Below are 72,089 nucleotides of genomic sequence, written 5' to 3' on the forward strand. Positions count from 1 at the left end.
TCTTTTAGGAAATGAGGAAAGGCAGTGGCAGGATTTGTAAAAAAAAAAGGCAGTGGCGGGAGATATAATTTACCAAAAAAAAAATGCTAATAATTTTACACCTAGCGCAATTCTCCTATTATTTTTAAATAGCATTTTTTTAAGTGTCCATATCCAGTGCGTTGTCTTTTCTTGTAGTGTAGACTAACATAATAGCTCACTACGTTGACTAAGAGATATGAATTAAATTCTTCCTCCACGAAATGGCCCCATTTGAGATTTATTCTAGATCATTGACCCAATATACATTATTTGTTTTCTCATGTAATCTTTGGGTAGATTAGAAACACCAAATTAGATACATTTATTTGACATTTTAATCACAAATTAAACATTCCTTAAATGAGATAGAATAGACACACCATCAATCTATAATCAGAACAAAAACCCAAATTTCATAAATCTAGAACATGAGCTACAACTACACACATTAAAAAATATTACACAAACACATATAATGTAGTTCATGAGAGGGAATAGTTAAATGTTATTACCATGGGAACTACAATATATTCCTTCCCTATGTTCCTCAAAAATGTAGTTCAAAAGAGCACTAAAACTTGAGAATATGTAGACTTTGATCTGAAATATTCACACCTCTTTTAATTTTACGGGACAAGATAATTATTCTCTATTTTTGAGGAAATTCTTTAATCCCAGCTCTCATTTTTTTTTATATATTTTGGTTTGTTGATTGATATCATCAAATTTATTAAAGTATTTTTTAAAAATTGTAAATGTTGCTTCAAATATTTGCTTATTTATTTGTTTTATATATTTTTTAATGTCAAAAAAATTGTTAATGTTAAATAGTTTTTTTATTGTAGTATAATCAACAATCTACTTGTTTAAAAGATAATAGAAAATTGATGGATAAAAGTTGGATTTTCAAGAAGAATAGATTATCTGCAGAGTATTATGATGGACTTAAGAGTTTTATTAAATTATCAACTTTTCACTTAAATTGTGAAAATAAGATTCGAGGTCGTTTTATTTATGAATTTATATCATCGTGACTTGGAGATCGTTGAGCGTCATATATTCGTAAATGGATTTTATACTAAATATGTTACGTGGGAGTTTCACGGGGAAGATATTACATAAGTAAATGAATATCGAGAGGAAGTAGAATCGAACATTGAAGAAGACAAGATATCATATGATAGCAATGATGAAGAAGAAGACAATATGATACCAGCATTAGAAGATATAGCTAATCAGTATCATGGAAAGAGTGATTTTGTGGACCTTGGAGATTGAAATGACCACAACAATGAAAGGAATACACTACCTGACTTATTTGCAGAAGCAGAAAAGGAGTTGTATTTTGGATGCACTATGTTCTCAATCTTAACATTTGTTGTTAATCTAATGCACATTAAAGTGATGTGTGGTTGGAGCAACAAATCATTTGACTTGTTGTTGGACTTACTTTGGAAAGCATTTCCCAAAGACAATAAGATTCCACGATCTTATTATGAGGCTAAGAAAATGTTGCGTGATCTTGGTTTAGGGTATGAAACCATTCATGTATGTGATTATGATTGTGTTTTATTTTGGAAAGAGAATAAAAATGCTGAAAGATGTCCTATATATGGTCATGAACGATACAAATTCCAAGGAACTAAAGGCAAGAAGATCCCACACAAAAAGATGCAATATTTTCCTATAACTCCACGCCTACAACGACTTTTTATGTCTCGAAATACATCATCTGATATGAGGTGGCATAAGGAAGAACGTGTTGATATAGAAGGTGTACTTAGACATCCGACAGATGCAGAGGTGTGGCAGGATTTTGATCGACAATATCCTGATTTTGCAAAAGAATCTAGAAATGTTAGGTTGGGATTTTCAACAGATGGGTTCAATCCATTCAGTGATTTATCAAACTCGTACAGTATGTGGCCAATGTTACTATTTCCATATAACATGCCGCCATGGAGATGCATGAAACGAGAATTCTTAATGATGGCCTTATTGATTTCGAGACGTCGTGCTCCAGGAAAAGACATAGATGTCTATTTAGAACCTCAAATCAATGAGCTGAAGGAACTATGGGAAAATGGTGTACGTACTTTTGATATTATTGATAAAGAATATTTTACAATGCGTGCGGCAGTATTGTGGACGATCAATGATTGTCCAGCATATGGTACTGTGTTTGGGTATAGCACTCAAGGGTATAAGGCTTGTCCTGTTTGTGAGGATGACACATCTTCATTTAGAATAAGAAGAAAAACATGTTTTATGGGTCATCGTCGATATTTGTGTCCGAATCACCAATGGCGCAATGATAGAGAGTATGATGGTACAATTGAAAGATGTTTGCCTCCAAGAATTTTAACAGGAGATGAAATCTTAGATAAATTAAAAGGTATGTGGAAATGTAGGCCAGATAAAAATGATAAGATCAATAAGGATGATAAGCAACAAATGAAGGATGCATGTTATGAAAACAAAACGAACTGGAGGCGATGTGATGATTATTCTTGCAGTTCACCTACCATTCGAAGCTAAGTTAGGTGGTCCAGTACAAATGAGATGGATGTATTCGATTGAATAGTAATATAAATTACAATTTAAAATATTTTATAATAATTGAAGACAATATTTTTATTACTATAAATTAAGAATATAATAATTTTCAGGGAATTAGGTCATTTGAAAAAATATGTAAAGAACAAAGCCCAACCTGAAGGTTCCATTGCTGAAGGATACATTATTACTGAGGCCTTAAATTTTTGTTCAATGTATCTTCGTGGAATAGAAACACGCTTTAATCGTCCAGATCGTAATCCAGAATACCTTGGAATTAGAAAACAATCAACCCTATCTATATTCAACATGCCTACAAGACCATTTGGAAGACAATCATCTATCACACTGACTCAAGATCAACGAAACCAAGTTCAATGGTACATTTTGAATAATTGTCCCGAGTTAGAACCATACTTAACGTAAGTTTATTGCTTTTTCTTTTCTTTCTAATTCAAACAAATTTTTGTTTTAGCATAAAATTATTCTTTTAGAGTAATTATTATGAAAACAGAGAACATAGATTATTCTTACAATCGCAAGGAATTTTGGATACCGATCAAGTGCAAAAGAATGAATTTTTATGGTTTGAAAATAAAGTAAGTTTAAAATGTCAGTGTTTGATATTTTAAATTTATTATGCGCCTTTATCTTACATGTGCAATATGTTATTGTCAACACAGATAAAAAAAAATGAATGAAACATCATCTGGTGAAGGACAAGAAGATTTGTATGAAATTGCAATGCAACCAGACTATTTGGTTTGTACTTATGTTGGTTGTATTGTTAATGAAGTTCGATACCATACAAAAAGTCGAGATGAAAAACGTTTAACTCAAAACTATGGTATTCAGGTTGAAGCCGAATATGATGGGAAAATATGTGATTTTTATGGTGTCATCGATGAAATTTGGGATGTACATTACCTATATTGGAACAAAGTTATATTATTCAAATGTTCATGGTACAATACCAATGAAAGTGAAAATAGAATGTACACAGAATATCATTTTACTAGGATAAACACCAGCTCAGAATGGTTTGAAGATGAGCCATTTGTTATTGCCAATCAAGTAAGTTTAGTTTTTTATTTGGACGACCTTAAAAAGAATAAAGATTGGAAAGTGGTGCAAAAAGTAAATCATCGTCACATCTAGGACATACCATCAAAGCCAAAGGATGGTGAAGTTGATGATGAAGATCCGATTATCATAAATTTTGAAGCATATCAAGAAGAATCGTCGAATGACATTGACGTAAATTTTGATTCAACGACAAGTGATACTAATCTTATTCGGGATGATATTGAAGATATAGAATGTGGTGATGGATTGTTCAATGATCTTTAAATAGATCCTAGTGATGAAGTTCAAAATAAAATAAATAGTGATGACACTGATGAATAAGCTTTCCTTGATCATTCCGAAGAAACAACTTTGAGTGATGAAAGTGATTAATCATAAAGTGTGTTATTGTTATTATTAATTTTTGTAAATTTTTTATTATACAAATTTATTATACGCTAATTGAATTACATATTTTCAGCTCTTTAATCATGTCAAATAAGAATTCTCTCGATCCATCTTTAACTAGTAGAAGGTTGTTTGGTCATAAGAGGGCGCATATTAACTCTTCATCATCTACACAGTCTCCTTCTCCTTTGTCATGTTCTCCAAATGATGAATCAGCAACACCATTAAATGATGAAACACATGAATCATTTGAAGGTACAAAGCGTTCATGTATAATTTATGATAATATATACATTAAAAATTTAATGAAAATGGTTTTGATTACAAGTAGTATTATAATTATTGTACAGAATCAAAGAAGAGAACTCGTGGCCCTACTCATGGGGACGGTGTCAGACGTTTATTAAAAGAAGATGCAAGTAAGTTAAAGATTTCCTATGAAAAAGGTGAACTTCGAGTTCATGGGACACATACCAGTGCATTTGCGAACACTGTTAGTGTAAAAGTACGCCATCATGCTCCACTTCAGTATAGCGGCTGGGCCAAAATTCCCCCAGAAGATAAGAAAGTTGTATATGCTCGTATCATGGTATCTTTACGTTTGTATATTTTATAATATTATTTTTACAAAAAACAATTATTTTATAATTTTGAAGTATTTATTAATTTTGTGAAATTATTTTTGTAGGACGTATTCGAAATGGATTTTCAAAAAGATCCATATCTAGAAACTATTTGCAATCACTATTGTTCAGGGCGCTATAAAGACTATCGTAACAATTGTCACACACAATACAAAAAAATCATCAAAGAAGGTAAAAATCCTTTAGAGAATTGACCTGTGAAGTTGGTGCTTAGAGACGAAGATTGGGAATGGATGTGTAATGAATGTTTCTCTAACGAAGAATGGAAGGTATCATATTTTACTTTAATTTGTTCACATTTCATAATTTTTAATTCTTAAAACTAACATGATAAGTATTTTGTAGAAAAAGTCAATTGCAGGGTCAAAAAATAGATCAAGTGTTTCTTTTATGCATTCTGGTCGAACTAAGTCATTTATTCAGTATTTACATGAGGAGGTAAACATATTTTTGACATAATATCATTGTAATTTTATTATATTTAATGTTATTAATTATTTAAATGTATTACAGAAATCAAAACAAACAATGGATGACAAAGTACAACAAGAAACAATGAAGTTTGGAGAGATTGAAATATTTCGAAAAATTCATTGTACAATGAAGAATGAGTGGACCCACAGAATAGCCGAGGACAAGTATGTATGTTCAACTTTTAAAAATTATGAATTTTTACCTTTTAACTTTTGTAAAACGATTACACTATAATTTTGTTGTTATTGTAGAAGGAAATGGTAGAGCCACGAAAAGAGAAACTCATTCAATTTGAAGGTGGATTGTTACTAGTAGTGGATGAGGCTGCTATATACAGGAAAGTTTTAGGCGAAGAAAAATATGGTTGGTTACGAGGTTTCGGTCCTATACCCGGAAAGAAGATGTCAACCCAGTTATCATCCAAACGTGAAGAGATTGAAGATGAACGTTTGAAGAAATTAGAGAAAATTGTTGAAGATCTTAAAAATGATCAAGATAACAACATTGCAAGAATTGTTCAAGAGAATATGGAGAAGTTCTACGAATCACAACAAAGTCGATTATTAGAACAAAGAGCACTAGAGTCACAAATCACACCTCCATCAATGGTTTCATGAAATTTTAAATTTTAAATCCAATATTACATATAATTTATGATGTTTTTTTTTCTAATCAATTATTAATTTTATCTTTTGTTTCAGAATAAACAATATAGCCTTTCCCCGCAACTGGAGCCATGCAAAGGAAAAGATCAACCCTCTTCTTCACAAATTCTCAGTAAATCCTCCACAAGTTTAAAGGAAGTGCAAAAATCTCCAATTCAATTTGAGATGCCCAAGGACGCTCCAAAGAGTGTAAAAGCTGTATTACTAGCTGTTCGACTTTATGAACCTTCACACATATTTCGTATTGCCATGGACCCATAAATTTTGGATAATGATCAATACTTATTTATTTCACCTGAAGATGTGATTCACCTTGGCACCATGACAGAGATTGGAGCTCCTTGTATACATTTTTGATCAGGTAAAAAAGAAATACCTTTCATTTAAATCTCATGCACAAAATAACATTATTTGTCTTAGAAATTCAATTGTAATATTTAGGATCTTACATCAAAAGTTGGAAAAAGCAAATCGAGCACAATATTTTTGTTTCTTTCATCCAACTTTGGCTTTGGATTCGTGTCAAACACAAAATGCAATATCAATAGCAAATCACTTGGAAGACACAGAAACATGACAATTTTGGTTGCTTCCTATTCATATTGGGTAAGATTTATTTATTTAACTAATTACATTATCAATATAATAATTTATATACAATATCGTATTTTATGGTCAGCAGATATCATTGGATGCTAGTGATAATTGATCCATTGCGTGATACATGTTATTGGCTTGATCCAATTAGACTACCCCCTCGCAACAAAATTAAAAGTCTAAAGGCAATGTAAGTGAAATAGTACTACGGATTAGACTTATTTAATTTTTACTTTAAATTTATTATTAAATATTTTATTTGTTTATTAGGGCTTTTGATTACTACAATACCTCCAAAAATAGGCAACCAAAAGAGTATGGTATTACATGGAAATCTATAAAGGTAAGTTGTAAAATAATATCACATAATATATATTACAATTGATAATTACTTTAAAATATTACAATATAACATTGTATTGAAAATTTAAATTATCAAAGTCTTTTTATCTTGGCATTTACATTTAATAAATTTGTGCAGTATCCTCAACAACCATCGAATATCGAGTGTGGATATTATGTAATGAGATACATGTGTGTCTTTTGCATGGATTCTACAGCTATCAATTGGTTAACTACTCATGTAAGATGTATATATAAATATATATATACTACTAAAATAGAATATTTTGTTATTATATTATACAATGGACTAATATTCATTATTACTTACATTTATTTATTTCAGTGCAATGAGAAGATGAAAGGTTACACAAAACAAAATATTGATCAAATTCAAGTAGAGTGGGCTGACGAATTCATAGAATTAGTTGACTAATTCCAATGAGCAATACTATAGTTCCTTCTCCAATTGTTTCATTTTCAAAAGTTGTATCCAAAGAGTTTTGTGTTTCTAGTTTTTTATTTATTTTGAATAGTTTTATAGTCACTATTTGCAAGACAAGTGTTCTTTTTCCCCCCAAGAGGCTTTTTCCCATTTTGGGCTTTTTTACTGAGGCTTGCCATAGGTTCAATACAATATTTTTGTTTCAGGAAAGTTATATGCATCCCTATACATGACTTATGTGGTTTCTTAAGTTTATTTTCCTTCGAGTTTTTTATTGTACTTATGATATTTTTAATTTTATCTTTTGATTTTGTCTATATACATTTAGTTGGTTTTTTTTACCTTGATCTTATTTTTTAAAAAATAAAATTATTTTACGAATTAAAATATTATTAATTTGTTGAGAGTTCATAACACAAATCTAGATTTAATTACTTTATGTTTGGTATTCTTATATATTTTTTACACTATAATTTTTATTGTGTACTTTTTCTACCAATACTTTTGTAGCAAAAATACTACCACTAGAAATATTTTATTTGCTATTGCCAAAATATGATATAATTTAGTAGCAATTAATTTATATCTACTACCAAAGAGTTGATTACTAAATGGGTAAAAAATAAAGATAAAATCATACAAAATACATCAATTTTATATTTGGTGCTAATATTTAATTTTAGCTACCAAAAAGTATTGGTAGCTAACAATATAAATATGCTGCCAAATATTTTGGTAGCAGACGTATTTGGTATCATTTAATTATAATTTACCACTAAATCATTTTGTTACCAAAATTTAGTGGCAAATTTATTCATTGGCACCGACAATATTAGCTACCACAGAACATTGGTAGCTGAAAATATAAATATGCTACCAAAATATTTGGTAGCAGTATTGTTATCCCCAAAAATGGAGATTGATGACGTGGCAATAGAGGTGACAAATGGCAGTACATAGTCCGTAAAAGACACATTAAATAGTCAATAAATACATTGACTCCTCAGAGTTGTGATAAAGTGACCCGGTAGACTGACGAAGAATTTGGACTGCTTGAAAGATGTCATAACCAAGCCAAGTGCACCTTGGTCCGAGGAAAGCTAAGGAGAGTGCATCCGAGGAGAACTCAAGAGAGTGGTCCTAGGAGACCCCAAGGATGTGGTCCTAGGAGACCCCAAGAGAGTGATCCTAGGAGACCCCAAGGATGAGGTCCGAGGAGGAGAGCCCAAGAGACCTTGGTCCGAGGAGAACTCAAGAGAATGGACCTAGGAGACCCCAAGGATGAGGAGAGAAGTGCATGTCCTACCACCATGCACGTCCGACCAACAAGTGTATGTCCTACCACCATGCACATGTCCGACCAGCACTTGCATGGGTGGTCAGTAGGAGAGGTTGATCAACTAGCTAGAGGAGGACTAAGTCAAGATTCCCAGAAACAACTTCAACAAGATATGCGAGAATCTTTCATTCTTCCCACAAATGGGGGGGTTTGTTACATTTTGAATTTTGAATGTTTCTTTGTAATTTAAATGTAATAAATATAATAAAATATCCCGGTTCTAGGGGATATCGTATGTATGACCCTAAGCCTATAAATAGAGGGCTTATGGGATGAGAGAGGGGTTTCTTCTGCTTCTTCTTTCTAGAGAGAGAAAATTTGGGTCTGAGTATTCTAGAGAGAGAAATTTGGGTCTGAGTATTCTAGAGAGAGAAAGTGCTGGCATTTGAGAGAATTCTTGTATTTTTGCAATCTGTACTGAAGAAACTCAGTTGGCTTAGTCCATCTGATCTTGAGTACGGATCTATAAATCACAACTCTAAGTGGATTAGGCTATTACCGACAATCGGGGCTGAACCACTATAAAAATCTTGTGTGTTCTTTATTTTCTTTATTAAACCGTCTGTGTTGTTTAAATTCTCTTGAAGGTTTGTCGTATTTGACGTTCTCACGTCGTTGGCTAAAAACACAGTCAACAAGTATTATTTGGTATTGTATGATTAGAATTTACTACTAAATCATTTTGCTACCAAAATTTAGTAGCAAATGATAATTAACTGCTACCAAAAAAATTTGGTAGCTAAAACACCTCATTTCTTGTAGTGTCTATTAAACACATAATAAAGTCCATTGGAAGATGTAAAATAGCTAATTTGTATAAAATATAGATAAATCTTAAAAACAACATCCATTGGCTGCTGTATAGTTACTGCATTTTACAAATTTTTTATGTAAATGTACAATATTAGGCTATATATATGGAGAACTATTCATGGAGCAAAAGAATATTTATTAATTTTTATATTATTCCCCAAGTATATGAGTATAAATATATATATATATATATCTTAAATTGAAGTTATTGATATGAAGAATGAATTGGTGAGATTTGTTGTCGAAAAAAAAATTGTTGTTATCAAGTATGTATAGAGTTTTTCCTTTCTCTTAATTTTCATGAAAATTAGAAAAATTACAAAATAATATAAAAAAAAAAGCTTCTTTAAAATAATATATATATACCTATATAAATTTAAAACATAATATAATTTTATATGGTATTATATGTAGGTAGATATTATAAATATTAAAAAATATAATATTTAAATGATATAGAGAAAAAAATAAATAAAAAATTTGATGTATGGTATAATGTAAAACTTAGAGGTAAAATAGAAAAATGTGTGTTTTAAGAATGTATTTTAAAAAATGTATTTGAAAGTGCTCTACATATATCAAAATGAGACAAATATTGTAGAATATTACCATTCGACAACAATTCATTCATTGTCTAAACCTAAAAACTCTTACTACATGAGACAAGGCTACATTGGGGAAAAATTAACTAATTAGAAAGGTAAGAAATCCACAATTTTTTGTATGTTAAAATAAAAAAGGAATAACATTAATAGATACGAAAGATCCTCATTTTATTTTCATTTTAAAATTAATTCATTACCCTTTAATGAAATTGGTCTAAATCTAGTGTACATTTATGATATGAGAAAAATATATCATCAAATAACATCATACAAATTTCCTATTTTCTTTTGACCAAACTCCTTTTCTAATAAATTTAAATAAGAGACGGTCATTTAAATTTGATTTTAATTTGGGAATTTTTATACTATTATACCTAAAATAGATTTGATTTTCAAAAATAATTTTATCTTTTTTATTTACAAAAATAAGTTAAATAACATTTAAATTTATAAATAATAACTTCAATTTAAAAATAATTCTTATCAAAACTTTAAGAAAGAAAAAATTAATAGTTAGTATACATCCTACAAAATGTAGGCTAAATCCCACAAAATGAGGATTTTGCTAGCTCAACATGGAAAAATAAAATAGGGAGCACTATCACAAAAAAGACCAATAGTGTCATTTAAACGCGTCGTTGACTGATACTGTTGATCAAGAATTAATATTTGTGACAGTTAGGCACTGCCACAAATGGAGGGACATTTGTGATAGTACGTATACTGACGTTGTTAAATAGTTGGGTTTGTGTCAGTGCCACCGTGACGCTGTTAACGGGACCGTTTGCGTCAGTGGCCCACTGACGATAACAACCTATTTGCGTCAGTGGGGCACTGACGCAAACAGGTCGTTACCGTCAGTGGGACACTGACGCAATTGGTCTGTTAACTTCCTTAAGCCTAATCGTCCCTCAGAGCCCAACCATTGACCTAAAAGTTTCAGAAAGAAAAAAACATATGCGATTTTGAAGAAAAACCAGCGACGTCTCCTTGAGTTTTCACTCATTTTGGTCAGTTTTTCTCTTTTTTTATTTTTATTTTCAATTTTAATGTAAAAATGATATATATATATGTTTATGAACCTTATACATTGTTTTTTTTTTTTTTTTTTTTGTATAGATTTTGTATTTTTTAAGATATTTGTTTGAAAACCCATAAACTTTCTTAGTTTTTTGAGGTTTTCTACTTTAAGAACCCACTTTGCTCAATTACCACAAGTAAGTGCAATTTTATTAATTTTTACGATTTAAATATAATTTTTGTGATTTTTTTTTTATAAATTAGCTATATTTCAGATTTTTTAATTTTTGGATGGTTTTTATATTAATGAATATGTAATTGTTTTAGGTTTAAACTTTGCATTTTAATATTTTATATTTTTAGAATTTTTTTATTATAATTTCTTTATTTTTTGTTAACTTTTCCAATTTTTTTAAATTTAATTTAATTTCGGATTTAATTATGTAAATGAGTATATATATTAATGTATATATTTAGTATAAGTTCCAGTTTATTAATTATTTAGTTTGAATATTTTGAGTAAATTTTTCTTTATATTTTGTTAACTTTTAAAACTTATTTTTAAATTTTGGGTTTAATTGTTTAAATATGTATATATATTAAATTGATTGTTTTCTTTAAGTTATATTTTATTATTGATTTAGTTAGGATATTAATAGTAGATTTTTCTTTATGCTTTGTTAACTTTTTAAAAATAAATAATATTTAATTTGGGTTTATGTATTTAAATGGGTATATATAACAATTTTTTTTAAGCACTTTATTGTTTATTTAGTTAGAGTTAGCTTTAATATATTTTGTCAACTTTTTTATTATTTTTTTGTTTATTGTTATATTTGAATATGTATTTTGTTGACAATTTTGGTGGTAAGATCAAACTTTGGATGATTTTATATTAGAGGTAATATTTTAAACTTTAATGTATAATTAAGATATTGAACTTAGTGGAATGTAGGAATTATAAAATAGTGGAGATAGGTTCTCGGACTGTGTGTTGCAGTGATATAAGGCTGTAATTATGCATGTTTGATTGATTAATTGTAACTTAGTTTTAATTAGAAATATATTTTAATTAAATAATATGTGATTTAATATTTATATATGCGTATGATCCTGACTGGTATTAATATTTATTATAATAGGTCCATATATTCCGTTGCGTACACTTGATTTGATTGTTTAATACCTACACTAAGACCACAATATTGTGGGGATATATTTGCGATGTGTGATCTGAGACAGTTCTAGTGAGCAGAATAGCGGAATAGTCACAACGGGGTCGAATACTCGGCTCGGGGTGAGCCTAAGGGTAATTTAGGAATGTAGGACGTGTTCGGTACTACACGGTAACAGGTAGTTATTTAGCGGTTATTTGAGTATGTCAGGATTGATTGGGGATTTATAGGAACACTCGAGGAATTAGCGTGAATGGTACAAATGATGGGGTTGCCCTTGGATACATTAAGTGGCTAAGGGTAAACCTAGGGAAATTTTGGAGATTTTGCAGTTGGGATAGACTTAGACTTGGGTTAGGATTCTAGAGTTAATCAGAAAACACAACTCTCTCTCTCTCTCTCTCTCGATGCTCTCTCTCTCTCTCGATGCTCTCTCTCCCTCTCTAAGCTTGGAAGTTTTTGTGAATTTTGAGGAGTTTGGCTAAGGAATTGAAGAAATTGAGGCTTGCAGTGCTTGGGGATTAGATCAAGTCAAATTCTCAATTGAGGTAAGGGTTTAAATTTGATTTTTCTGTTGAGTTTATGCTGTGATCTAAGGGCTTTCATAGGGTTTGAACTCCAGGTTGGTTTTGATGAGATTATAGGATAGTTTTTGAAGTGCTTGTACTGATTAGGTTGCCTTGATACGAATTCTAGATTTAATTATGGGTGTAGGGGTTGAATTGGGTGTGAATTGGTAAATTTGGCTGAGGAAAACGTAGTGAAGACATGCAGGATTTCTGGGTTTTGGGCTCGAGTTGTGACCCTATTCTTCAGGCGTCGCGGCTCGTGTGTACGAAGAGGCTTGGGGAGCCTCTGATTTTGCCCAGGCATCTCGACTCAAGTAGGCACGCTACGACCTGTATCCCCCAGAAGAGATCCCCAAGGCTCTCTAAGTTGTAGCATGGTGCAGCCCTAGGGGGCCGGACCGCGGCTCAAATTAAGGAAAATGACCAATTTATGGTTTTAAGCTCGAGAACCCAAATCTAAAGGCCCGGGAAGGATCCTACTACCAGGTTTAGTAGGATTCGAGATCTCGGAGGCTAGAATACTATTATAAAGTTCTTAATTGTTTTAGGGCATGGTGGATGTTATTATTATTGTTTTGTGACTAGGTTTTACCGCTAAGACTCGAGTTTATGGGATTGCGCTCGAGATCACACTAGGCAGTTAGCTCTGTACACAGGTAAGAAAACTGTTTGTGCCCGTAGAGCAGGGCATGGCCCGATTATTTGTGTTGAATGTTGTGTGAATATTGGTAGTTTTTATGCTATGTTTGCATGGTAATGATTGATCGACGTAGGTCGGGATCGGCAAAGGCCAAGATCGGCGAAAGCCGGGATCGACAAAGGCCGAGATTGGCGTAGGCCGGGAATGAAGATAAGCATGATGAATGTAGGCCGAATAACAACAAGCATGTTGAATGCATGTCACCATGGCATGGCCATCTAGGGTGTTGTACTCACCAGTTCGGTGAAGACCGTGAACCTAGTGCCTAGTAAAGCACCTGGGTCGGCATAGGTCGTTATGTGAATAATCTACTATCTGTTTAAATTGTGTTTTATTGGATTGAATTATCATATGCTATGTGTGGAGTCTTCTTGCTGGGCCTTAGCTCACAGGTGCTCTATGGTGCAGGTAAGGTCAGAGGAATGGCCTACCAAGCATGAGTTGGAGGGAATGGAGCGGCGCATACATGTTTGGCCTACTCGGGCGCACCAGCCGGGTTTGTTTGAGGGACATGTTGTAGACATTTGATTTTGTCGGTTAGGTCGACTGTAACTTAACTTTCGAATTGTAAATACATTTTGAAACAGTATTTTGAGATCCCAGCGTATCATTTTTATAACTTTAATTGACGTCTGACCCTTTTATAATTAATTTTCAATAAATGAGTCTTTAATCTGATTTAATCACACTTTTCGATCTAAAATCTTGATTAGTGAGCTAATGGCACATTTTAAATCAAATGGTAACGACTCTAGGGTAGTAGGGTGTTACAGTAAACAAGCCTTTTCTTGTATTGCATGCCTTCTATAGGAGCCCATGAGGAAACAAGCCATGTATCGTAACCTCTCTGGAACCTGTTAACTCCGTGTACATGACTATAATGAATTGACTTCATATTGACAATCTTACATGGGCGATTAGACCTCCTGTTGAGATTCCATTTAAGTTGTTAGCTTTTGTTTGTCATTTTGGAATATGACCAAACAAATATGTCCCATCGAGACATATAATCATAGATGCAAACGAATAGAGGCATACCACTATGGGCAAACATGCTATTCCTAGTAGCTTTGTTCGGTTCCGGGCATGCACTTCTTTTCCTGTTCGCCTAGTATAGGCTACTATGGGCGAACAGACTTGTCTTTAATTTCTTTAATTTTGTTCCCATTTCGGGTACACATTTGGGTGAACATGCCAATCTCATGGTTGGGTGAACAGAAGTAGAAATTCCATTAAAAGAAAAGCGAACAAAAATGAAGGTTATTCTTAACTGAAAACGATCAGAATTTCTAAGTTATTCTCTTTTCAAATAACGATCAGAATTTGAGGTTATTTTTTTCTGAAAGACTGTGGGCGAACAACCTTATTTATCTACTTTTTATTCCCGTACGACCTTTATTCTAGGGGTGTACACAGTTTGGTTTGGTGCGGTTTAGAAGAATTGTTAAACCAAACCACTCATGCGGTTTTTTCAAAATGAAAAACCAAACCAAACCATTAAAATTAAAAAACCAAACCAAACCAAACCATAAATAAACGGTTTTGTGCGGTTTGGTTTGGTTTTAACCATATAACCAAATTATTAAAATTTAAAACTTTTTTATTATAAAATAATTAACTAAATAATTGTATTTAAATAATAATAATTTTAGCTTTACTTTTAAGACCATAAAAGTCTACAAGAAGCTTATTGTCTTTGTTGTTATAAGTTTAAGTATTTTGAATCATTTTATAGAAGTGAGAAAAAGAAATGTTTACTTTCTAAACCATGTGGGACTTTACATTTTTTTTTACTTTTAGAAACTTGTGCATCTATTAAATACTACTAAAAACATATCATAAACAATTAAATTGTTTGGCTTGGATGGTTTGGTACACTTTATATTAACTTAAGTGTAGGGGTTCAATCCTTTGAACTATCATTTCTAAAGATTATTTTTTTAGAAAAAATTACGGTCCGGTCCGGTTTAATTGGTTTTAAAAAATTAGAAACCGTGACCAAACCATTAAAGTTGAGTGGTCCGGTTAAACCGAACCATCAAAAAACGGTTTCATTGGTTACGGTTTTTTGTGGTTTGGTGCGGTGCAGTTTGGTTCCAAACCGCGGTTTGCGGTTTATCTGAACACCCCTACTTTATTCTCATTGTTCCTTCACGAATAGGCAAACAGACTCTTTTGCCGTCATCATCAAGTGAACAGACTCTTTTGCCTTCATCGTCAAGCAAACAGACTCTTTTGCCTTCATGATCAAGCGAACATACTCTTTTTCAGGAGATTTTGATATGTTCTCATCTCATTTTTATAGTAGGGAGAACAAAACTCTATTTTGAAAAAAAAAATTGTAGAAAATCTCTTCTTGAGTTCTCTCCTATTCCGTATGTGCCCCCAAGTGATTGAGGAATATTGGTCCTTGATCATTTGTTACGTCATGCTTGGGTGTTTATAAATGTTTTGGTAGTTTATAGTAAGGCACAATTAGCTAGCAGAATTCTTTTATCAACACCTTAGGCTAACAAAATGACTTTGCTCACTTCATGTATATAGACATAGGCGAACAGACTATGATATGCGAACATGTTCCATAATGGTACATGTTCTTATACTCCAGAGGTTTTTGTTCGCCCAATGTAGAAGCATAGTATTGCCGGATTTCCTTTCATGGTTTTCGAGCTCTTCTTTTCCTATTCGTTTTTGTGACATCGAAATTAGCGAACAGGTTGAAAAGAGTTATTTCTTTATGAAGCCCATGGGCAAGGAAGCTTCTCTTTGTAGGGCTTTGAGCTTACTCTTCCCTCCCAGTTCGCCAAGTGTAGGCTATTATGGGCGAACAGCAGCGGAAATACCTTTATAGGATTAATGAACAGAGTTGAAGGTTATTCCTCCAACTGGTAGGATATCAGTTTTGAAGCTTCCTCTTTTCTGATAGTGATCAGATTATGAGGTTATCTTCTTACTAACAACAAGCAGAATTCGAAGTTATCCTCGACCAAAGTTCAATGTTGTCTTCTTTTATGACGATGCTTCCAAGTTGATTTTATCTTCTCGGTTCAAGCTTGGCTCAACCACGTTTAAGTTTTTTCTTAATAGCTACATGTTAGTGTTCAGGTCGTGTATCTGGTTAGGACCAGAAATTTATAGCTTAATATCTTACCTGTTATTATTCAAGCCTTGTACCTGGTAACAAGATTTCATAGCTTAATAGCTTACTTGTTATTATTCAGGCCTTGTACGTGTTTACAACCAAGATTTTATAGATTTGATTTTTTCATGTTAGTTTATTAAGTTTCATTTGGAATCATATGATAGCCCGAGTTTTTGTACTAGCTCGGTTTTCATTTCCAAATTTTACTTTTACACTAACTTGAATTTTTCAATGCTTGATTGTGTTATTTAAACTTCCAAGTACGTCTACTTGTATCATTAATTCTCACAATCATTTTGCATACTTATTTAAACATATAAGTATGATGAGCTTATATCTGCTCCCAACTCATACTCTTTTATTCATAGAAGCATGGTAGGCTTAAAATATTACTTAAAATTTTGTTGCAGACAAAATTTGTAATATTTTGCCTTTTGATACTCGGTTATCTCCACACTTATATTTTTTTTCCCAAAAGTTCAAGACAACCTTTTAAAAAAAAAAAAAAGAAGTTGTGTAGATTTTCTCCGAGCTCATGGTATGGATATATCCAACACCTATATGCCCCCAAGTAAACAAGTTATAAATCTTGGGCTATATTTTGCTTAGGTTCAAGCTGGTTTTATAATGCAAAATTCAAAGTTATGCTATTTCCTCACTGTAATCAGAATGTGAGGTTATCTTCTTTTCTAATAATGATCAGAATTCAAAGTTGTCCACTTGCCTAATTAAGATCAGAATTAGAGGTTATCTTCTTTACTGATCGTGATCTTTTTATGAAGCAGTCTTTAACAGTGATTCCTCTGAGAAGCGATCTTTGTTCATACCCCTTGCAGGTTTGGTTATACCAGGTATGCGACTAGAATATCCCCTTAAGGCCTGTCTTCAGGGTTCGACTTGCAAGTTGATCTTTGAGGAGCATCTCCATTTATTCTCCTTCTAATTTGGGGCCGACTCTTCTCTTGTCTCCTTGATAGGAGGTTACCTCGGTAAACCCCGAGTTGGAGGAAGGTGTCAGATTGGATATGAAAGGATGAACAGATGATGCTAATAGAGTCTTTCAAGTGAGTTTACAAGCTTGCCATTTTTTATCCCTGTTCGCGTCTTAGAAGTAACCTTGGGCGAACATGTCCCTTATTGCCCTTGCTCCATTAGCCTGTCAACATCATGTTTGCAAAGGAAAATGAACTGACCTAGATTGATTCCGTTAGTTCCTTTTAAGGCACACAAGCAAACATACTTCTTTTGTTGTTGTCAAGCAGAGTATATCTTCATGCCACCAGCGAAGAAGTTTATTGTTAGTTTCTGTTCATTCTCTATGTACATTGTTGGACGAACAAGCTTGCTTCTTACTTCCATTTGTCTGTTCGCTTATGAAATACATAGTTAGGCGTACAGACTTGTCTTTGGGTTTGTGTGGTCATGACTCCGAGGTGAGCACTGAAATTCATTCTCCTTGCTTTCTTTATGTAGATTTGGGAATAGGTGAAAATATGTTCCAATCTACTTGTGTGCGAACAGTTAGTGTTTTGTTCATTTTTTACAAGGCAACATAGGAATGCACTATAAACGAACAAGCTCCTTTCATCTCTTTGGACTCTGTTCGTTCCATGTGCTAGCATAAGCAAGAACAACCTTGCCTTTCCATCATATTGAAGCTCTTCAATCTTTGCTTGGATGCCGAATGCTAGTTTGTTCGGAGATGTCAGCTCGGGAATGATTCCGAGCATAATGAGCGAACATATTTTCTTTTGCTCCAGTTTGTTCAAAAAATAGCTTGAAGATGAGCTTTGACGCCAATTCATACTATGTGCGTAGATGAGCGAACATGTTTCCTCTTGTTGGTGAGAATTTGAAATAATTTATAACGAGCCACATTTTGCTAATTATCTTCGCTTTGGTTCCTGTTCATTTTTTGTATGTCTATGAGAGAACATGTTGCATTTAAGAGATGTGCGCGAACAAATTAAATCATTATAATTAAATTTTTTTAAGAAAATAAAATGTATTAATTAATAAAAACTAATTACAAAATTATTTTTCGGTATTTTGGGTGAAAGTTTGTCTCTCTCTCTCTAAGCTACAAATGTATTTGATTTTTTTTTTCTTTCATTTTTTTAGTTATATATATATTTATTTATGTGTTTAATGTATGTCCCAGCCGGTGCCATAGAGGTTTTAGTCGCCCCGTTACCATCCGCCTAGTCATTATATTTTTTATTTATCGAATTAGCATATTTGAATTTTTTTTAATAATAAACTGTTTAATTGGTAAAGTATAAATAAAATATTGAATTTACTGTAACTTTTCAAACTTTGACTCATCCATCTATATTGATATGAAAATTTTAAGGGTTGAGATGAGGTAGTGTATTCGACTATTCGAGGAGCACATTAGGACCCATTATATCATTCAAGGATCTCAACATCCACCTCCACCACCTGATGATCCCAATATTGAAGGATCAACCCAATAGGTCAAGTTACTTATGTATTTTGTTTTCATAATGTCTTCTATTTTCAGTATATATGACAACTTTTCTAATTTATTTCACAAACATACGTGTATTTACTTAAGCACTTAATACAAGTAATTTATTCTACTTTTTATTATATATTTTAATTTTATATTAATTTATTGTTTATATAAAATAAAAAATATACTTAAAAAAAAACATCGGTGGAACCTCTACCGACAACATAGTGGCTGATAGAGGCCCCTAGGAAAGAAAATGAGAGGGTCCTCCATTGACAAAATTAAATATTTTACCGAGAAACTTTGTCGTCGGTAGAGTCTTTACCGACAATGTTATACTGGCAACATGTTGTTAGTAGAGCTTCTACCGATAACATTTTGGATCCATAAATAACGTTGGTATAGCCTTACTTTCCTGCTGTGTACAATGTTCACCATCATAGAAAAAAAAAAGAGATTATAATTATCCACTTGCCGAAAAAACCAAAGGGTGCACCGATATACCCAAAACTAGGGGGTGCACCCAAGAATTTCCCAATATATATTGTTGACTCTCTTTTTTGCTACAACCTAATCCGAGAGTTTGAAGAAAATAATGGAAAAGAACACAAGGATTTTACGTGGTTCAGGCTATAAAAGAGCCCTAGTCCAGGAGTTTTTGGTATTTAGTGTTCTTGAAGCTTGTTTGAGCAGGCTTCAATGGTTGTTCTCAAGCAGCGCATATATTGCACTAAGTTATAGAGTTTCTCTCTCTAAAATTCGAACCCTTTACAAGGAGATACCCCAACCCTATTTATAAAGGCTAGGGTTATTAATGTGGATCATGTATTATCAATACAAATTTCCCCATTATTGGGGTATTAATGCTGAATTAATACAATAAGAGTTGCACTAAATAGAGACTACGGCCCAGGCGGATTGCACGGGGCCCATTGCAAAAAGTTGTTTACCAGCTTTATAGGGAACATGCCTCTGATAGTGTCAGGGTGTGGCTGCACGTTTCTCCACGTCAGACGACGTAGTGAGAAATGTTGCTTGTCGATTGTACGACTTGACACCACTACTCAAGGCTCTCCAAAAGGTTGTCAGACGAGAGGACAAGAGGATCACACCTCTGCGGCGAAAATACCCCTTCGAGTCAGCATATGAGAGGAAGAATCCAATGAGGGTTTGATGCCAACGGACAATCCCTACACCACCCTTGGATTCAAGGCAGAGGTGATGCCCAACAAGCTCTAGCACCGGGGGGCCATGGAGAAGATTCTTACCCACTATGGGGTGGACACTCATATGATGTTGGTGTCTCAGGAGGACGAAAGGGCACATGAGAGCATCCAAGGGCTTGGGCCCTGAAGTGCCTCTCCTCTCCAGGCTGGTGCAACCTTTCCATTGCAACAGTACTATGTCGACTTCCAGTACTAGCCTGGCTCTATGTTCTGTATAGGAGATAGAACTTGCCTGCACCTTCCCCAACTAAGAAACTATATGTCTACAGTTTTTGGCAGTGTCTGAGGAAGGGGATCAGGATGGGTACTATACCCTGATAAGCACACATTCCCAGGGATGATATAAAAGGCTCAAGGCGACAACGAGAACCACTCTCAAGACTACAAGGACCACTTTTTCTAGGCAAGTGGTTTCCCGACGAGGACCAATCCCACCCTGCTCCTAGACTTTGCTAGGGTTGGTAAGTGCTTTTGTCCTCGAGTCGTTTCGGCTAATAGTTCCTGGCTCATAATTTATCCTTAGTCTTGAAACGTGTCATTTCAGGTCCCTTGTACTGTACACCTTTTGTTGATTCTTTCAACGAAAGGTTTAAGACAATGAACACCCTCTGTGACGAGGAGCTAGATCTTACCTTCCTCGTCGCTAATGCCACCTCAAGAAGTATGGGCTACTGTGGGAGGGGTAGAGGATAAGCCTGATGGTCCTCACCTGATTTCAGGACTCGAAGCAATCACATCACAAGGCGAGGATCCACACAGAATATGTGGTGGCTAAGGCGCTGTTTGAATATATGCATCATCGTTGCGAGGAGCATGCAAAGAGAATCCTCGCAATCTAGTTCGCCATGGAGGCGAAGGGAGATGACGAGCTCGTGGCGGAGCTCGAGGCAGGGACCGAGTCATCCTCCATGCCTCAAGGTAAATCACCAATTGTTCTTCATTATGCCAAGCACAGAGGGGAGGGAACTAGTCCCGACCATTCTTTATTTTTACCCTCACTTCTTGAGTGTGGGCATATCTTGGGACATCGTTGGTTCGAGGAGGAGTACCAAGACTACCAGGACCTCATCGACGTATTCCTTCACAATTTGAGGAGGAGGAGGAGACATCCCTAAGGTCTCATGCCTTTGGATGAGGTGACGTCTATGCATGCCATCTGGTTTTAGAGTACAATACCAATTTGAAGCAGGAGATGGGTTGACTCATCCATGAATTCGCCTATTCTGTCCTTCACTCGGAAGAGCCTGATCGTGGTGGGGCTCCCGAACATATTTATTTTTAGTCTCGCATGCATTTTTTGCTTATTTTTACTGCTTTCCTTTCCTTCTGAGGAGTTATTCAGTTTATTTTCTTTGTGTATAAAGCATGGGCTTGTCCGAATTGGTCAGGTCGAAGCGTCAGAGGGTGTCGGGACCCTCAGAGAAAGACCTTTTGGCAGCATCAATCATGGCATCCATGCCCCCGGCTCCACACCCCGAGGACAATGGCTCCTGGTGAGGTCATTAACCTCGAGGTCCCCCAACCCCCCCCCCCCCCCTTCAAGATGGGGGATCCTTTAGGAAGGGTAGGGAAATCCCTTCCAAGGTGCCCGAATCTCCTCCAGCCAGAGCATCTTGATTGATAGTCTTCCCGGAGCACTATGACGGGGAAAACTTCAAGAAGCATAAACAGGTTGTTGAGTATTTCAATGCCCGTATTGATGAGGGCAGCAAGGGCTTTAGACTCCTCACTGAGTTCCTGTGTGAGGACCAGCTGCAGGATCCGGTTGCTCCTCCCAGTCGCGAGGAGATGGAGGCACTCCTCGCTGGGAGAGTAGGAGAGAAAGCTGCTCTGCTCGCTGCAAAGGTCATCCAAGGGATAGCAGTGTCCCTATGCAAGATGCCTTCTTCCAGCTTCGCTCATTGTGATAGAGCCAACGAGGTTTTGTTAATAGCTGCCTGTCGCCACTCCTCCGTAAGGGCAAGTCTTCAAGTGTTTATCTCAGTCCATTATTTATTTAATCAGCTTCTTTTTACTGATCTAATACTCTAAATTGGCACAGACTGCGACTTTCAACAAACAGCTAGGGGACATCGTACTGATGTGGTTCTTTAAGCTTAAGGAGGCTCGGGAAGAGCTGGCACAGTTCTAGGAAATCGTGGTCCCACTGGAGGAGTAGTCGCGACTCTAGAAGGAGGTGGAGGATACAAGGGCCCGCATCTACGAGATGGAGAGAGTCTCCTGGCCACTGACCAATCAAAGTTGTCCACTCTAGAGGAAACTTCCTCTAAGTTGTTAGAGGACATCGCGGGTCGACCCGGGCGCTGGAGAAGGAGCTGGCTAAGGCCCATGAGGAGCTCTGGTTAAGCTGGGTGGAGTATTTGGCCCACGCTGAGGAGCTGACCAAGGTTAGGGAGGGCGCTGCACGGGTGGCCACTCGTGCTGAAAATGTCACCAAGGAGGTCAAAGAACTCTGTCTCCGAGCAAAAGAACTGGAAAAGGACCTCGATGTGATAGCAAATGATACACTCTTTGTTGCATGGCAAAGCATCAAAGACATGGATCTCTCATCAATGAGGAGCCCAACATGAGGACAATGCTTGAGGCACGCCTTGACGCGGAGGAGGCTAGGGCGGCCTAGGAGAGGGAAGTTGCGGCAGCGGGTCGCATCCCCGAGGTCGATCCTGTGATCAAGTTGGTGGTAGAGGTTCCTTTAGGCCAAGGCCCTAGTAATTTTGTTATATATATATATTTAGCTAAGTAGGCATGCTTGCCATAGTTTATTGGGGTATAGACAATTATTGCTCGAGCCCCCGAGCACTATTGTAAATATTTTTCCATTTAAACTTATGCAGCTTGCACTACTTTATTGCCATGATTGCACTATTATTATTATTATTATTATTATTATCAAATTGACAGTTAATAAATAGCCAACTTGGACTTTGTTAATTCAACTCAACATAACGTAACTCATGAGAGTCTTAAGTTGTTGACTTAGGTCTTATGCTTGAGTCTTTATTGACTTCTCTTATTTCTTATAGGCATTTATTGTTGCTCTATAGGCTCACAGTCCTCGAGAGTAACTTTAGGGCGAGGTCAAGTGATACACTTGATGCAGCCCTACATCCCCGAGTTCCAACAACTTAGGACGGGGCCAGCCTACGTTACTTAAAGCTTGAGGATCTTCCTGCCAATGGCTAGATGCTTATGCATTTAGTGTTTCTTCTTAGGCTCGTGGTCCTAAGAGTAACTTTGATGCGGTGTCAAGTGAGGGCACTTGACTATCCTATGCCTTTAAGTCTCAATGACTCGATCTTTTAGGAGGTCTGTTGCATTGTAGGGTTTTGCCTTAATGCTCGACGCTTAAGACATTTAGTGTTGTCTTCCAAACTCTGTGTTCTTGAAAGTAACTTTAATGTCATCCTATGTCCTTGAGTCCCAATGACTCGGGCCTCTAGAAGGTCATTCACACTAAGCTACCTGCCCCCCGGGTACGTGGTCACCGGTGGGTCAGCTCTGGCCTTTTCATTTGCCCCCCGAGTGCACAACTCGGGTCCTAATCATGTGGAATTCGTGAGCTCATCATCCTAGGTTTAGTTAATCGAGTTCCCCGCCATTAGACTAGGATTTTTGCGGTACTCAAGTTTTAGCACTCAAGGTCTAGCTCTGAGTTCCAATGACTCGGGCTTCCGTTCGCATCTCAAGATCATAGGACTACATCATTACTCCTTAGGCACGGTGTCCTCGGGAGGCAACCTAAGTCTGTACTCGCGCTACTCGAGTCTTTTACTCCTAGGGTCGATTCCTGCACAATACTCTACTTAAGTCTTAGGTGACTTAAGCTCGTGCCCGAGTACAGAAGACTTGGGCTTTTGTTCACATCTCGAAGAATGGATTTTGTTATTACTCCTCTGGTGCGCGTTGTCCTCAAGAGAATATGCTAAATCCAATCTCACATTACTTGGATCTCTTCGGCACTAGGTTTTTCCCAAGCCACTTAGCTATGGGGTCTCATGACATTAGGGACGCTTCACTCGTCGACTAGCTTAGCTTCCCAGGTCATCAACTTCCCAATGTTATTTTTGCTTGCAGCTTACCCAAGACTTGGTCAGTGCTCCTCGGGCCCAATTTCCATGGGAGGTAACCCAAGTCCATGCCTCAGGTCTGAGTACAGAGGACTTGGTCTTCCGTTCGCATCTTGAGATAAAGGGACTTGGTTAGTGCGCAATGTCCACGGGAGGTGACCTAAGTTCATTCTCGTGCTATTAGGATTCTTAGTCTTTAGTCTCTAGACACTAAGCCTACTCCGCTCTGAACAAGCTTGGTTTTTTAGGTCGCAGACTCAAGACTTCTTAGTTTCCTAGGTTTTTCTATTATCGGGGAATTGACACTAGCCTTACTTCGCTTTTGACAAGCTTAGTTTCCTAGGTCATCCTCCACAAAGCGTGGTACTCTACGAGGCTTCCCTAACTCCATTCCCTCTTAAGTGATCGGAGACTAGTTTGTGTTCACTTGTCAAGGCCGGCGAGCGGGTGCTCTATGAGTAGTACATGCAGAATAAAGGAAACTAACAAATATAAGCAGAATATCTAAAAAAAAATGTATCGTGTTTTGTCTACACAGTTTCCATTAACTCTGCTCGGAGGCTACAAGGAGATTACAAAAATTAATAAATTTACTGCTCATATCACTGGTAATAATGGCGAAGATGCTCGACATTCTAGACGTGGGGTATCAATTCCCCATTCAGTCAGGATAATTTGTATGTCCCAGACATACAACACTCTCAACTTGGTATGGGCCCTCTAAGTTAGGTCGTAGCACTCCCGCACTGGGGTCCTGGTTGGCTAAGAAGACTCTTCGCAACAACAAATCTCCGACCCCAGACTTTCTATCATTCAGTTTAGAGTAGAAATATCAGGCTACTTTCTACTGGTATGACGCTACTCGAAGCTGAGAAGCTTCATGGAGTTCCTCCAGAAGGTCCAGGGACTCTCAGAGTGAAGTGTTGTTTATGGTCGGATCATACATGGAACGCCCTACTACCCAGGGACCTTTATGTCGTGCATTTTAAACAGTGCTAAACTCGCTAACCGAGTCATTTGGCCATAATCATGTAACTAAATGTGATTAACAGTTTAGGGTTAAAAATTTTGGTCAAAGATACAACGTTTCACTAAAACGTTTACTGTATACATCGGGATCCCAAAATATATTTTAATGGTTAATTACAATAAAAGATGTACAACTAGCCAACCTAAGCAGCAAAATAGGGTTTAACCCTAGTTCCTCTTTAAACCCTCGGTCGTGGTGGTCGAGTAGCTGCATATGTACACATTGTCACCTAAGCTCTTCAACTCAAGGATGGTCCAACTTTCTTTAGCCTTTACTTGCACCACATAGCACCCATGAGCTGAGGCTCAGTAAGAAAACTCAACATGCTCATAAACAGGTAATAGCATGTCCCTAAATCATAATAAGCATGCCTAGCAGTATTAGCCCTATTCATGCATGCAGACAAGTCCAAATAAATGATTATGGGCCCTGCCCCCTGTATAGATGACTATCAAGTCACTATGGGAATAGATGGCTAATGTGTCCATCTTTGAATAGGTCACTAATGAGTCACACACTTGGGCTCTGCACCCTAATCATATAAGTGACAAATGATTCACGCACTTGGGCTCCGCTCCCTAATCAGATAAGTGACAACTAAGTCACGCACTTGGGCTCCGCACCCTAATCAGATAAGTGACAAATAAGTCACGCACTTGGGCTCCGCACCCTAAGTCATGTGACCTTATAGTCACCTGAGCCTTTTGGCCCTGGCTCTAAGTAACTAGAATATAGACAAGACAATCGCTTTTAGTTTTCATCGAACTTAGGGTCGGTCAAACATTTAATGCTTATGTTGATTAGATCTAATCATTTCAGCTCTGCGTTCTATACGCTTATGCCACTCTTGAGTCATAGGCCAATTCAATACGATTCGTGTCAGTACCACTCACAAGTAAGCAATGCATCCAAGCATATATTATATGTCAAATGCCAAATATAAGGCATTCAACATGCTTACTCAACATTCACTAGCATAATTATGATCATGTACATTTATAGAGACTCAAGCTCTGATCAATCTCATATTCAACATTCATGCCATGCCCTAATAACATGTATCTTATCCATCACATGCATCACATACTGGGTGCAGTTTTCTTACCTTTTGTCCAAGCACAGGTTACCAAAAAATGACCCTCAAGCACGATTCTTTTTCCAAGCCCCTAGAGATAACCTAGTCACAACCATAATATAGCATCCCGTCAAAAAGGAGTAAATAAATACTTTTGAACCAAGTCCTAGCCTCTGGGACATCGAATCCTACCAAACCGGGTAGTAAGATCGATCCCGAGTCCTTAGTTTTAAGTTCCCATGACTAAAAACCCATTTTGGCCATTTCTGCCCTTTTGGACCGTGGCCCCAAAAGCCCAGACCACAGCCTGAATAAGAACAGGGGCTAAACCCTTCTCTGTCTGCATCATGGGCCGCAACCTAACAAAAAGGGGCAGCGGCCCAAAGTGCCCCCAACAGCCAAAAACCTCATTTTTTCAAGCCTGGGCCGCGACACACAATAAAAAGGTCGCGGCCCAACCATGAACACAGCCAAGAAACTCCATTTTTCCCATTTTAAATCCTTCCAAAAACCTATCCAAACATACCCAAATCTCATAAACAAAGTTCCCAATCATCTCAATGGCCTAGAACCATCAAAACCCATGTTTCAATTCATCCAAAAACTCCTCAAAACAAAAAATCCAATTTCAAAACTTAAGAAATTCTAGGAAACAGGAACTCAGAAATTCAAAGCTTAAATTACCTCTGATTATGTCCTTTCTCACCAAATCCTCTAGCTAATAAGCTTCTAATCTTTCCTAGAATCGCTATGCCTCGATCCTTGCTTGAATTCGAGTCTTTAAACTTGAGTTTCCTTCGAAAATGCGAACGGGTGTCGAAAAGGGAACGGGAGGGAGAGAGAACGTTCTAAACGTTCTTTTATAAATCTGACAGCTTACTTCAAGCTTAAGTAACCTAAAAAAAATCTTGATGCTCGGGGTCCCAAAAACGCCCCCCAGGGTAAAATAGTCAGAATTTCCCCCTGATCTCACTAACTCCCAATTTATCATCAAATTTTTATTCCCGTTACCCAATATCCTGGTAATGTGCTAAATACCCCTTGACTTACTTCGAGTCAAGTATGGATCCCGTTGTGACTTTCCCATTGGCTTGCCTCCTAGGATCACCTCATGCTGAGTAACCTTAGCATAACCAAATACTAATGAAGTACCACACACATACCACATATATGCCAAAATACCAAAAATGGGCCAAATTATGAAAATTACTCAATTAAACAGAAATGGCTCCACATGCATATTTAATACACCTAAATATGCATATCAAGTCATATCATAATACTATTCACATAATCACATAATGATACACATAAATATCATACAATTACATAATTCCAAAATTCACCATTTTGGCCCCCTAATCAAGTCCCTAAGGCTTATTAGGAAATTTGGGAAGTTACAACTATTCCCTCCTTATAGAAATTTGGTCCTCGAAATTGTATCTGACTAGCATGGAGTATCAATCCCGCATAACTGATTCCAGGTTCCAGGTTGCTCCCTTGACCTCACTGTTTCTGTATAATACCTTAACCCACGATATAACTTTGTTCCTTCGAACTCTGTTCTTTCTGTCTCATATCTGGACTAGCTATCCTTCACAAGATAACTCCACCTCTAGTTCCAGATCCCCATAACTCAATGTATGAGTCTCATATAACATATGTTTCCTCAACATGGAAATATGAAATACACTGTATACTACTGACAGTGCCAAAGTTATGGCCAATCCATAGGCAATCTGACCGATCCTTTCTAAGATTTCCAACGGTCTTACTAATCTAGGGCTTAACTTGCCCTTACCTCCTCATCCCTTTCCATGGTGATAATCCAAGGAAGATACAATCTTCCACTTGGACTTCCATGTTCCTTCACTTCAAATTAACATAACTTTTCCATTTACTCTGAAAAGAGAGCATCCGAACTCTAACCTTTTCAATGGTCTCAATGATCCTCTAAAATACCTCAGGATCCAAATATAACATCTCATCCATCTTATCCCAATGAATGGGCGATATACATTCACTACCATACAACATGTCATAAGCTACCTCTCCAATAACTAGATAACTCTCTCTCTGATTTACCATCAGTCTAAGGATAATAAACTGTACTAAACTCCAACTATATACTCATCACCTTCAGCAACCTTCCGTAAGACTTGGAAGTAATAACAGAGTCCTCATCTGATAAGATAGACCTCGAATTCCTTGAAGGCATACTATCTCTTTCACATAGAGATCTTCATATTGATCAATTGTATTACTTGTCCTTACTGATAAAAGTGAGCTGACTTTGTATACTAGTCCATAATAACCCGAACGAAATCATGCTGACCCACTATCCTGGGCAGCCTCACCGCAAAACCTATCGCGATGTTTCCTTACTTCCACTATGGAATACACAAAGGCTATAATGGCTTTACTGATTTTCTGATACTCTGTATTGACCTTCTAATAGGTTAAGAACTTTGCCACGTATTCTGTTACATCCCTCTCCATCCCAGGCCACCAATATAAAGCTTTCAAATCCTGATATATCGTCATGATGAATGGATGAAGAGAATAAGGGGTAGTATGAGACTCATCCAGATTCCCTCGTTTAATCCCAGTGTCCATCGGATTCCAAGTCCGATCCTTATACCATAATAAATTCATACCTGACACTGCATAGTCCTTAGCTAATCCAGCTAAGACATTCCCCTCATTCCTTCCTATCTGTGGGTCACTAAACTATTTTTTTTCCTCTTGATCCTCTCTACAAGAGTAACTCAAACATAATGTTGGCCACCTGGCCCACCAGTAACTCTACTCTAGTTCTAGTCACACCCTTCAACTAACATGTTACATCGGCAATCACCTTTTCCTGACTATAAGGTGTTATAAAAACCTATAAACTGCGTCGGATCTGTAAGAAGATTCAGAACTCTTCCACAAAGTACATGTAACATCCTACCCATCCAAGGAATCTCCTGACCTCTAAGGTGTTCCTTGACCTTGGCAAATCTCCAACTAAGAATATACCATAATACTATCGATCAAGACAATTACAAATCCAATTAAGATAATCTTTGAATACTTTGTTCATTTAATACATCAAAACAACTCAACATTAATCAAATCCTCAAAACATAACTCAACACTCCTAGTGCCCAAATCTAATATAAAAAGTAATCCTTTACATATCCTTCATCCTGATCTTGAGCTAGTACTAACTAGATCAAAGATCCACCTTGGAGAATGCCATCTTACTCCATAACCCAGCCTTTAGTTCTTATAGTTCTACTGAAGTCGTCCAATACAATGCCCTAGACATGATTCCATCTCTGGAACCAATCTAATTACCATTGTATTTCCTTTTGTGTAAAGGTAATCCTAACAAATCCCCTGAAGACACATCTAGAAGCTCACAGGCTCATCCAGTCTGTCCTAGTCTTACTGGCACGACCTAAGTGGTATCCACCTCACTAGCTAAGAGTTCTATGCATTCTCCTGCAATAGATCTCTATCTCTAAATACATATATCATAAGCATAGTGCCAGCTACCACAAGGGTTTCCCACTCTCAAACCCAAAAGTTATTATCCTTTCCTTGCAATCTAACATTGCCCCACACTTGGTTAACCAATCCATATCCAGGATCAAATCATACTCAGTCATAACCAACCCTATCAAATCAACTGATGAGTCCTTTCTCACCATAACCTAACCCATATCTTCAAATTACCAATAGAATATCACATTCTCATCACAACATAACCATGCAATCGACATATCAGATCTATGCCTCTCTAGATGCAAGAAGAAAATAACAACATGGCACCAAAAACTAGTCAGCATAATACAAAAATCACAATTAGGAAGGTGACCTACCACCACTGAGGAACCAACCCCAGTCTCAGTCTCAGTCTTTCACAGTGTTGACGCGGTTCTTCGCCAATAGGTAATTAAGAGAAGAAGAGAAAGGGATTAGTGCTGAAAATAGAACCGTCACAGATATGAAATCTTAGAGAATGAACTATGTGACTCAAGATACGTTTTTAAGTGGTTCAAAGGTTAAAATCCTTCTACTCCACTAGTCAATATTATTGATGTATTCTGGGTATTTTGTTTACAAAGTATATGGCTCTTCAAAGACTATTTTTTCCAACCCCTATCAACTCCCAGGGTCCCCATATTTATAGGAGAAGGCACCTGGAAGTTGGTAGGGAGGTCATCACGTGACCTTACCATTGGTCATATCAACTCTGTAACATTTATGATTAATTCCTAAACCTGACACATAAGTGTGGTCTAATCAGTATGTAAGGAGATAATGGGCCGCACGGCCCAACCCAGCCGTGGGTGTCTGAATGCGCACGTTCCTGATGCGTGCCCGGAAAGTCAGGGAGATATCGGACACGTGATGTCAGATATAGGCACGTTTATCTTGCGTGTGTTGACTTTTCAAAGGATCAGGAATCCACGAGCAGAAGCTCGCACAACGAGCTGCTTCACTGACCCAACCTTCGGCCTTAAGGACTCCTTCCCACAGTCTTAGGCAGCATTGGCGGGTTCTTGAGGATGCCTCGAGCTAAGTGGATACGACCTGGAAAACCAGATCTCTGACCTGGGGAAGTTTACGGACTAACCTTTATTAGTCCGAGGCTCGACCTGCTAACCAGCCCGTGGGAAAACAAGGGCGTACATCTGCCCCCCAAGCTCCTGCTCGTGGTATATGATGTCATATATAGAAGACCACAGTAGGGGCTTTTAGACTTCCCTACAACCCTTCACATTCCACTTTTTGTGCAGGCGTCTAATACGTGGAATGCCGTGGGTGGTGACGGTATGTTTTACGAGAACCGCATTTAATGGCCTAGCCTATTGCCCAGCCGTCGTTTCATATTTCGAGTGGAAGGCCTCGGATCCCTCACTAGGGCCATCCAAGAGCCTTCTTCACGTGATCCTTCCCTTATATAAAAAGGGGGTGGCCATCCTACGCACGGACCACCCCTTCATTCAGAAATTTCCCCAAATCTCTTTCCTTCTTCCTTCTCTGACTTTCAGAAGAACGAAACCCTCGACTCTACTGCCACCATTTTCCTTGTTCTCGAAGCTCAGGCGCACGAGTTCTCCAAAGCTTTGGAAGCTACTGCAATGACGAGGCTCCTACCGACGCAACACTCACGTTTTCCATCCAGCCATATACTGTAAGTTTTCTGACCCTGTTCATTTTGAAAATATGCCGCTGTAGCCTAGGTGAAATTTTTTACTGTAGCCGCATGCAAGGGTTCTTGGGGTTGCGTGGGTAGGAGGGTGACAGCCCCTTTTAGGCTAGGGCACACTTGTTGTAGGAAATCGCCTTAGAGTATGGGTTTCAAGATGCTTCTTCAGGAACAATTTCTGGTTAGGATTTTTAGGAACTTTGGGTGCAAAGCCGGGTAGCTTAGGGGATACGCTTCAAAAGCGGTTTTGCATCGTTCTGTCTGTTGGAACTTCCCCCCCAAGGCAAATTTTTACTCTGAGCCCCCTGACACACGAATTCCGAGTAACCTGGGATCTGTTGGGAACATATGCGCGTGTTCATTGAACCGCGTGGTTCCACTCTCCACGGGCTGGGCTTACCTCAGCTCGTGTAAATAATAATTGCTTCGTCCTTCTGCTTGGGTCGCCTTTTCTAAAGTGTTTTCTTTTGTTCGATAGGCGACCAGATGGCTCCAAAAAGGGACCTGCCTCAGAAGAACGTGGGAAGCTCGATCTCCCATCAAGAGAAAGGAAAGGCAGTGATGCCAAGCTCGCCGATCCCCCACTTCGGGCCGGCCGTGGAGAAGCAGGTCGAGGTGGCCCCTGACGCATTCTTTGAGGCGGAGAGGATCGTCTCAAAGGTGACCGACCAGGCGAGGATCAATAAACTTTTCCTCACCCACAAGATCCCACTGGGTAAGGCCTTAGTCATAGCTCGACCTGCTGCGGAGGGCGAGTGGACCTGTACGCCGCTAGACGAATCGTTCGCGGCTTGGAGCGGTGAGCACTTCAAGGCAGGGGCCTTCCTCCCACTGGACCAGTACTTCGCCGACTTTCTGAATTACGTGGGGCTGGCCCCATTTCAGCTCCCCCCCAACTCCTACCGTCTGCTGGCGAGGTTGAGGTACTTGTTCAAGAAGCAGGAGTGGGAGGTCCCTACTCCTGCTGATATTTTATATTTCTTTTGCCTCAAAGCCAGCCTGGATCAGCGGGGCCGAGGTGACGGGTTTTACTATTTAACCCGTTTTCCTAATACGGCGGCGATCATCGAGCTGCCAAGTCATCCAAATGACTTCAAGGACCAGATTTTCATGTCAACTGGGTTCCGGAACTGTGAGCACCACTACTTCAATCGTCCTCGTAAGTGAACCCTAACCCTAGCTCGCCTTTTGAGTTTTGTTTAATTTTAGCTCCCTCGTACTCCATTCTGACTCCAGCCCACCCTTGCAGCCATCTACGCGAGGACCGAGAAGTCTGCGACCCTCGGGGGTCAATATGAAACACTGGCTGGCTTGCCCCCCAGTGAAAAGGACTACCGCGTGCTCGTGACGGACGAGACGATGGTGTTCTGCAAACTGATTTTTCCAAATCAGACTCTGAACCTGAAGAGACCCCGGGGGCCACCCCCAGCTCGCGCAAATAGACCTATCACCGTGGAGGAGGTCGCGGAAGAGGAGGATGAAACAGCTGAAGTTCCGCTCGTGAGGAATAGAAAGAGGACCTTGGAGGTCGCTCAGGGGATGGACGAGGAGAGGATCCAAACCGGAGCAGCCGCGGGTCCTTCCGGTCAAGGTAACCCTTATTTGTTTAAGAATGTAGATAGGGCCACTACAGACCCCCAGCTGGTTAGGTTCAACCCTAGGCAGATCGTCCATTGTCACGAGAGGGATCCGGACCTGAATACACTCCTGCTCCACTGTGTTGACCGGCTCGTGCTGGATCACCAAGAGAGCCGGCCTAGGGGTACCATAGTAGTAGATAACACCCTAGCTTTTAGGTCGATCCTTTTTTAGGAGTATGGGACCAACTTACGCACATGGCCATCACTTCAAAGGGGTACCTATGCCCCGGGGCTTAGACAATATGTAGAAGAGTCAAGCCCTGAGTCAGAACCGGACCTAGAATCCGCGCCAGTTCATGAGATAATGGTCCTAGGCTCTTCCAGCTCGGGGGGTAGGGCTCCCTTAATATTCGTATACTCTTTTGCTTTTAACCTCTGCATGTTTGCTAACTTGTAATAACCATGTTTTTGTCTTTGGCAGAAGAGATGTCTCAGCCCGGGGGTAATCTGCGGGGTGTAGTCTTCGGCGGGAATCCCCCAGCAGGGCCAAGGTTGAAAAGGCTCCGAGAGTCCAAGAGCGCGGCCGGGGCCTCCACCAAATCCCCGGCTAAGGAGAAGGAAAAGACCCCGCCATCCCAGGTCGAGGGGGCGATCCTCCCCGTTGCCCGAGCAGGACACATGCCCCCGCCGCCCCAGTGGTCTCCACCAGCCACCCAGAACGTGGTACTGGAGGTCGGGACTCCGGACGTACGCATCCCGGTCGACCCCCAGGATCTGGGAAAGATCCCAGAAGCATTCCGGGGGACGGTGTATGAGTCGGCGAGCTATGCCGTCGGCCGCTTCTACAAGCTCAAAGAGAAGGACCTCCGGGCTATCGAAGCAACGAGCCCGGTCCGAGTCATAGAGTCTTCGTTGGACATGACCCTAACGGTAATCTGCCCCACTCTTTTAAAGCTATAACACTTACACAATGCCTTGTTTTTCCACTTAGCCAACTTATCCTTCCTTTCTTGCAGGGCATTGCTGCCGCTCATCGAGGTATCGCTAGGACCAAGGCTCAGCTCGAGGGGATGGAGGCTGAACGCCAGGCCGCCCTTCAGGAAGCTCAGGCGGCGAAAGATGCGCTGGCGGCTTTGAAGACCAAGCTAGAGAGGAGTCGCTCCGAGAACCGAGAACTTAAAACCTCCCTTGCCACTTCGCGAGCAGATCTCGAGGCAGCGAAGACCGAGGCCCAGACTGCCCTGGAGGCCGCCTTGGAAGCCGAGCGGGCCATCTCGGAGCAGTCTATGCAGGACCTGTTCTATCACTGCTGGGCCCATAACCCGGATGCTGACTTCTCTTTTATGCCGCCGGACCTCTGGGCTTTTTTGCTGCCGAAGCTCCAAGCCCGCCTAAACAAAGAGGCACCGCCCTCGGAGACTGGGGAGGCCTCTGGCGTGGTGGAGCAGGACGAGACCACGACCTCCAAAGGACCAGCTGATGGGGCCTAGGGCACTTCTCTTTGAGCATTTTTAATTATTTTTATTTTCTTTGTAACCTTTTCATGAGGTGTTTTCACCTTGAGACGATTTACTTGGCAATCTTAACTTATATACATATGTTTTTTTTTTTTTTTATATAAGCTTAGCTCATGCTAACCGTTATTTATATCTCGAGCTCTTTAAGAGAGAGCCACGACCAATAAACTTAAGTTAACTTCCAAGTCTTATGACCCGGTTAAAACCAGGACCTTATTTTGAAAACTTAGTTCGTGTTAACTTTTATCCATATCCCGAGCTCTTTAAGAAGAACCACGATCAATAAATTTAAGGTAACTTCTAAGTTTTATGACCCGGTTAAAACCAGGAACTTATTTTGAAAACTTAGTTCATGTTAACTTTTATCCATATCCCGAGCTCTTTAAGAAGAACCACGATCAATAAATTTAAGGTAACTTCTAAGTTTTATGACCCGGTTAAAACCAGGAACTTATTTTGAAAACTTAGTTCGGGTTAACTTTTATCCATATCCCGAGCTCTTTAAGAAGAATCACGATCAATAAATTTAAGGTAACTTCTAAGTTTTATGACCCGGTTAAAACCAGGAACTTATTTTGAAAACTTAGTTCGTGTTAACTTTTAGTTAACTTCCAAGTCTTATGACCCGGTTAAAACCAGGACCTTATTTTGAAAACTTAGTTCGTGTTAACTTTTATCCATATCCCGAGCTCTTTAAGAAGAACCACGATCAATAAATTTAAGGTAACTTCTAAGTTTTATGACCCGGTTAAAACCAGGAAGTTATTTTGAAAACTTAGTTCGTGTTAACTTTTATCCATATGCCGAGCTCTTTAAGAAGAACCACGATCAATAAATTTAATGTAACTTCTAAGTTTTATGACCCGGTTAAAACCAGGAACTTATTTTGAAAACTTAGTTCGTGTTAACTTTGATCCATATCCCGAGCTCTTTAAGAAGAACCACGATCAATAAATTTAAGGTAACTTCTAAGTTTTATGACCCGGTTAAAACCAGGAACTTATTTTGAAAACTTAGTTCGTGTTAACTTTTATCCATATCCCGAGCTCTTTAAGAAGAACCACAATCAATAATTTTAAGTTAACTTCTAAGTTTTATGACCCGGTTAAAACCAGGATAGGACTTAGTTCGCGCTAACCCTTACCCATAGATAAGAGTCAACACCTAAGTCGTTAAGGAGACCTGGTTATGTCCAGGTACCATATGCCCCCCAAGTAACTGGGAAAGGGTCTTTCGTGGTTACTTTTAAAATCACACTTGCAAATAAAAAGAAACATTCGATTCTTATTTATACATAGAAAGTGGCCCTCCAGGCCTTACAAGTGGATCATTGATAGTATTTCTTTAAATGGATGGCATTCCAAGTCCGCGGGATCGCCCCTCCATCAAGTCCAGCTAACTTATAAGTTCCCTCCTTGATGACTTCGATGACCTGGTATGGTCCTTCCCAGTTTGGTCCCAAAACCCCATCTTTGGGATCTTTTCCCGCCAGGAAAACTCTCCTTAGGACCAAATCGCCAATGCTAAAGACGGGTTTTTTGACCTTGGTGCTGAAGTAGCGAGTGATCTTTTGCTGATAATGGGCGAGTTGGAGTTGCGAATCCTCCCGCTTTTCATCAATCAGGTCTAGGGAATGGCACATGAGTTCGTGGTTCCGGTCCTGGTCGTAGGATTGGACTCTATGCGACAGAACCTTAACCTCCACGGGGAGGACTGCTTCACTCCCGAAGGCTAGGGAGAAAGGAGTGTGACCCGTGGGAGTTCGAAGCGAGGTTCGGTACGCCCGCAGGACCTGGGGGAGCTAGTCTGGCCAGACCCCTTTTGCCTCGTCTAGCCTCTTCTTGAGGCTTGTCTTTAGAGTTTTGTTCACAGCCTCGACCTGGCCGTTCGCCTGGGGATAGGCCACGGACGAGAAACTTTTCACAATTCCGTGCCTTTCACAAAATTCGGTGAACAGATCGCTGTCAAATTGGGTGCCGTTGTCGGAGACGATCTTCTTAGGAAGGCCAAATCGACAAATGATGCTTTTCACCACAAAGTTGAGTACTTTCTTCGATGTTATTGTCGCCAATGGCTCTGCTTCGGCCCACTTGGTGAAGTAGTCAATTGTTACCACAGCGTAACGGACCCCGCCCTTCCCGGTGGGAAGGGCGCCCACTAGATCTATTCCCCAAACGGCAAATGGCCAAGGAGCCGAGATCATTTTAAGCTCGACCGGAGGAGCTCGGGCAACCACAGTGAATCGCTGACACTTGTCGCACCTTTTCACGTACGAGATTGAGTCTTTGGACAGGGTCGGCCAATAATAACCTTGCCTGAGAACCTTTAAGGCTAGGCTTTGCCCCCCAGTGTGGTCTCCGCAGAATCCTTCGTGGACTTCCTGCAAGATGGCCTTCACTTCACTTGGAAGAACGCACCGGAGGAGAGGTAGGGAGTGCCCACGTCGGTACAACACTCCTTCGACTAGCGAATATCTAGGAGCTTGATAAAGGACTCGTCGTGCGTCATTACGCTCTTCGGGTAACCTGCCTTCACTGAGATACTCAAGAATGGGAGTCATCCAGGTCGGCCTAATATCAATCATCTCGACCTCTGCCCGATCTCCTGCTATACTTGGCTTTTCCAAGAATTCTATTGGCACCAACCCCAGGGTTTCTGCCTCTCCCAAGGTGGCGAGTTTGGCGAGAGCATCTGCACTGGCGTTCTGCTCCCGAGGTATCTGTTCGATCGACCCTCGCCCGAATGTGGCCAGCTCGTCTTTTACTTTTGCCAAATAGGCAGCCATCTTGGGTCCTCGCGCCTGATACTCTCCCAGAACCTGGTTCACCACGAGCTGGGAGTCACTGAAGCACTGGACGGAGCTCGCTTTTAGCTCACTAGCTACCCTCAGCCCAGCCAATAAAGCCTCTTACTCTGCCTCGTTGTTAGATGCCTTGAACCCGAACCTTAGCGCCGAGTGGAATCTATGTCCCTCGGGGTATATCAGGATGATTCCGGCCCCGGAGCCGTTCTCGTTAGATGAACCATCGACGAAGATCTTCCACGACGAATGTGGGGAAGCGACCTGAGGCAAGCCTTCTGATGGATTCTCCTGGAATCCCGTGCACTCCGCCACGAAGTCGGCCAAGGCCTGAATTTTTATGGAAGTTCGTGGGGTATAGGAAATCTCGAACTGACTGAGTTCGATCGCCCACTTTAGCAAACGTCCCGATGCTTCAGGCTTTTGCAACACCTGCCTTAGAGGCTGATCGGTCATGACGTGCACCGAGTGGGACTGGAAATATGGTCTGAGCTTTCGCGAGGCTGTGATTAGGCAAAACGCCAATTTTTCCATCAGTGGGTATCGCGACTCTGCTCCGAGGAGTCTCTTGCTGATGTAGTAGACTGGCTTTTGAACTTGGTCCTCTTCTCATACTAGCACGGCGCTTACTGCATCCTCAGTGACGGCCATGTACAGATAAAGAGGTTCTCCTGCCCTGGGCTTGGACAGCACGGGCGGCTCAACCAGATGCGCCTTCAAGTCGAGGAATGCGCTTTCGCATTCTACTATCCACTCAAACTTCTTGTTTCCCCGGAGCAGGTTGTAGAAGGGAAAACACTTGTCGGTTGATTTGGAAATGAACCGGTTGAGTGCTGCCACTCTTCCTGTGAGGCCTTGGACGTCTTTCCACGACCTGGGGGAAGGAAGTTCGAGCAGTGACTTGATTTTGTCGGGGTTCGCCTCGATTCCTCGGGTATTGACTATGAACCCCAGGAATTTCCCTGATGCGACACCGAACGTGCATTTCTGAGGATTGAGCCTCATGCCGTATTCTCGTAGTATTTTAAAACATTCTTCCAGGTCGGGAACATGGTTTTCGACAGTCTTTGATTTGATAAGCATGTCATCAACATACACCTACATGTTCTTTCCGATCTGGTCCGCGAACATTCTGTTTACTAGGCTCTGATAGGTAGCTCCGGCATTCTTCAGACCAAATGGCATGACCTTATAGCAATAGACATTCGTTGGGGTCATGAAGCTGGTATGCTCCTGGTCCGCCGGGTTCATCGCGATCTGATTGTAGCCTGAGTACGCGTCCATGAAGGACATGAGCTCGTGCCCCGCCGTGGCATCCACCAGCTGATCGATCCTTGGCAATGGAAAGTAATCCTTGGGGCAGGCTTTATTCAGGTCGGAGAAGTCAATATAGGTCCGCCACTTCCCGTTGGGCTTTGGAACCAGCACGGGATTAGCGACCCAAATTGGAAATTTGGCTTCGCGGATAAAGCCACACTTTTTGAGCCGGGCCACTTCTTCTTCAAGGGCTTCGGCTCGGGTTGTTCCTAAACGCCTCTGCTTTTGGGATTTGGCAGGAACACTTTTATCCAGGTGGAGTGTATGCATGATGACACTCGGACTAATCCCCACCATGTCCTCGTGGGACCAGGCGAATACGTCCAAGCTATTCTTCAGAAATGCAATCAGCTCCGCCTTTCTCTTGTCGCAGAGGTTCTTCCCAAGCTTAACCGTCCGTGACGGATTTTGTTCATCAATGTTCACCTCCTCGAGCTCCTCAATAGCCTGGAGCTCGGATCTATCCTCGCCTACTCGGGGGTCAATGCCCTCATTTAGGGCGATCTTTTCCTCTTCAGAAATCTGAGGTTTTTCAATCTCGGGAGCCGCCTTGGGTCCCAGAGATTCCTCTACGCCCTGAATGGCCAGTGCCAGCTGCCCGGGTTTAGACTTTCCCTTCATGGAAATGCTGTAGCATTCCCTGGCAGCGAGCTGATCGCCCTTGATGGTACAGACTCCTGTTGAAGTAGGGAACTTCATGGCAAGGTGTCGAACGGAAGTGATGGCCTCGAAAGCTATGAGCGCAGGTCGGCCCAAAATGGCGTTGTAGGCGGCGGAGCAGTCAATGACCACAAACTCAAGCAGCTTGGAGACTGTCCGAGACTCTTCTCCTAGGGTGATCACCAGCTCGATCGTCCCTATCGCTGCTGATCCTTCTCCCGAAAAGCCATATAGCATCATCGAGGTTGCCTTTAGCTCGGCGACAGTCAGACCCATCTTTTCTAAGGTGGATCGGAATAGGAGGTTCACCGAGCTCCCATTGTCCACCAACACTCTCCTTACTCTCCGGTTGGCGAGCTGGACTGCTACGACCAAGGGATCGTTATGAGGGAATTGGACATGGCCTGCGTCTTCCTCCGTGAAAGTTATCGGTTGTTTCTCTAACCGTTGCTGTTTGGACTGACGTTGTTCCGGGACGAACTCCGCTCCGTTATGAGCCTTTAACTCATACACATACCTCTTCTGTGCGCCTCTGCTCGTGCCAGCCATATGCGGCCCTCCAGAGATGGTGGATATCTCTCCCTCGATCACGGGAGGAGGGACGTCCTGATCTACCCGAGGCCCGGGCTGATTGGCTGGGACTTCAAGAGTGGGTCGACCCGCTGGGACCCTGTTTCGTGAATATTGCGCCAAGGGGCCTGCTCGGATGAGAGTCTCGATTTCATCTTTTAGATGTTTGCAATCGTCGGTATTGTGGCCGATGTCGTTATGGAAACGGCAGAACTTCGAAGTATCTCTCTTTCCCTTGTGGTGCTTCAATGGCTCCGGCCTATTCTAGTGGACCCGAGCAGCGTTGGCCAGGAAAATATTTTCCCTGGACTGGGTGAGCTCGGTATATGTTGTAAACACGGGCTTGAAATTTTCCACAGACTTATTCTTCTTTTGACCGTGCTGGCTGTTTTCACCGTTTCCCTTTCTTTTGCCACTGCCGGGCTGGTTGTTCTGCGCGTTGCCGGGGATGGCCACCGCGATCTCCGTCCCTGCCCCAGCGGGCTTCTCGGGAACCTGGCTGGTCCCCGCGGCTGAAGCTTCAGCTTCTTCTAAGTTTATCCATTCTTGGGCTCTGTTAAGGAATTCGTTAACCGAGCTGACTCCCTTCCTTTGAATATCTTTCCACAGGTCTCCTTCGACCAGGATTCCGGTTCTCATGGCCATGAGCTTAGAGCTATCGTCAACGTCCCGAGCTCGAGCAGCGACATTCGCGAATCTGCTCAAGTAGGCTTTTAGAGTCTCACCGGGCTGCTGTCTTACGTTAGCTAGGGAGTCTGCCTGGATTCGGGCGGCCTGGGAGGCGCGGAATGCCCTTTTGAAGTCAGCTGAAAAAGTCTTCCAGGAACTGATTGACTGTCTTTTACTTTGCTTGAACCACTGCCTGGCAGGTCCGATCAGTGTGGAAGGAAAGATCAAGCAACGCAGCTCCGGGCCAATGTTATGAGCCATCATTAGGGTGTTGAACATCCCCAAATGATCCGACGGGTCCCCGTCCCCGTTGAACTTTGACAAATGGGGCATACGGAAACCAGACGGGTAGGCCGTCACTGCTATATTGGGGGCGAAGATTTCCATTTCGTCGCCAGAGTCATACTCGTCTTTTTCTTTTTCTGTTAGGAGCTTTCTCATCAGCTCCTCCATCTGAGTTAGGCGCTCAAGGGTTTTGTCTTGGGATCCTGGGTTATTCCGGGGCTGTTCCACAGCCCGGACCCATTGTACACATTAGGTGGGTTGTTGCCCCTCCTATCTTGAGACAGGTTATTTGGGGCATTCCCTCCGTTACGTACTTCGGATCGGACTCCCGCCGAGCGGGCCTGCCTACCATCTTCGGTTCGATCGTCTCTGTGAGAGTTGAGGTGATCTCGGAGGTCGCCCCCCTGCGTAGTCTGGTGACTTTGTGCCGAACTCAGTCGCTGACGCAGGTCTCCTCCCGAGAGATCACTCCGGCGACTACCGGTCCAGTGGCTCCTGCTTGATAGGCTTGGAGTGCGTCTTTGGCGGTTACGATCTGATCCTTCCCCTGGCACCCTGCTGCGCCAGGAAGGTCCAGCCGACGGCGGGTCTCTCCTACTACTCCCGTAGGCTGGGACGTCCCGAAAGGGTTGAGGAGATGGGTATCTGATTGGAGAAGGAGTATGCCTGACTGGGGAGGCGATCCTAGTTCCGTCCGGACGGATCAAATTTGGCGGGGGCCTTTCGGCCCTGCCAGCTTGCTGGTCCTCCGCAGGGCGAGCTGGACGAGGCGCAGGACGGTCTTCTGGGACGGGCTGGCGCTGCTGGCCCGCCCCGGATCTCCTTCGGGAGTTTCCTCGAGCTCTCCTGGGCACCTTCGAGGAAGGTTGAGAGCTAGGGGTTGACGTCCTCACCGAATGGCTGTATTCCTGTTGTCTGACCCCAGGCATTTCCCTGAAGTTTGCCTCTTGATGGTGTGATGAAGGGGCAGAGTTGGCTACATGAGGCCTATCTGAACGGCTATGTCTGGACCGATTACTCCAGCGAGACTTAGGAGCCTCACCTTGCCTCTCTCTAACGTTAACATTGGTTGTGAGAGGGGGTAGTCGGGCCAGAATATCCTGGATTTGCCGACCGGCTGTTGCTAACTGGCTCCTTAGTTGAGCATTCTCCATCTCCACCGCAGTATAATAACACGGGTTCAGATTAGGTGGCCGGGGTGCTGAGCTACCAGTATCGTCCTGGCCCGCCGGCTGCTTTCCTGGCCTCTGCTGGACTTCAGGAATTTGGGGATGGCAACATGGTGGGCCTGCTGTCCATCACGTTGTTCTGTTTCGTTGCCATGCCTGGATCGAGTGGTCACCATAGTTGGATGTTTGTGGTAGCACTAATCGAACTTGCTCTCAATGAAAGCACCAAACTGTTGACGCGGTTCTTCACCAACAGGTAATTAAGAGAAGAAGAGAAAGGGATTAGTGCTGAAAATAGAACCGTCACAGATATGAAATCTTAGAGAATGAACTATGTGACTCAAGATACGTTTTTAAGTGGTTCAAAGGATAAAATCCTTCTACTCCACTAGTCAATATTATTGATGTATTCTGGGTATTTTGTTTACAAAGTATATGGCTCTTCAGAGACTATTTTTTCCAACCCCTATCAACTCCCAAGGTCCCCATATTTATAGGAGAAGGCACCTGGAAGTTGGTAGGGAGGTCATCACGTGACCTTACCATTGGTCATATCAACTCTGTAACATTTATGATTAATTCCTAAACCTGACACATAAGTGTGGTCTAATCAGTATGTAAGGAGATAATGGGCCGCACGGCCCAACCCAGCCGTGGGTGTCTGAATGCGCACGTTCCTGATGCGTGCCCGGAAAGTCAGGGAGATATCGGACACGTGATGTCAGATATAGGCACGTTTATCTTGCGTGTGTTGACTTTTCAAAGGATCAGGAATCCACGAGCAGAAGCTCGCACAACGAGCTGCTTCACTGACCCATCCTTTGGCCTTAAGGACTCCTTCCCCCAGTCTTAGGCAGCATTGGCGGGTTCTTGAGGATGCCTCGAGCTAAGTGGATACGACCTGGAAAACCAGATCTCTGACCTGGGGAAGTTTACGGACTAACCTTGATTAGTCCGAGGCTCGACCTGCTAACCAGCCCGTGGGAAAACCAGGGCGTACACACAGCATCGACGCGAACACTCGAGCTGGAGTCGAGTTGTCCACCCCTTTTTTCTCATCATTCCTTTGCTTTGGGAAATTCCTCTTACGGTGCCCAACCATTCCACAAAAGAAACATACCCTTGCTCGGCATTCCCCCAATTGATGCCTCTTACACCGAGTGCATTCTGGGTAAACTTTCCAATCCTTGTTCTTCATCGATCCAATAAATGGAGGTGTCACTTCTCGAGCTCCGTGCTCTCTGGAACTCTCCTTTTCAATCTCATTTCTTGTGCTCTCAACAGCAAGAGCCTTCCCTACCACCTGATCATAGGTAGAGATTTCATGCACTGGGGCGACTCTAATGCCTTGAGCTACCCCGGGATTCAATCCCTGGATAAATCGCTCCTTCCGAGCTACATCCGTGGGTACCATATCAAAAGAAATCTTGGCCAACCCATTGAATTTGTTAACATACTCGGTTATCGTTGCATTTCCCTGAACCAGATTCAGAAACTCATTCATCTTAGCAGTCTTTTCTGCATCATAGTAATATCTTTCATTAGACAGCTGCCTAAATTCTTTCCAGTCCATCACAGTTGTATCTCGTTTATGGGATATTACTTCCCACCACGTCAGGGCATCATCCCGCAATACATATGTAGCATAGATCACCCTATCGTGATCTACCACCCCCATATTGTCGAGGATGAAATTGATCATGCCCATCCATTACTCAGCTCTAAATGGATCTAGGCCTCCCTCAAAGATTGGAGGGTAAAACTCCTGGAATCTTCAACAAAGAAATTCCCACCTGTTCTCAACCATGGCTGAGCCAATACTGGTGCCACTCCTAACATAGCAAAGGAAGAGGTGTTCCTCGACATAACTTGCTATTGTTTCAAAAACCTAATATCTTTCTCTTCCCTCTGCAATCTTAATTGTATATCTATAAACACTTGCTGGAAATTCTGAGGGGCAAGTGAAGAACTCAAACCCTGGCTATAATTCAAAGTCTCGGTATAGCCACCACCTGCTGATTGAATCTGCAATCAATAACTTGACCCATTAAACATGATGAGCATATTCAAAATCCTTCCCCATGGGAACAATCATACCACACAACATTCATAGACCACTGCAGTGTTAAAAACATGCCCATAACATTCGTACATCAATTCATAACCCCTGCTCTTCCAACATACATACCATGCCTCCAACTCCAGCATGCAAATAAAACATTTATATATTCACTGAGAAGGTAATCATATAATCATATCAATAATCAAGAGACAGGCTCTATCAGAATCTCATGCTCCCAAATACAATATGCAGGTAAAGCATTTATATTCTATTTAAGCAGTTAAGCACATAACCACATAAATAGTTACCATAGCCTGAGTGATGCTTGTCTTTAGTGATGAGTGTAAATGCCCAGCATGTCTACAGGAACCCATAACCTTGGCTCGCTCGGATACCAAGTTGTAATGACCTACTACACAAGAACCGTTACGTTGTGCATTTTAAACATTGCTAAACTCGATGACCGAGTCATTTGGTCATAATCGTGTAACTAAATAAGATTAACGGTTTAGGGTTAAAAATTTGGTCAAAGATACAACATTTTACTAAAACGTTTACTGTATACATTGGGATCCCAAAATATATTTTAATGGTTAATTACAATAAAAGATTTACAACCTGCCGACCTAAGCGGGAAAATAGGGTTTAACACTAGTTCCTCTTCAAACCCTCAGCCGTGGTGGTTGAGCAGCCGCATATGTACACATCGTCACCTAAGCTCTCCAACTCAAGGATGGTCAAACTTTCTTTTGCCTTTACCTGCACCACATAGCACCCGTGAGCCAAGGCTCAGCAAGAAGTCTCAACATGCTCATAAATAGGTAATAGCATGTCACTAAATCATAATAAGCATGCCTAGCAGTAATAGCCCTATTCATGAATGCAGACAGGTCCAAAATTAAATGATTATGGGTCGTGCCCCCTGTATAGATGACTATTAAGTCAATATGGGAATAGATGGCTAATGTGTCCATCTTTGAATAGGTGACTAATGAGTCACACACTTGGGCTCTGCACCCTAATCAGATAAGTGACAAATGAGTCATGCACTTGGGCTCCGCACTATAATCAGATAAGTGACAAATAAGTCATGCACCTCGGCTCCACACCTTAATCAGATAAGTGACAAATAAGTCACACACTTGGGCTCCACACCGTAATTAGATAAGTGACAAATAAGTCATGCACTTAGGCTCCTCACCCTAATCAGATAAGTGACAAATAATTCATGTACTTGGGCTCCGCACCCTAAGCCATGTGACATTACAGTCACCTGAGCCTTTTGGCCCTGACTCTAAGTAACTAGCCTTTAGACTAGACAAACGCTTTTAGTTTTCACTAAACTTAGGGTCAGTCAAGCATTTAATGTTTATGTTGATTACATCTATTCATTTTGGCTCTGCGTTCAATACGCTTATGCCGCTCTTGACTCATAGGAAAATTCCATGCGACTCGCGTCGTTTCTGACTAATGAGTCAGTACCACTCACAAGAAAGGAATGCACCCAAGCATATATCATATGTCAAATATCCAAATATAAGACATTCAACATGCTTACTAAACATTCACTAGCATAATTATGATCATGCACATTTACAGAGACTCAAGCTCTGATCAATCACATATTCAACATTCATGCCATGCGCTAATCACATGTATCACATGCATCACATACTGGGTGCAGTTTCCTTACCTTTGGTCCAATCACAGGTTACCAATAAATGACCCTCAAGCATGATCCTGTTTCCAAGCCCCTAGCGATAACCTAGTCATAACCATAATATAGCATCCCGTAAAAAACGAGTAAATAAATACTTTTGAACCAAGTCTTAGCCTTCAGAACATCGAATCCTACCAAACTGGGTCCTTAAGTTTAGTTCCCATGACTAAAAACCAATTTTGGCCAAATCTGCCATTTTGGGCCACGGCCCCAGAAACCCAGGCCACGGCTTGAACAAGAACAGGGGCTAAACCCCTCTCTGTCTGCGTCGTGGGCCGCGACCTGAAAAAAAGGGGCAGCAGCCCAAAGTGCCCCCAACAGCCAAAAACCTAATTTTTTCAAGCCTGGGCCGCGACACACAATAAAATGGTGATGGCCCAACCACAGATACAGCCAAGAAATTCCATTTTTCCCATTTTAAATCCTTCCAAAAACCTATCCAAACATACCCAAATCTCATAAAAAAAAGTTCCCAATCATCTAAATGGCCCAAAACAATCAAAACCCAAGTTTCAATTCATCCAAAAACTCCTCAAAACAAAAAATCCAATTTCAAAACTTAAGAAATTCCAAGAAACAGAAACTCGAAAATTCAAAGCTTAAATTACCTCTGATTATGTCATTTCTCACCAAATCCTCCAGCTAATAACCTTATAATCTTCATAGAATTGCTATGCCTCGATCCTTGCTTGAATCCGAGTCCTAAAACTCGATTTTCCTTCGAAAATGCAAACGGGTGTCGAAAAGGGAACGAGAGGGAGAGAGAACGTTCTAAACGTTCTTTTATAATTCTGATAGGTTACTTCATGCTTAAGTAACCTCAAGAAAATCCTGATGCTTAGGGTCCGAAAAATGCCCCGAGGTAAAATAGTCAAAATTCCTAGAATTTCTCCCTATCGCACTAACTCCCAATTTATCATCAAATATTTATTCCCTTGACTCACTACAAGTCAAGTATGGATCCCGTTGTGACTTTCCCACTAGCTTGCCTCCTAGGATCGTCCTGTGATGAGTAACCTTAGCATAACCAAATAATAATGAAGTACCACACACATACCACATATATGCCAAATATACCCAAAACGGGCCAAATTATGAACATTACCCAATTAAACCGAAATGGGTCCACAGGCATATTTAATACACCTAAACATGCATATCAAGTCATATTATAATATTATTCACATAATCACATAATGATACTCATAAATATCATATAATTCCAAAATTTTCCATCCTGGCCCTCTAATCAAGGCCCTTAGCCTTATTAGGAAATTTGGGACGTTACAATACGTATCCCATCGGTGCATGGAGATTGCTGCCTCAACTGGGAGCATGACCTCATACCCATAGGTCATAGAGAATGGTGAGTGGCTAGTGGAGGTCATGGCAGTGGTGCGGTAACTCCACAATGCCCTAGGCAGCTCTTCGGGCCAAGCGCCTTTCGCCTATTCAAGGTGATTTGAGTTTCTTGTTAACTGCTTCCACCTGCCAGTTTTCCTGTGGGTGGGCCATGGAGAAAAAGCTCTTCATAACTTCGTGTCGCTGACAAAAGCCCGCGAACACCTCGCTGTCAAACTGCAGGTCGTTATCGGAGACTATCTTCTTTGGGAGACCGTAGTGACAAATGATTGTAGCGAGTGGATCTGCCTCGACCCACTTCGTGAAGTAGTCGACCGCCACTATTTCATACTTCACTCCTCCATTTCCTACGGGCATTGACCCGATAAGGTCAATGCCTCTGACAATAAAGGGCCAAGGACTAGTCTTTTGGGTGTGCTCATTTGGAGGAGCTTGAGGTATATTGGTGAAGCGTTGGCACTTGTCAACTTCTTTACATAGCCCATCGTGTCTCCGTTCATGGTGGGCCAAAAGTATCCTTGTCTCAGGTTCTTCTTGGCGAGGCTCTGTCCCCCAGTGTGGTCCCGGCAAAAGCCTTCATGCACTTCTCGGAGTATAAGACTGACCTCTTGGTTGGACACACATTGGAGCAAGTGCTACGAATATCCTCACCTATACAGTCTGATGCCCATGTTAACATACTGAGGTGCATGGTAAAGCAGCATCCGAGCTGCTTTCTTGTCCTGCGATAACTCATTGGAGACAAGATATTTCACTATGGATCCATCCAACCGTCCTGGGGTTGGACTGCTTCCATTTCCTCGGGAGCTGAGATGCTTGGAGTAGCCAAGTAGTCAATGGGGACTACATGCTTGGTAACGTAGTGCATATTCAGAGTTTATTGGATAACAGGTAGTTATTTGGTGATTAATTGGGAATTTATAGGACAATTTGAGGATTAGCGGGAAATGTGGCAATGACAAGTTTTCCCTTGGAGGCATTATAGGGCTAAGGATAAGACTAGGGATGTTTGGGTCTTTTTCCCTAAACCTTAGATGGACCTAGGCTATAGAACCTTGAGGAAGCAAAATAGAGGAAACACTTTTTCAACTCAGTTGCTCTCTCTCTCTCTCTCTCTCGTTAGTACTCCCTCTCATTCTCTCTCAAAGTTTGGTTGGATTCTTGGAAAATTGAAGGGGAAGGGCTGAGATTTCTGAAGGAATGAAGCTGGGATCTGGGATCAAGAGGCAATTTGGGGTCGAAATCATCAATGAGGTAAGGTTTAAAACCTATTTTCTTGGTGAATTTCAATGATTAAGTTAGGTTTTGGCTAAGTTTAGTGTTAGATTTGGTTACTGAGTTGGGGAGGGATTTGTGATTAGTTTTTGGAGTAATTATGGTGCCCATGTTCTATTGTTAAGAGTCCTAGACTCGATTCTTGCTTTAGTGCATGTTTAAGTTGAATTCTGATGACTTTGGTTTGGGGAAAATTAAGGAAAATCTCGAGAAAATATAGGTTCATAGGGTCGTGCCGCGACCCTTTTCTTGGGGCGCCGTGACCCATGTGAACCCAAGGCCTAGGGTTTTCGATTTTCGCCTAGGCGTGCCGCGGCCCTTTAGGGCTGAGTCGCGGCATGTATCCCTGAGAATGAAGGTGGCTAGGAGCCTCTGAATTGAGGTGCGTCGCGACCCATTAGGGGACGTCACAATATGAATAGGAAGAAATGGATAAATAAGGCTTTTTAGCTCGGGAAATCAAAATTTAGGGCTCGGGAAGGATTCTACTACCCGGTTTAGTAGAATTCGAGGTCCCGGAGTCTAGTACGTTATTCTAAAGCTTTTAATTGGTTTAGGTTTTGATAGTTATCCAGTATTGCGTTGTGACTAGGTTATATCGCTAAGGCTCGGGAATAAGGATCGTGCTCGGGATCGCCTTATACTGTCAGGTCGAGACTCAAGGTAAGAAAACTGTCTGAGCACGTAGAGGAGGGTATGGGTTGATTATATGTGCTTGTATTGTGCTTAGTGTTATGTGTAGATGTTTGTAACTATTATTTCATTTATGTGTTTGTGACTGAGCAACAAGGGTCGGGATCAGCATTAGGCATGCTGAATGCTAGGCGCCATGGCAAGGCCATCGAAGGATAATGTACTCACCTGCTCAGTTAGGACCGTGAATTTGGTGCCTAGTAACGCACCTTGACTGGCTTAGGCCGCTGTTGTGAATTTTAATTGAAACCTGTAAATTGTCTGTTTTGTTTCATTTTTTATGCATTTATTGAAATAAATTATTATACGTGTGCTGGTGAAGTTTTCTTGATGAGCCTTGGCTCACTGGTGCTCTATGGAGCTGGTAAGGAAAAAGGAAAGGTCGATCAACCATGAGTTGGAGGGCATGGAGCGGTGCGTACATGTTTGGCCTACCTAGCTGCCACAGTTGGGGTAATCTTTAGGAGCACAGTGTAATGTCTGATTTTGTCGCCTAGGTCGACTTTACAGTGACTTTTGAGTTGTAAATATGTTTTAACAAATATATTGGGATCTCAATGTAACACTTTTATGATCTTAATGAAAGTTTAAACCTTTTATATGGAAGTTTTATTAAATGAGTCTTTGCTTTGATTTAATTATACTTTTGGGTCTAACACCTCAATTAGCGAGTCAAATGCACATTTTAAAACAACATGGTAACTACTCTAGGGTTGTAGGGAGTTACAAATTTATAATTGAGCGTGCCAAGGTTTATGGTTCTTGGAGATTGACTGAACATGTACGCTCGTTGCCAAAGACAAGCCCGACTTAGGGTTGGTTAGTATTAAGTGGAATATTTGTCTAATTGCTTATCTGAATTGCCCTATCTGCTTGTCGATATAAAGAACATGATACATATATAATGCTAGGGCATGGCCCCTTGATTTTTATACGATTATGCTAAGTGAATATTGTATTGGTTTGCTATTTGTGATTGATTGGTTGAACTGGAGGGGTGGTTTCTTTGGATGTTGTTATCATGACTGATGTGCGATGTTATTGATTGCAGGCATATTGAAGTTATGTCTAGGCGATCAAACCGGCTCCGCGACAATATGATCGAAGATAACAACCAAGGTCAGGACTCTCCACCTGCCCCCACAGAACTGGCAATAGATGTTTGCAGAAATGCAAGCCAGACTCTAGAGGAATGAAGATGAACTCCGAGAGCTAAGGTAGCTGGCTTCTCCTCAGGATGTAGGAATACAGGCTATGGCGCCAGTGCTTGCCCGACCTGTAGTGGAGAATAGATGGGAGCCTCTATATGAGAGGTTCAGAAAGCAGCACCCTCCCACCTTTGAGGGCAGTCCAGACTCACTGCGGGTAGAGCAGTGGATGAACATGATTACTTCTATTCTTGATTTTATGAGGGTGGAAAGAAATGAGAGGGTGGCTTGTGCTAGTTATATGTTAAGAGATGATGCCTGCATCTGATGGGAAGTTTTGTCTCAGTAGAGAGATGTGGTCACTATGACGTGGGATGAGTTCAGGGACATTTTCAATGAGAAGTATTACAGTATTGTAGTTCAAGCTGCGAAGGCAGATGAATTCACTAATTTAACGCAAAATAGAATGCCTGTAACAGAGTATGCTATGAAGTTCGACCGGTTAGCTAAATTTGCGCCAGATTTGGTGCCTATTGATATGGCAAGGAGATATTGTTTTGTACGGGGGTTGAATGTAATGATTGCCCTGGATGTCAATATAACATTGGATTTGAGGACTACTACTTATGCTCAAGTAGTAGAAAAAGCCCTTACTGCTAAGGGTGCTGAAGACCAGATATTTAAGGAAAGTGCCGCAAGGCGCGATGCTCGGAGGATGGTGCCTCCCTTCACTGGTTTTTGCCGAGGCAGTGGCCTTAGTGAGCAGACAAGAAAGTCCCCAGATTATTTGGTTCCTTCTGGTCCACATAGGAGGGCACGGGGTGCCTTTGGCGGCCGTTAGGGCGGGGGAGAGAATTGGAGAAGCTTCCTAGAGTGTGCACTATGCAGGCAACACCATCTGGGAGAGTGCAGAGTCAGAGCATGTTTTATTTGTGAGAGTGTCAGTCATTTGAGGAAATAATCTCCACAAGTCAAGAAAGAGGAACCAAGGAAGAGCGATAACCTCACTCCAGCCAGAGTGTATGTGTTACCTAGACCAAGGCTGAGGCTAGTCCCTTAGTCATGTCAGGTCAGATTTCTAGTGCTGGTTCTTCATTTACTGCATCGATTGATTCAAGAGCTACTCATTCGTTTGTATCTGCTAAAGTGATAGACCATTTGTGTAGACCTTATGATTTGTATGCTAAGGGATTTAGAAATTTTTTGTCAACTGGGGAATTGGTAGTCTTTAGGAGGTGGATTAGAGCATTACCAGTGGAGATAGACAATAGGGAGTTGTCTGTGGATCTGATTGAGCTAGTGATGGATGATTTTGATATGATTTTGGGAATGGATTGGTTGGCAAAGTATGGGGCGACAATAGACTGTAAGCGAAGGAGGGTTACTTTTTAGCTTGAAGGAGAGGAACCATTTGTGTTTGTGGGGATGGATAGTGGACAAGGAATACCTATGTTTTTTGCATTGAGAGCTAGAGACCTGTTGCAAGAAAGTTGCATAGGATTCCTAGCAAACATAGTAGATACCTCTAAGGTTGTTTTAGTTGGACCAGGTTGGTATGTGAGTTTCCTGAAGTGTTTCCAGAAGACCTGCCAGGGTTGCCACCACACCAAGAGATTGAATTTGTCATAGAATTGGCACCAAGAGCAGAACCAGTATTGAGGGCACCATATAGAATGGCTCCAGCTTAGTTAAAGGAACTAAAGATTCAGTTGCAGGAATTACTAGATCTTGGATTCATTAGAACCAACTTTTCGTCGTGGAGTGCTCCAAGGTTGTTTGTGAAGAAGAAGGATGGGTCATTAAGAATGTGCATAGATTATCGAGAGCGAAATAAGTTGAATGTTAAGAATAAGTACCCACTTTCTAGTATTGACGATTTGTTTGATCTGTTTCAAGGAAAGACATTATTTTCTAAGATTGACCTTCGGTCTGGCTACCATCAGTTGAGGATTAAGGAAGAGGATATACCAAATAACACAATTCGTACGAGGTATGGACATTATGAATTCTTGGTCATGTCTTTTGGATTAACCAACGCCCTGACAACATTAATGGATTTGATGAAAAGGGTATTCAGGGATTATTTGGATAAGTTTGTAATTGTGTTTATTGATGATATACTGGTGTACTCCCAATCAGAAACAGAACAAGAGAAACATCTTCGTTTGGTACTACATAGGATGAGGGAGCATAGGATGCACGCTAATTTTAGTAAGTGTGAGTTCTGGTTACCCCAAGTAACATTTCTGGGACATATTGTGAGTAAGGAGGGGATTCTGGTGGATCCAACCAAGATCAGGGCACTGAGAGATTGGTCGAGACAAAGAAATGTACTAGAGGTGAGAACCTTCCTTGGGTTGGCAGGGTACTATGGCGATTCATCGAGGGATTCTCCAGATAAGCAACACCATTGACTGAGTTGACGTGTAAGAAGACAAAGCTTATTTGGACAGATAGATGTGAGAATAGTTTCAAGGAGTTTAAGCAGCGACTGATTACTACTATGCTACTGAGTCTTCCATCAGACAAGGAAAGATTTGTGGTCTACTGTGATGCTTCAAGTCAGGGATTAGGTTGTGTAGTGATCAAATATTGAAAGGTGATAGCCTATGCTTCTAGAAAGTTGAAGGATTATGGACAGAGGTATCCCACTCATGACCTGGAACTGGTAGCGGTGGTATTCATGCTGAAGGTATGAAGGCACTACCTGTAATGAGAAAAGTGCAAAATATACACTGACCATAAAAGTTTGAAGTATTTCTTCACTCAGAAGGATTTGAATATGCGCCAAAGGCGTTGGCTAGAGTTGGCAGAGGACTATGATTGTGAGATTGTGTACCTTCCAGGGAAGGCCAATGTGGTGGTCGACGTATTGAGTCGGAGGTGTTCAGGAAAATTGTTCAGTTAAAAACAAATATCAGAAAAGTTAGATGAAGAAATGATGAGAGCGAGAATTGAACTGGTAGTTGGTCAGCTAGCCAACATTACCCTTCAGTCCACACTTCATGAGAGAATCAGAGAAGCGTAGAAGGAGGATCCTTAGTTGAAGAAACACAGGAAGAATGTCTTAGCTAGACTGGCTATAGACTTTACTATTTCAGAGGCAAATTTGTTGAGATATAAACATCGAATTTGTGTTTCGATGGATTCTGGTATCAGGTGAGAGAATCTGGATGAGTCTCTTACCACTCCTTATTCCCTACATCCGGGTACGACGAAGATGTACCAAGATCTAAAGACTTTATATTGGTGGCCAGGGATGAAGAAAGACGTGGTTGATTATGTGGCCAAGTGTTTAACCTGCGAGCAGGTGAAGGCTGAAAACCAAAGGCCAGTAGGGTTGCTGCAGCCTTTAGGGATTCCAGAGTGGAAGTGGGAAGATATTACCATGGACTTCATGGTTGGATTACCGAGAATAGTGGGTGATTGAAGATAAGTATACCAAATCAGCCCATTTTTTTCCTGTTAGAAGAAACTATATGGTGGAGAAGTATGCTGGATGGTACGTAAAGGAGATTGTGCATCTCCCTGGGGCTCCAAAATCGATAGTGTTAGACAATGACCCCACATTCACCTCTAAGTTTTGGGAAAGCCTGCAGAAGGCTATGGGAACCCAATTGAGATTCAGTACAGCCTATCATCCTCAGATGGATCGACAATCTGAGAGGAATGATTCAAATACTAGAAGATATGTTGCGGGCATGTAAGTTAGATTTTGGGGGATCTTGGAGTAAGTATCTCCCTTTGATTGAATTTTCTTATAATAACAGTTATCAGACAACTATCGGAGTGGCTCCGTATGAAATATTATATGGGAGGAAATGCAGATCGCCCATCCATTGGGATAAGATGGGTGAGAGAAAGTATTTATGTCCCGAGACAGTTCAAAGAACTAACGAGCAAATTTAGAAGATTAGAGCTCGAATGCTCGCCTCCTAGAGTAGACAGAAGAGTTACTCAGTCTTGAAACGTAGAGGTGTAGAGTTTCAAGTAGGTGACTATGTGTTTCTTAGAGTTTCTCCTTTGAGAGGAGTGAAACAATTTGGAGTGAAAGGAAAATTGAGTCCTAGGTTTGTTGGCCCCTTTGAGATTCTGGAAAGAGTTGGAGAGGTTGCTTATAGGATAGCTATGCCTCCAGCTTTATCAGAGGTTCACAATGTGTTTCATCTGTTTATGCTCCGAAAGTATGTATCAGATCCTGCACATGTGTTGAGTTATGAAAACCTGGAGTTGGATCAAGATTTGTCTTATGACGAGAAACTAGTTCAGATCATAGACAGAAAGAACAAAGTCTTGCGGAAAAAGACCATTGCCATAGTTAAAGTGTTGTGGAGAAACAAGAAAGTAGAAGAGGCAACTTGGGTACTTGAGTCAGTTATGCAGGATCAACATCCCAAGCTATTTAGGTAAATTTCAAGGACGAAATTTCTATAAGGAGGGGATAGTTGTAACGTCCCAAATTTGCTTATAAGGCTTAGTGCCTTGATTAGTGTGCTAGGAGGGTATAATTTGATTTATATGTGAAATTAATTCAACATATGTGGGATTATTTGGCGTACATGAGTTATACAGTAATATGAATTTATGTGCATGTTTATGTGTATTAAATATACATGTAGGCCCGTTCTTGATAATAAGGGAATATTTGCAATTTTGGCCCGTTAAGGGTATAAATGTAATTATGTGTTAAATGATTGCGACCACATTATTATGTGGGTATATTTGCGATATTCGGCTCGAGGCGATCCTAGTGCGCTGATTAGCGGTATAATCACATCGAGGTGAGCCTAGGGGTATTTTGGGAACATAGTACGTATTCGTGGTTTATCGGGTAACGTGTAGTTATTTGGTGAATAATTGGGAATTTATAGAATAATTTGAGGATTAGTGGGAAATGTAGCAACGACGAGTTTTCCCTTGGAGGCATTAAAGGGCTAAGGATAAGACTAGGGGTGTTTGAGTCTTTTTTCCTAAACCTTAGATGGACCTAGGCTGTAGAACCTTCAGGAAGAAAAATAGAGGAAACACTTTTTCAACTCAGCTGCTCTCTCTCTCTCTTTGTCTCTATCTCTGTCTCTCTCTCATTAGCGCTCCCTCTCAATCTCTCTCAAAGATTGGTTGGAGTCTTGGAAAATTGAAGGGGAAAGGCTGAGATTTATGAAGGATTGAAGCTGGAATTGGGGATCAAGAGGCAATTTGGGGTCGAAATCATCAATGAGGTAAGGTTTAAAACCTATTTTCTTGGTGAATTTCAATGATTAACTTAGGTTTTGGCTAAGTTTAGTGTTAGATTTGGTTACTGAGTTTGGGAGGGATTTGTGATTAGTTTTTGGAGTAATTATGGTGCCCATGTTCTGTTGTTAAGAGTCCTAGACTCGATTCTTGCTTTAGTGCATGTTTAAGTTGAATTCTGATGACTTTGGTTTGGGGAAAATTAAGGAAAAGCTCGGGAAAATATAGGTTCGTAGGGTCGCGCTATGACCCTATTCTTGGGGCGCTGCGACCCGCGTGAACCCAAGGCCTGGGGTTTTCGATTTTCGCCTAGGCGTGCCGCGAACCTTTAGGGCTGAGTCGCGGCATGTGTCCGTGAGAACGAAGGTGGCTAGGAGCCTCTGAATTGAGGTGCGTCGTGACCCATTAGGGGACGTCGCGGTGCGCATAAGCAGAAATGGCTAAATAAGTTTTTTTAGCTCGGGAACTCAAACTTTAGGGCTCAATAAGGATTCTACTACCCGGTATAGTAGAATTCGAGGTCTTGGAGGCTAGTACGTTATTCTAAAGCTTTTAATTGGTTTAGGTATTGATAATTATCCACTATTGCGTTGTTACTAGGTTATACCGCTAAGGCTCGGGATTAAGGATCGTGCTCGAGATAGCCTTATACTGTCAGGTCGAGACTCAAGGTAAGAAAACTGTCTGCGCACGTAGAGCAGGGCATGGCCCAATTATCTGTGCTTGTATTGTGCTTAGTGTTATGTGTAGATGTTTGTAATTATTATTTCATTTATGTTTTTGTGACTGTGGAGCAAGGGCCGGGATCAGCACTAGGCTTGCTGAATGCTGGGCGCCATGGCAAGGCCATCTAAGGGTGTTGTACTCACCCGCTCGGTTAGGACCGTGAACTTGGTGCCTAGTAATGCACCTTGACTGGCTTAGGTCGCTGTTGTGAATTTTAATTGAAACCTATAAATTGTCTATTTTGTTTCATTTGTTATGCATTTATTGAAATAAATTAATATACGATGTGCTAGTGAAGTTTTCTTGGTGTGCATTGGCTCACTGGTGCTCTATGGTGCAGGTAAGCAAAAAGGAAAGGTCGATCAACCATGAGTTGGAGGGCATGGAGCGGTGAGTACATGTTTGGCCTACCTGGCCGCCACTGTTGGGGTACTTTTGAGGAGCACAATGTAATGTCTGATTTTGTCTCATAGGTCGACTGTACAGTGACTTTTGAATTGTAAATATATTTTAAACAATATATTGGGAACCCAATGTAACTCTTTTTTGTTCTTAATGAAATTTCAAACCTTTTATATGGAAGTTTTATTAAATAAGTCTTTGCTTTGATTTAATTACACTTTTGGGTGTAACTCCTCGATTATCGAGTCAAATGAACATTTGAAAACCTCGTGGTAATGGCTGTAGGGTAGTAAGGCGTTACACTCTCCGTCTATAGGCCTTGACAAGATAGGTGGGTTTTCCATGTGCGCCTTCAACTGCTGGAACACTGCTCACACTCCTCCGTCCATTCAAAACTCTGACTTGCTCGGAGTATGTTGAAGAATGGGATGGACTTTTCTGTTGCCTAGGAAACAAAGCAACTTAGGGAAGCTATCCTCCTGGTGAGGCTCTCAACATCCTTATGCTTTTGGGGGGATGGAATATTGACCAGGGATTTGATCTTCTCGGGGTTTTCCTCTATCCCTCAAGCACTGACAATAAAGCCCAGGAACTTCCCCAAGGCAACTCCAAAAGTGCACTTCTGGGAATTCAGTTTCATCCCAAACCTGCGAAGTACTGAAAACACTTCCCTAGATCCTTTATGTGGTCAGGGGTTGTTCTAGACTTGACCAGCATGTTGTCTACATAAACTTCTATGTTTCACCCAAATTGATCCTTGAAGATATGTTTCACAAGCCTTTGGTAGGTGGCACCAGCATTCTTCAGCCCGAAGGGTATCACTTTATAGCATTAAACTCCTTTATCAGTTAGGAAGTTTGTGTGTCTTGATCAGCGACCTGCATGGAAATCTGGTTATACCCTGAGTACGTGTCCATGAAGGACAAGAGCTCATACTCGGAGGTGGCGTCGACCATCTGATCTATTTTTGGCAGGGGAAATAGTCTTTAGGGCAAGCCTTTTTAAGGTCAGAGAAATCTATGCATGTCCTCCAGGTGCAATTTGGCTTGGCCACGAAGACCAGATTGGATATGCACTTGGGGTATTGGGAATCCCTAATGAATCTATTTGCGAGTAGCTTGTCCACCTCCGCCTTTAAGGCTTCTGCCCTGGTTTGGTCAAACGTTCTACACTTTTGCTGAATCGGAGTGACATTTGGATCGACATTCAAGGCATGACAAATGATATTTGGGTCAATGCAAGACAAGTTGGAGTGAGACCAGGAAAAAACGTCCTAATTTTCCTGGAGAAAGCCCACCAGTGCTTCTCAGACTTCTGCCTTTAGATTCCTCCCAACATTTGTCTTCCTTTCGGGGATGGAGGCATCGAGGGCCACTTCCTTGACTTCCTCCATGGGCTTGATAGCCCTCTCTTCTTGAACCCACGTGTCCAACTAGTTGGTTTCATCAACCCGAACAACCTGCACCTCCACCTCCTCGGGAAGAGGCCATTCGAGGGAAAACACCTCAACTACAATTATTGGTTGTTTGAGGGACACATTGTAGCATTTCTTCGCCTCTTTTTGATCTCCTCGAACTGTGACATTCCCCAACTGCGTTGGGAACTTCATGCACAGGTGTTGAATTAAGGAGACTGCACCGAACTCCACTAAGGTCAGATGCCGTAAGATGGCGTTATACGCCGAGGAGCAGTCCACCACCATGAAGGTGCAGTATTAAAGGCCTGGAGAGGCACTTTTCCAAGTGTCACGGGAAGCTTGATCTGGCCCATTGATATGATACCTTCCCCCGAGAACCCATATAGAGTCGAGGTGCATGGGGACAAGTCTCTTATGGTCAACCCGATCTTCTCGTAGGTTAACTTGAATAGGATGTTCACTGAACTCCCGTTGTCCACCAAGGTCGAAGCCACCATCTTATTGGGAACCTGGCTCTCGATCACCAAAGGATCATGGTGTGGAAAATGTACCCTCCAAGCATCGTCCTCGGAGAATGTGATGACTTGGTTGGTCATCCTTGGCATCTGGGCTGGCAATTGAGCCAATGCAAACATATCATCTCATGGTTTAAGGCTCACACATAACTATTCTTTGAGCCTGGGGAGGTGCCCCCCACGTGGGATCCTCCGGAGATAGTCCCCACTTGCTCATTCACTGACACTATACCCGGAGCCTGGGGACCTGCAGACTGTGCAATGCTTCCGTGGCCAAGGCCTGAGCCTGGCGTGCTCCATCCCGAGCATACTGGTGGAGCTATTCCAGTTTGATTAGGTTTTTGATCTCATCCTTAAGTTGGCGATACTCATATGTGTGGTACCCTACATCGTTTTGAAAACTAAAAAATTTGTTTGGATCTCGCCTTTCTTGGTCTCTTTGAATGGGATGTGCCTTCTGGTAATGGACGTGTTGTTCCGTGGCCACAAAGATGTTCTCCCCAGAGTCCACTAAGTCATTGTACTTGGAGTACTGGGAGACATACTTCTCGTCGGAGGAAGCTCCCTGTATTGTCTGTAGTGTTCCATTTCCTTTGGGCGTTCTACCATTTCCTTTGCTCCCGCGTCTACTGCTGCTGGGGGTCCAGCTGGGTGTAGTTGACTGGGATGGAGCAACAACTCGAGCACTAAATGTAGGTTGATAAGCTCCATATCCCGTCGGAGCGGCACTGAAACCAGCGGGTGGCATGGCACTAAAGCCAGCTGGCGGGACAATTGGACTAGACTCGGCTCCTGCCACACTCAGTTGGTCAAGAGTGTAGGGTGGATACTGGGTCCTCGAAGCCATGAGGCTTGGGGTCATCAGAGCAGGATAGGTGATAGGCCCACCAAATGCTCTATCTGGGCATCTTCCCAGTTAATATACTCTTATGCTTAACGAATGAAGTTATCGAGCCTATAGCATCCTCTCCACTGGAAGTCATCCCATAACGGGGACCCCGCACAGATGCCGGCCTGCAAGGCCATCAGCTGCTGGCCTTCATCGACCATCTTGGTCCTTGCAACTTCCTCCTTGAAGCTCTTGATGTAATATTTGAGGGTCTCAAAGGGCCCCTGCTTTATGTTAGCCAAGACGTTGACCTCAAAGGTCACCTTTCGAAAAGCTATGAATTGCCTAAGAAATGAAGACGACTGCTGGTGCCACGAATGAATGGATCCCAGCTTATGTTTCTTGAACCATTCATCTGGTGGTCTCTTCAAGGTTAACGGGAACACATGACACTTGGCGTCTTCAGAGACGCAATGCACCGACATCAACCTATTGAACATCGAAAGGAGGTCGGTGGGATCCATTCTACCATCATAAGATATGACAGCAGGAATCTCAAAGCCTCATGATAATGGGGCTTCCATAATGTGAGGAGCGCATGGCTCCCCATGCTAATCCTCTGATTCAGAGTCATGGCCCAGTCGTCAGGCCATTATGAGCATGATCCTCTTCAAGCTATCTAACTCCACGTGAAGGGTTCGATGTCTAGGTTGGAACTCTGTGCCGAGTTATCTCTCTTTCGAGTGTTGAGACTGTCTCAGAGGTTTGATTAGTACTTCCTCTCGGGTTCGCGCCCGAAAGACTTGTTACCCTTACAAGCATTCAGGTCATCTCGTAGGTCAGTTTGACCTCGGAATGAACCACTACCCTCGGGGTATGCTACTTTTATTTCTCCGCTGAACTCAATATTTTCATTGTTAACCGAGATGTTGATGTCACGTTCTTGATTAATGGAGATGTTTCACTTATTGGAACCTTGGCTGTATCGCCCCACGTCACTATCACTGCTTCTTGGAATGACAACTGGCCCTATGGGATTGCACAGCTTTTACCCAGTCTTTCCCCCTGCGGATCACGAGATTCTGACTGTCACAATCACCCCCGTTTAGGGGTCCGACGTCCCCATTTCCCACACTTCCGACTAGGTCAAGGCTTTGATATCATTTGTAATGCCTCACGTCACTATGGCTACACAGTGGAAAGACTCGTGTTAGTTTGCAGGGCCAGTCGTCATTCCAAGAAGCAACCATAGTGACGTGGGGTGTTACATTGGCCATTGTTCCTGTGGTGATGGAGAGGTGTTGGGGGGACACCACCTCTAGGCCTCATGCAATCTGTATTGGCACGCTTGGGTAAAACGCCTTTGGCTCCACGAGCGCTGACAGCTTGGCAGTGTCCTCGGGCACCTAGGCTTTTATCCCTACTAGTTGGCCACATGGCCTGGTTGTTCTGGTTATCATCAGTTGAGGGTCAAGGAGGGAGATATATCGAAGACTGCTTTTCGTACCAGGTATGGGCATTATGAGTTCCTAGTTATGTCATTTGGATTGACTAATGCCCCTGCTGCTTTTATGGACCTGATGAACAGAGTGTTTAAGGATTATTTAGACCAGTTTGTGATCGTCTTTATCGATGATATTCTGGTGTATTCTCAAACTGAGTCAGAACATGAGCAGCATCTGAGGTTGGTTCTACAGAGACCGAGGAAACACAGACTGTTTGATAAATTCAAAAAGTGTGAGTTCTGGTTGTCTCAGGTAGCCTTTCTTGGACACATTGTTAGTAAGGAGGGGATTAAGGTAGATCCAGCAAAGATCGAAGCGGTCAAAGATTGGCCAAGGCCAAAGAATGCTTCTGAGGTTAGAAGTTTCCTTGGATTGGCAGGTTATTATAGGCGGTTCGTGGAAGGGTTCTCAAAGATTGCTACTGCATCGACTGAGCTGACACGCAAGAGCCAGAAATTTGTGTGGTCGAATAAGTGTGAGAACAGCTTTCAGGAACTGAAGCAGAGGTTGATTATAGCTCCGATTCTGAGTCTTCCGACAGATCAGGAGAAGTTTGTGATCTATTTTGATGCTTCTCATCAGGGATTGGGCTGTGTTTTGATGCAATCAGAGAAGGTAATTGCTTATGCTTCTCGTCAGTTGAAGGAGTATGAAAAGAGATATCCTACTCATGATTTAGAGTTAGCAGCTGTGGTCTTTGCTTTGATGATATGGAGGCACTATCTCCATGGAGAGAAGTGTGAGATTTATATAGACCACAAGAGCCTGAAGTACTTCTTCACCCAGAAAGATCTTAATATGAGGCAAAGGCGTTGGCTGGAGTTGGTAAAAGATTATGATTGTGAGATTCTGTATCATCCAGGAAAGGCCAACGTGGTAGCTGATGCTTTAAGCCGGAAGGGTCCGGGACAAATTTATGGTATGAGGCTGATAGCCAGAGAGTTAGCAGATGATATGACCAGAGCTAGTATAGAGTTGCTGGTGGGCCAGTTGGCTAACATCACGCTACAGTCTACACTGTTGGAGAGGATCAAGGAGGGCCAACTGAGTGATCCACAGTTGATCAAGATTAGAGAGGATGTTCTGGCTGGAGCATCCAGAGATTATACAGTGTCTGAGACAGGCTTGTTGAGGTACAAAGGGCAGATATGTGTTCCGTTAGACACTGCGTTGAGACTAGAGATTCTGGATGAATCTCATACTACACCTTACTCTTTGCATCCAGACACCACGAAGATGCATCAGGATGTGAGGTCGTTGTATTGGTGGCCAGGGATGAAGATAGATGTAGTTGAGTATGTGGCTAAGTGCTTGACTTGTCAACAGGTCAAGGCTGAGCATCAGAGGCCGGCAGGGTTATTGCAGCCTCTGGATATCCCATAGTGGAAGTAGGAAGACATCACAATGGATTTTGTGGTGGGCTTACCCAGGACTGTTGGTCAGCATGATTCTATTTGGGTGATAGTGGATCGCTACACCAAATCAGCTCACTTCTTGCCAGTGAGGACTACTTACACAGTTAACCAGTATGCAGATCTCTATGTGAGAGAGATCGTGCGGCTCCATGGTGCACCTAGGTCGATCGTGTCAGATCAGGACCCTACTTTTACTTCCAAGTTTTGGGGGAGTTTACAGAAAGCCATGGGGACACAGCTGAAATTCAGTACTGCTTATCATCCTCAGATAGATGGGCAATCTGAGAGGACAATCTAGATATTAGAAGACATGCTGAAGGCATTTGTGCTGGACTTTGGTAGATCTTGGAGTAAGGATCTGCCTTTGATAGAATTCTCCTACAACAACAGTTATCAGTCTACCATTGGAGTTGCACCTTATGAGATGTTGTATGATTGGAAATGTAGGTCTCCCATTCATTGGGATGAGACAGGTGAAAGGAGATACTTAGGTCCTGAAGCAGTTCAGAGGACCAGTGAGGCCATTGAGAAGATTAGGGCTAGAATGCTTGCTTCTTAGAGTAGACAGAAGAGCTATGCAGATCCCAAGCGCAGGAACGTGGAATTCCAAGTGGGAGACTATGTTTTCCTTAGATTCTCACCATGGAAAGGGGTGAGAAGGTTTGGGAAGAAAGGCAAGTTGAGTCCTAGATTTGTAGGTCCATTTGAGATCTTGGAGAGGATTGGTCAAGTGGCTTACAGATTGGCTTTGCCTCCGGCATTGTCAGCCGTGCATAATGTATTTCATGTTTCAGCTCTTCGGAGGGATGTATCTGATGTGAGCCATATTCTGAGTTATGAGGATCTGGAGCTTGAGCCAGATCTCTCCTTTGAGGAGCAGCCAGTTCAGATACTTGACAGAAAAGATAAGGTCCTCAGGAATAAGACGATACCTTTGGTTAAGGTATTGTGGAGGAACAGCAAGGTCGAGGAAGTGACCTGGGAGCTGGAGTCAGATATACAGAGTCAGTATCTTGAGCTGTTCAGGTAAATTTTGAGGACGAAATTTCTGTAAGGAGGGGATAGTTGTAATGCGCCGAATTCTCCGATGTGTATTAATGGCGGGAATAGTAGGCCAGGAGGGTCATACTTGTTTAATTATGCCATTAATTGATAGAATGCATGTATATGTGAATTATATTATAATATGATGTTAAATACATGCATGTGAGTCCACATTTTATAACAGGGGTGTGATGATAATTTGGCCCGTTGAGGGTATAATTGTATAATTGTATGCATGTCGGTGATATATTGTCGAGACCACATTATAATGTGGGTTTGTTTGAACTAATCGGCATGAGAGGATCTTGGATATTGATTAGCGGTCTAGTCATAACAGGTTTAAGTTTGGGGCTCGGGGTAATTATAATGATTAGAGCGTTACCAGGAATTAAAGGGTAACGGGATATGAATTAGTGGTGTTTGGGGTTATTGAGAATAGCGGGAATTGGAGAGCGTTAACTACGATTAACGTGATAGGTTGGAAAGGACAAATATGCCCTTGGGAGCCTCTAGAAACCTTTAATTGACCTACGGGTATAATGGTCTTTTTACCCCTAGGATAGATATAAACTCCTTTATGCTGTGAAGTAGAGAGAAAAACAGAGCAAGTTTGGAGCTTACCCGTACCTTCCTCCTCCTTCATCTTCTTTGTGATTTTTGGTGATCTTGTTGAGGATTCAAGCTTGCGAAGTAGACCTTGGGAGTTTGGGAGAGTGTTCCACCAGTGAAGAACATCACAACCTAAGTTTGAGGTAGGTTTCCAGCCATTAGTTTTATGGTATACTTTGTTTTGGCTTTAGTTTTCAGCTTGTGATTTCTTTGGGGATAGTTGGAATTAATGGAAGTTTGGTTGGGATTTTACTAGGTTTTTGATGAGGGAGTGTTATAAATCAATTTTAGGGGTTGTATTGGGTGTTTGAGTGGTGTTTAAGCTTGGTTTGAAAGGTTGGTTCCAAGAGAAATCGCAAGGGAAGAAAAACAGGGATTTTGGCTGAACTGGAGGTTGGGCCGCGACATGGCCAGGGAGGGCCGCGGCCCTTGAAGAGTGCTGATGGAGACCGCCTCTGTTTGGGGGGGCGGGCCGCGGCATGGCCAAGGAGGGCCGCGGCCCTTAGTGGCTTTTTGGCCAGAAGTGGCTTTTTGGCTCAGCGATGCTAGCCTTAGGCCTCGGGGTCGATCCTACTACCCGGTTTAGTAGTGTTCGATGTCTCGGAGGCTAGGTTTTGGTTTGGGAACCCTTTATTATTCATTTTATCGATGGAATCCCGTAATTGGTTATGACCAGGTAACCGCTAAAGGACCAAAAGGTTGATCGTTCTCAAGGGTCGTTCTTATTATTATCTCTCGCTCGAACCGGAGGTAAGAAAGTTGCACCCTGTGTATATATGCAATGCATGATTGTTATTAGGGCATGTGGATTGATAAATGTGGACATGGATTGCATATTAAATGCTAGTAAATGTTGATTACATGTATATAGCACTGACTAGTCAGGGATACTGACCTAAGAGTTAGAAACGGCATAAGCATCCGGAACGTAGGGCCGAATGAAGATTAGATCTAATCAATATTAGTGTTGAATGGATCTAAGGCATTAACACTGGACCGACCCTAAGGTCGATGAACTTATAAGTGCTTGGCTAGTCTTAGACTAGTTACTGAGAGCCAGGGCATAAGGCCCAGGTGATTGCTTGTCACACGGCTAGGGAACGATGTTCCAGGGTTATGGCTCTATGGTCATGAGGAAGGTTATGTTAGTGACCAGTCACCATGCACCTATCCTGTTTGAGCTAGTGAAAGGTTCACTTATCTGTTAAGCCCTAGTGACCCTATTGTCACATGGCTAAAGGGAACTATCCCCATTTAAGTGACTTTTGCGATTGTCACCTATCTGTTGTGGACTAATAATCCTTAATGATTATTACGATCATTGTTGATATTATATCATGCTTTATTGTGTTTTCTTGCTGGGCCTTGGCTCATGGGTGCTATGTGGTGCAGGTAAAGGGAAGGAAAAGCTCACCCAACATTGAGTGGAGAGCTTAGGTGGTGATGTGTACATTTGTGGCCGCTTGACCACCACGGCCAAGGAGTTCTCAGAGGGACTAGGGGGTTTACCCTATTTTTGCCGCTTAGGCTGGCGGGGTTGTAAATTTGAAACAGTAGAGGCCATTTTGAGTTGTAACTAACTTGTAAATGTTTTGAATAGCTCATGAGCAGTTATATACTTAATAAAAGATACCCTTTCTTTTTTTTATTGTTTTTTTCACCTTAACATGTTAATAACACTTAGAACACATTTTTAACCAAAGGACTCGGGTAGCGGGTCAATATTTCGGTTCACCGATCACCGTAACTGTTCTGGGGTAACCAGGGCATTACAGGCTGCCTAGCTAGTACTTCACCATGGGGGTCCTGCGGTGGTGGATGGCTGATTTCTCCTCCCTCAACTCCAGCGGGAGGAGCTGCATCATCTGGTGTGTTTCTCCGAGTGGTCACCATGACTATGTTCTTCAAGCTCTCAATGAAATCACCAAAATGTTCACTGCCTTTTTCACTATCATCCTAATCCGAGAGTTCAAAGTAAATAATGGAAAATAATACAAGGATTTTACGTGGTTCAGGCTATAAAAGAGCCCTAGTCCACAAGTCTCTGGTATTTAGTGATCTTGAAGCTTGTTTGAGCAAGCTTCAATGGTGGTTCTCAGGCAGCGTATATATTGCACTTTACAGAGTTTCTTTCTCTTAAATTCGGACCCTTTACAAGGAGATACCCCAGCCCTATTTATAGAGGTTGGGGTTATTAATGTGGATAATTTATTATTAATACAAATTCGCCCATTATTGGGTTCTTATTGTTTAAATAATACAAAAAGGGTTACACTAAATAGAGACTACGACTTAGGCGGATTGCACAGGGCCCATTGTAGAAAGTTGTTTACCGGCTTTATGGGGAACGTGCCTTTGAAAGTGTCAGGGAGTGGCTGCACGTTTCTCCATGTCAGGTGGTGTAACGCCCTACTACCTTAGAGTCGTTACTTAGTGAGTGTAAAATAGAAATCGTGCTTTTTGACTGACTCTAAGTGGTTTCTAAAACCAAAAGTGTGGATAAATCAGAATTTAAGGCTGTACTCTTTTAAAATGTTTAACTTCATTGAAAACGTTAAATATAAAACATATGGGATCCCAAAATAAGGTTTACAAAATATTTACAACTCAAAAATAGATTTACACCAGGTTAACTATCAAAAGAATGGATTAATACAGCCTTTTACAAAAGAGCCCCCAACCAAAGCAGTCGGGCAAGCCGAACATGTACGCGCCGCCCCCACGCTCTCCATACTCATGGCCGGTTGACTGACTCCTTGCTTTTACCTGCCACACGGAGCACCCGTGAGCCGAAGCCCAGCAAGAAAACCCAAATAGCACATAACATATGCAAATAATATAGCTGGCATAATTCACAGATAAAACAGGAAAACCACCAATTTAAACAAGCTGGCATAATTCCCTGTAATCGATGCACATCCTGAGCGATCCATCCTTTTTCTTAACAAATAAAACTAGAGCACCCCATGGCGAGAAACTTGGTCTAACGAACCCCAAATCCAATAGTTCCTACAGCTGAATCTTTAATTCCTTTAATTCTGCCGGAGCCATTCTGTAAGGTGCCTTGGATACTGGCTCTGCTCCCGAAGCCAACTCTATGACGAACTCAATCTCCCGCTGTGGCGGCAATCCCGGCAGGCTTGCTGGAAACAAGTCTGGAAACTCACAGACCACTTTGGTTTCATTCGGTCCCACTGCCGTCACCTTGGAGGAATCTACTATACTCGCTAGGAATCCTATGCAACCCTCCTGCATCAGGTCCCTAGCCTTTAGTGCTGAGATCATAGGCACCCACGGTCCATTCACCGTTCCCACGAACACAAAGGGTGCCTCGCCCTCCGGTTCAAAGGTCACCATTCGTCGCCTACAATCAATGGTTGCTCCATACCGCGTCAACCAATCCATCCCTAGTATTATATCAAAATCGTCCATGTCTAGTTCAATCAGGTCAACAAACAATTCTCTACCGTCTACCACTACTGGTAAGGCTCTAACCCACCTCCTAGAGACTACCAGTTCTCCTGTAGGCAATATAGTCTGAAAACCCCTAGCATATAAAATACTAGGTCTACAAAGCTGATCAATCACCCTAGCAGAAACAAATGAGTGCGTAGCACCAGAATCAATCAATGCAGTAAACAAGGATCCAGCGCTAAAAATCTGACCTGTGACCACTGAGGGGCTGGCCTCTGCCTCAGTCTGAGTCAAGGTGAAAACCCTAGCAGGAGTGAGGCTGTCTCCCTGCCTTGGCTTCTCCTTCTTAGCCTGCGGGCAATATTTCTTCAAGTGACTGGTTCTCCCACAAACAAAGCATGCCCTGGTCCGGCACTCGCCCTGATGCCGTCGCCTGCATCGAGGACACATCGGAAGGCTTCTCCAGCTGTCATTTCTGCCCTGGCGGCCACCCACAGAACCGCGAACCCTCCTGTCAGAACAATAAGGAGCAAACGAGTCTGGTACTCTCCTCTTCTGCTCACTGGGGTCGCTGCCCCAACTAGGCCCAGAAGAAGAAGGCACTACCCTCCTGGTATCGCGCCTAGCAGCGCCATCTTTCCAGATCTGATCCTCTGCCCTCTCAGCAGTGAGGGCTTTGTCTACCACTTGCGCATAGGTAGTCTCTGGAGTCATTGTAATACTCACGTCACGGGCGATCATTACGTTCAATCCCCGTATAAATCTGTCCTTTCTGGCCGCATCAGTCGGCACTAGCTCTGGCACAAACTTCTCCAATCTGTCGAATACCAGGGCGTACTCGGTGACGGATAACCTGCATTGAGTCAGGTTGTTGAACTCATCCACCTTCGCAGCTCGAACGGCTACGCTGTAGTATTTCTCGTTAAAAATGCTCTTGAATTCTTCCCAAGTCATAGTTGCAGTATCCCTTCGCTGCCCTACTACATCCCACCATATCCGTGCATCATTTCTAAGCATATAACTGGCACAATCAACCCTATCCCTTCCTTCAACCCTCATGAAGTCCAGGATCACAGACATTGTACTCATCCACTGCTCAGCCTGCAGTGGGTCTGCTCCACCCTCAAAGGTAGGAGGTTGCTGTTTTCTAAATCTTTCATACAGAGGTTCCAACCTGTTCCCAGTCGCAGGTTGAACCGGAGCTGGTACCACACTCGGCGGTGGTGGTAACCCAGTGGCTGGTGAAGGAGCTGGTTGCCTCAACTAACTAAGCTCTTCCTCTGTTTTCTTCAACCTAGCCTCCATCTCGGCTAAAATTTGCTGCCAGTTCTGAGGAGCAGGTGGAGGGTCCTGCCCCTGGTTGTCATCCTCGGCCTGAATGCCGCGGAGTCTCGATGATTGGCGAGGCATTAGAACTAAATGCCTGCAATCAGTGACACCACTCATTAGGCATGATAACAAGGTCTAATTTCCACCTCTCAATCTCGACAACAACCATGATCAATCTACCAAAATGACATCCAAATATCATACAGCATACAACGGGCCTTGCCCTGGCATCATGCATATGTTATTTCGATCATCATGCTCCTAATAACTTAAGCAGGCACACAAAGCATTTAATCACATATTCAGATATATTGATCAACCATACCAATCAACCCTGAGTCGAGCTTTTCAATGGCAGCGTGCGTACATGTTCGGTCAATCTCCAGAACCAATAAACCTTGGCTCGCTCTGATACCAAGTTGTAACGCCCTACTACCTTAGAGCCGTTACTTAGTGAGTTTAAAATAGAAATCGTGCTTTTTGACTGACTCTAAGTGGTTTCTAAAACCAAAAGTGTGGATAAATCAGAATTTAAGGCTGTACTCTTTTAAAATGTTTAACTTCATTGAAAACGTTAAATATAAAACATCTGGGATCCCAAAATAAGGTTTACAAAATATTTACAACTCAAAAATAGATTTACACCAGGTTAACTATCAAAAGAATGGATTAATACAGCCTTTTACAAAAGAGCCCCCAACCAAAGCAGTCAGGCAGGCCGAACATGTACGCGCCGCCCCCACGCTCTCCATACTCATGGCCGGTTGACTGACTCCTTGCTTTTACCTGCCACACGGAGCACCCATGAGCCGAAGCCCAGCAAGAAAACCCAAATAGCACATAACATATGCAAATAATATAGCTGGCATAATTCACAGATAAAACAGGAAAACCACCAAATTAAACAAGCACGGCCATGCCGCCCCAGAGGCCTTACCAAAGCTTGGGGTCTCGATCCACACCGTAGGATAACTTATGTATCCCTTGGGTCCCACCCTGGCTATAGCATCCCATGTGCTGAGCGTTACTTCCGGCCCCACTGCCGTACCCGGCCTACGCCGTTCTCGGCCTTAGTCGTTCATTCCATTATAATCACACATATAATGCATTCAAAAATAACCATTCAAACATACAATAGTTCATCTAAGTTTATACATTTGCACACAATACAATCTAGGGCCGTGCCCTGCAATCACACAGTGGGCCCATGCCCTATTCTCGGGTGTTCCAGTTTTCTTACCTGTATCCCGAGCTTTCCGATGCACCATGGTCACGAGCACGGTCCACGAGCACGAGCCTCTCCGAAACCTAGTCACAACACACATAAAACACTTTTAATACTAACCAAGCCCAAAACCACTTCCCGGGACCAATCCCGCACTCCCGGGACCTCTAAATCCATAAAACGAAGCATCGGAACCATCCCCCGTCTCCCCGGGCAAAAGCCCTAAAAACTCAACTTTTGGGCTGCCAAAATGGCCTAGGGCCACGGCACTCCCTTCAAGGGCCGCGGCGCCCAGCAGCTTGGCCCCCATCCTGAAGCATCCTCGCGCCGCGGCGCCCAAGAACAGGGTCGCGGCGCTCCATCGTGAACCCAGAATTTCTGGGTTTTCCCTGCGTTTTTCCCGAGCTTCAACCTCTCCAAATCACCCCAAACAAATATCTAGACCCCAAAATCAAATCAAAACCTCATATGAACCATCTAACAACCTATAGATACTAGAATCAAGAGCAAAACACCATCACATCCAAAAATCCACCCCTTGATTCCTAATTTCAGCAACTAACCCAAAACATAACAATGCTTAGCTTAGGCTTTAAATTCCTCAAATCAAAACAGAACCCAAACTTAAATGTGTATAAAACCCTTACCTCAATTGGAGAATCCACACAAGGCTTCCTTGATCTCCTCCTAGACTCCCACTTCTCCTTCTCTTCTTCTTCTTGCCCTGACCTTTCTTTCTTCTTCTTTTTCTTCTCTTCTAATTTTATCAAAACACCCAAATGCCCAATGCCCAAACCGTGCCCCCCTATATCCCAGCTGCCATTTGTCTATTACCCTTGCCAAAAGACCATTTTACCCCTTCTTAATAATCCTTCCTAACTAAACCTTCAAGGGCACTTAAGTCTTTACACTTTTATTTCAATTCTATCACTTTCTATCTTAAAACTTGTTACCCACAGCAGTTACAAACGGTTACCCAGGTTACTAAATTGCCAAAACTATAACCATTAGTTCTCCCTTCAACTTACGAAACTCCTAATGTACCCCTAGGCTCCTCCCGAGTCGGGTACAACATCCCGTTGTGACTTTTAGACTAATTGGCTCACTAGGACCGTCTCGATGCGTGCATCCTGATAAAAACACCACACTCACATGGCACAATTCTCATAATACAATTATCACAGTTATGCCCTAACATGGCCAGATTACAATCATGCTCATTCTAAGACAATCAGGTCTACATGCATACTAATTCGCATAGTCATGCATCTCAAATAATCAAATAGTCATATAACGTGCAATAAATCGTAATCATGCATTAAACTCATAAAAGTCACACACAGAATCCCATTATGCCCTCCAGGCACACTACTCCAGGCCCTTAAGCCTTAATAGCGAATTTGGGGTCGTCTTCTTTGTGGGGTTCCCTCAATTCTATGAAAATTTCTACAGAGTTTCCCCTTATTAAAATAACACTAACCTTCTATAATCACTAGTACTATAAAAAAAAAACCCTAATGTGTCAAATTTTTACTTCACGCTTTGTAAGTTGTAGAGTAAAAGCTTATTGGGGAGTTATTACTCATCAAAAATTGAATAAAATCTCACTTTTTATGCCATGATTTGTGTAGCGTCTCAAAACTCCTAATAAGATTAAGTAATTTGATTATCGTGTCGGGAGGGCACGTGGGGTAGTGGTGTGAATTATATTATTATATAATTGAGTATGCATGATTATGTGTAGTAAATATGTCTAAAGACCTACTTTTGTTAAAAAAATGGGCATTTTCTTAATTTTGTCATGTTGATGGTATATTTGTAATTATTATGTGTTATGTGCATTGAGACCACATTATTATGTGGATATAAGTGATTTTCAGCATGAGTGGATCCTTTCAAGTGGTTTTAGCTTAAAACTCACAACGGGGATAAATACCCGGCTT

The sequence above is a fragment of the Humulus lupulus genome, chromosome X (assembly GCF_963169125.1).
Source record: "Humulus lupulus chromosome X, drHumLupu1.1, whole genome shotgun sequence".
Taxonomy (NCBI): domain Eukaryota; kingdom Viridiplantae; phylum Streptophyta; class Magnoliopsida; order Rosales; family Cannabaceae; genus Humulus; species Humulus lupulus.